The following is a 61119-nucleotide window of genomic DNA, read 5'->3' as shown; positions in this document are numbered from 1 at the left end:
ATACATGTCTATATATATACATATATATATATATATAGTTGAAAAGTCAGTGATTTAGAATTCTTGTTCAGAAATAGAAACTTTTAAGTTTGTTTCAAGAATTCCCGAAATTTCTTCTAGCAGGTAGGACATGCTAGGGTAAGCAAGGACTGTAACTGCTGTCACATGCTACAAGGTCTACACGCAGACCTTTTGTAAGCAAACACTTTTTTTCAGCAGTGTTGTACCAGTTATTCAGTTGTTAATGTAGAAATATAGCTGTTAAAACCCAGTACTCTTCAGAAACAAAGAGAGAAGAGGAATGTAGGGCAGGTACTGGAAATAACAAAAGAAAATGGGCATAAATAATCCTATACCTGTGCAACCCAATGCTCTCTCTCTCTTGACCTTTCCTTCACAAATTCCGTGGGCCATGCCAGGAAGTAAGTGGATACTTTTGTAAACATTATTTTTAGGATTTTACAGTGTGACTAATAATAATATACCATTCACATCCATACAGTAAACATATAATCAAAACTCTATGTCTTTCTCCTAACTGTTGCTAGTAACTATGAATTACATATAGTTACAAACAAGTTACTTTTCTTTATCTTGCTGCTTTAAGCTCTTTTAAGAACATTTTTTAAGTTCTACTGACCTCTGTAGACACTAAAACACAGCAGAAAATCATCACATCTGGAAAAGTGAACTTGTTTACATGCATTTGCTTAGCAGTCAGTCTATCAACTCTAGTTTTTAATGATGCATTTTTTCCTTTTGGCAGAGCTATTTATTTGTATTAGAAACATGCCTAATGCACAGGAAAATATTCTTGCAGCCACCTGTAGATGCTTCATGAATGACTGATCTACATAGATGCCATAGGTAAAAGGAAAAATTATTTGAATTGTAAATTGCAGGTTGCAGACTACTAAATCTAGCTGCATACTACTCTGGGCAGTATGTTAAAGATTGTGGAGATATTTCTTTAGCTGCCATTTGAAACAAGCACAAATAAATGAACTATGGACAACAAACTCCATTTATCATAGCTACATTATCAAGACTAACCTAACAAAAGGAGTAACAAGGTACAACTGCTGAAAAAACATAAAGACGTAATAAAAAATTTTACTTTTAAGTTTGATATTGAGGATGGCTCACCTGAAGCAGACTTTTTCATCTTTTTTCAACTGCTTAAGGGAAACACCGTCTCTCTTTTTGGGACTTATGAGGTTGGACAGCTGCCTAGACACTGATGAAGAACGTGTGAATTTTGCTAGAAGAGATGAACTGAACAGAGCTCACAGTGAGGAACCAGATGGACCCCTGAACTTTGAGCTTGATGTTTGTCACCAGGATCCAGAATACATGTTCCCAGCTCCCTTGCCACATGCCCAGGTCAAACTGATCACCAGCTGGGAAGCAGGATGGAATGTAACAAACGCCATTCAGGTAACCTTTTACTTCCCCACTTATTAAACTCATCATTTGAAAAACATGATCATCACTTAGCCTGTTCTGTTTTACTTAGCTACACCATTATTTTGCAGTATTCTGGAAGGTTTCTATGAATTTATTACTCACATATTTGAACCTTTCTGCATAAGATTAGCACTCTGAAAAAAAGAGTTCCAAAGGGGAAAATGATACATATGTTATCTAAAGTTTAAAAAATGTTTAAATTTTGTGAAATTGAAAAGGTGGTGATTGCACCTGTTTTGGAAGTGCAGGCATTATCTTTAATAAGTATATTTGAATTCAGTGACAGAGATGTTTGATAGAAGTGTGAGATAAACATCTAATAAAAAGAGGATGGTGCCAGACTGACGTCAGAAATAAATTTACTGACATGTAAGTTTGACTAGAAATAAATTGAAGCACGAAGCACAAGAAGTGTAATAATACTTGTCAATGTTAAAGAAAATAGTTAGGTTGAATAGACTGAAAACATTTGGTCCCAGCATTCTGTGTGGAATTATGTGTGGAGTATCTTTCTGAATCCTTAAATTTAGCACTGAATGTTTCAGAATCTTCTTCTCACTTTTCATGATTCATTTCCTTACATAATTCTATCATTACCACTAACATTCTGCGTGACATGATGAGAATAAAGCAGTATCCACAGACACATCTAGTCCCAGTAACTTTTACTTAAATAATTTTTTATGTCACTTTAATTATAGAAGAATAATCTTTCTGGTATTACACAAGTCTGACTATGATGATGAACATTTGTTTACATATCCAATTCATTCCTCAGCTCTGCAAAGGAGGAGAAAAAGGACATATTTCTAACCCTGCTGCATTTTCAAACATGAGCACCACCACATGAAAGCCAGTGCAATAGCAGGGTACAGCAGCATATCATACTCTGAAAGTGTTCAGCTGCGAATAAAAGTGTGAAGTCCTAAAATACCTCGACTGCATTCTAGTAACACATTTTATCTTCAGTCTCCCTCAGCAGCATCTAGACAGGACAGGAGTCTGGGATGAGAGCCCATTGTTTTCTCTGTGAGTTTTGCCTTTGATTCCACAGAAGCCAAGATTTCATTCTGGAAGTCAATTTTGTCAATGTTTGCTGTATGACCTTTTGGCAAGTCATGTTCTCTCACCCATTGTTTTCCTTTCCGAACAATGCCTCTGTAAATACCCCAAAGTGCCCAAAAAATCCCGAATATTGTTGTGTACACAAGTACTATTAATTATTAATATTATAGTTTTCAGTTAAAAAATAGACTGAAAACAGTGTAAAAACACAATCAAAGATACAGTTGCCTGTTTAAAATGCGGGCAAATTCAAGCTAAACTATCCAATCAAGTCAGTAACTATGGTCTTGGTCAAAACTCTCAGCATACTGAGTGGTGCATACCATTGCTCTCATTTGGTCAAATATTTTAGAAATCATCATTAAGAGAGCAGGCTGAAAACTGTAAAGCCTGGGATCTGCAGTTTCATTAGTAGTACAACCAAAGTGTCCTAATGACACATTGCTAAACTGTGTGGATATGCAACCTCAAATGTGAATCTATGCACACATAGATTCTATGCATTTTTCCATTTCCCAAGACCTGGGATTGGGAGCAAGGCATTTGGTTTAGAAACAGGGGTAGAGAGCAGAGAAAGGGGAGGGGAAAGGCAGGAGAGGAGAGAGGAGAGAATATTGAATGGGCATCTGTCAGTAAAAAATAACAGTTTGAGGAAATTTTTATGAATAGCTTTGAAGAGAAAGTCTGAGTTGTGAGCAGAATGATTAAAACAATACAAACATTCTTGACTGGCGAAGACAGTCTATGCTAAAATGAGTTGTTTTGCCCTACCCAGAGGAAAGGACAGAAGTGTTTTGCATAGCAATTAGAGGTAAACATTTCAGCGGATTTCTGAAGTGTTCTAAACAGTTATTCTGGTGAATACAATTAGTCTAAAAGTGAAATTATTTCACAATCCAGATTTATTATGGGAACGATTAGATCTTTGGTCTCTGAAATCAAATGCAAGTGTTCTCTTATAGTGCTTTAAATATAAATATTTGCAAACAAACAAGAAGATATTTTTATTTTGTTCTCAACTTGAACTGCAAAAATGTGTGCTTCTGGTGAAGATATTTTATGTGTAAATGATTGCTTCAGACATTTAAGTTTCCAAGGAAACATGTTTCTTATTCCAACACTGCACAGGCAAATGAAAACCTATGTTCAGTTAATCTGGGTAAGGATAGAGAACATAAAACTGAGTTAATTCTGATGGGAAAATGTACAGCATTATCTGGCAGAGTGATGCAAGTTGCATTTGTTTGTATGTAGCAGCAAAAAGCAAAAAAAATATATTTGTAATAACTTGTACAGTAGTGCTGGATAGAATAAGCAAAGCAACAGCAACAAGGAAGAAGGTAAATTCTAATGGTAAAGCATTTCACAGCAGAACCAAAGGAAAAGAAAGACTATTTGCCAGCCACATATAGCAGGATTTTTGCAAACAGTGTCAGACTGGTAACCTGTCACTAGTGGGGTTCCACAGGACTTCATCTTAGGCCCTGTGCTCTTCAACATCTTCATAAATTACATAGATGCTGGACTAAGCAAGTTCACAGTTGACACAAAACTAGGAGAAGCTGTTGATTCCCTCAAAGGCAGGGAGGCCCTGCAGAGACACTTCAACAAATTAGAGGACTGGGCAATCACCAACCATGTGAAGTTCAACAAGGGAAAATGATGGATTCTACACCTGGGATGGGGCAATCCTGGGTGTTCATACAGACTGGGGAATGAGATATTGGAAAGCAGTGCCATGGAAAGGGACCTGGGAGTCAACAGCAAATTGAATATGAGTCAGCAGTGCCCTGGCAGCCAGGAGGGCCAACTGGGGGGCATCAGGCAAAACATCGCCAGCCAGTCGAGGGAGGGGATTGTCCCACTCTGCTCTGCACTGGTGTGGCCTCACCTTGAATATTGTGTGCAGTTTTGGTCACTGCAATATAAGAAAGACACTAAGTTCTTAGAGAGTGTCCAAAGGAGGGCAATGAAGATGGTGAAGGGCCTTGAGGGGAAGCTGTATGATGAGCAGGTGAGGGCACTTGGTCTTCCGTTCAGCCTGGAGAAGAGGAGACTGAGGGGAGACCTCATTGCAGTCTTCAACTTCCTCGTGAGGGGAAGAGGAGGGGCAGGCACTGACCTCTTCTGTGTGGTGACCAGTGACAGGACCCAAGGGAATGGCCTGATGTTGTGTCAGGGCAAGTTTAGGCTGGATGTTAGAAAAAGATTCTTCACCCAGAGGGTGGTTGGGTGCTGGAACAGGCTCCCCAGGGAAGTGGTCACAGCACCAAACCTGACAGAGTTCAAGAAACAACAGAGGGAGAGGAAGCGAAATAATGGCAAGAAGTGAAATAATATTAATCTCAGATGTAATTTATAACTCACATTTGTGAGTCAATCTCCACTTAGGTCTCAGAAGCACAAACAAGTTTAACAGTGAAAAAAAGTCAGACACTTTACCAGAAAGCACCAAATGTCTTTCAATTCATTATAATACCTGTACAATCTTTAAAATACAGTTTTATATAATTACACAATTTTCTCCTGGATATTTTGTAAAATATGATAAATCTGGCTGGAAAGCAGCCCAGCAGAAAATTACTTAGGGGTGCTTGTTGACAGCTGGCTGAACATGATCTAACAGTGTGCCCAAATGGCCAAGAAGGCCAATGGCATCTTGGGCTGTATCAGCAATAGTTTGGCCAGCAGGACCAGGACAGTGACTGCCCCTCTGTATTTGACACTGGTGAGGCTGCACCTTGAGTGCTGTGTCCAGCTCTGGTCCCTTCACTACAAGGATATCAAAGTGCTGAAGCATGTCCAGAGAAGGGCAACAGAGCTGGTAAAGGGTCTGGAGCATATGTCTTGTGAGGAGCAGGGGTTGTTTAGCCTGGAAAAAAGGAGGCTCAGGGGAGACCTTATTGCTCTCTACAACCGTCTGAGTGGAGGTTGCACTGAGGTGGGGATTGGTCTCTTCTCCCAGGCAACTACTGACAGGATGAGAGGACATAACCTCAAGCAGGGGAGATTCATGTTGGACATCGGGAACTATTTTTTTGTGGAAAGTGTTTTTAAGCATTGGAATGGACTGTTCAGTGGGGTGTTGGAGTCACAATCCTTGGAGGTGTTCGAGAAATGACTGGATGTGGCACTTAGTCTAAAGTCGGACTTGATGATCTTAAAGGTCTTTTCCAACCTAAATGATTCTGTGATTCTGTGAAATCATACTGAATGGGCAGTTTGATTCCATGCCTCTGATACCTAATATTGCCAACTTTCGTGTCCTGCATTTTTAAAAGAATTAAGTTGTACAAAAATTAGAAATATCTGCAGAAGAGGGAATTTTACAATTCCATGATCAGAATAACACAATATGGTGCTTGTCTATTGTGAGTGCTTCTAGGAAATACCATAATTCAATTAGTAGTATTAATAATTATTTTAAAATGTGTCAGTAATAAATTACTAATTATTGCAGTAGTAATCATTATATTTATATTTTGTATATTGGACATTAATTTAGAAAAGACTAAACACTTCAATAATCACCACTTAAGGACTGAATATCCACATGTCCTTCACTGTGTGCCTTTATAGCTGTATTTCTATACTGCACTTCAATTCGGTTCATTTTAATTTATGTAAGTCTAAGAGATTCACTTGAAAATATCTCATAATTAACATTTATTACTCTATGATGTTTCCTCTGAGTTACCTGCCTTCATCTCCCTAATATAGACCAATCTTTAGAATTCTTGCTGAATATCCACAACTCTCAAATACTTAAGTGGAAAACATACTCATGCTGAGAATCAGAATTAGCAGACATGTCCCTAAAGATATAAAGGCAAACATCTTTTAAAGGTGTCTAAACACCCCTCACATTAAACTTTATTGAAAGCATTTTCTAAATATAAATATGTACGTGCTTATAAAGTGGGTCATTAGATGTATAACAGTATGAATAATCCTCGACCTTAAATAATTTAGTCACATTTAACTAAATAACCACTTGGATTTTGCAGTACTTGATCTTAAGTATTTATTTTCCAGACATAAGAACATAGGTTAATCCTTTCTTGTGTACCAAGCAGTAACTTCTTTGAATTTCATATTGAAGCTAAAGTCATATACATTGAAGCTGACGTCATATTCTGAACTAAATTATAGACATTGGAGGAAAATGAACTTCTGCATTTTATATCAAGATGTGGTACTGTGAATTAAAGGGAGATGCCCAGCGCTGATATCTAACCTAGGACCAGCAAGTAATACAAGTTGCCAAATGGAGCATCAAAAAATGACAGCATAAAGTAAAATTCCAAGACAGTAGGACTATTGTGGTGCACATAAAAATACCAAATATTATAATTTTAGCTGAAATGCACCTGCAGTACTGGCCAAATTTATTTTTAATGGGTTTGCAACCAGAAACCCATATGGCCACAACCCAGAGAAAAACCTGGTTAGAACCATCTAAATTCAGGTCTGTTTTTCCTATGATAGAATGTCACTATTATGCAATGCAACTGATAAAAGAAGAAGGAAGAAGGAGTCTTCTTAAGGAAGAAGACTCTGTAACTAATGTTTGTGCCTTTATTTTCTCTTTTGATTTTCTCTTGAGGGGAAAAAAATTCCAGATATACATCACTACTTTATATAACCTTTTATTTCATCTTAGACCATGCAGTAAATTTCTTTACTTTTGTGCATATATCCATATAGTACAGAGAAGGCTGCATGAAGAATATATATCTTCTCTTTTCCCAACCCTACTTTTTATCACAAAAGCTTTCTGTCAAAATGTGTTATCCTGCAACAAGAAAACTATATCTACTTCACAGAAATCTCTTTATTTGGCATGTAAGTACTGTGCAGCCGACTGATTTTGAGTTAACTAACTGCTGCTCCCATAAATCTCATTAAAGAATGCACTGTATCAATCTGCTTTTCACTTGGTCAGCTGCAAACACTATAAAATCTTATGAAGCCAGAACTCCTAAACATAAAGAGGTGGCTCACCTAAAATTATTCCAAGAAGAAATATTTGGATTTTTCTCATGGGATTTAAGTTGCTGTTTCGTCAGGTTTGAATTTTATGTTGTTCATCACATGATCTGGGCAATGAACAGGCAGAGGGATCATTGAATGGATTTACATCAGCATATTCTACTCTAACTGTTATGAAAATGTTAGGAACGGCAAATCAGGTTTCCATAGCCCCTGTGTCAGATTTTTCCTCAAATAGAAACTGTGATATAACATAACTACTCCAAAAAATTATTCTTTGGACATACAGATGGTCCCAACATACAGACAATTGGTTCAGAAAACACCATAATAGCTCATGGAGAATCCCAGAAAAAAGTACATGGGTCACACAAGTAACAGATCAAAGTATTGCAATTCTTACAGCCTTCTAGGAGTTAAAATTACATACTAAAATATTTTTAGAAGTTAAAGCAGTCCTTAGATTATGCTAACCTACACCATGGGCTCGAAATTCCATCTCTTAACAGATGAGTTGCGGGAAAGTTACAGGAAGTGTCTCTCTCTCTGTTTCTCCTTCATAAATGATTCTAATAGCCTCAGTAGTTTGGCTAAAACTGACATACTTTATAAAATAATCTGTTATATTGATATATTTTGAGCTAATTACCACGTGAGATAATTATCTCATGTGAGATGAGAGAGAAACATTCTAAAGTATAATGCTCAATAAACCCATGGAATTTAACATGCAACCTCAGCCTTAAATCTGAATATCTTGATTATACTGTGTAAGATATATATATTTTAAAATATTTATTCTTAACCAATACCTTATCTTATATCTTTAATTTTTTTTTCACCTGAGTTTTACTGACATGGCTGTCTAATATTACATTCTTTTGATAATAGTAGCCAGAAGCACTAGTGGGCTTAAAGAAATATGAATAATTCTGTTCAGAACCTCAACTTACATATAACCTTACATTTCAAGAAAATATTTATTTGACACTTAATTTTTAGCAGTCAAATATCTATCATTTCCAACAACTTTAGCTGAAACTCTTCTTGTCTAGAATTTTTGAAAGCTGTATATTTCAGTATCTAAATTTAAAAGCCATCATAGTATCTTGAGTTTATTCCTAGAAACAGTAGCTAAGTCACTGCAATACACAGTATACTTATGCTGGTATTGATGTTCAGTTTGTCACAGTCTGGTCCGGAAAGTCTTGGAGAATTTGCAAGTGCCTGTTTCTTATAAGTGGGGACTTCTCATTGATTGTTCAGTTGTCATGAGTTGAAAATTGTTTCACCTGGAAAATCTTCCACTATTAAACTTTTAGAACAACTGTTTTATAGATGTGAGGCTGTAGTCCTCCTACATGAAGCAGCTGGTAGTAGAAATTTTCTGCACGTAAAAGGACAAAAGAACTAGCAAGTAAGCATACAGTAGTGTGGCAGCTCAATTCTTCTCCTTACAGAGGTGGTTCTAGCTAGTAATAACATGAACTTGTGTTTTGGAATATGTGAGTTGTTTTGGCATGCTGCCAAATTCAGTCTGCCAAGAGACAGCCTTAGTGAGGACATACAATCATAGAATCAAAGAAGACCTTGAGATGAAAAGGACCCAAAAGGTCCAGCTTCCTGCTCCTGTACCTGCAAGGTGCACTCCATGGACCTGCCTCCAACATTGACAGAACTCCTTGGGTGGATGCCCTGGAGGAGTCTGTCATATATCACCTATTTTATATCTCAGTCAGCTTAAGTGTGTCCCCATCCAAGAGCTTTAAAACCCTAACATTCTCGAAAGGCCAACTACTATCAGTGGTGTTGCAAGAGCTTAACTGACAGTCTGTCAAGTGACAGAGGTGTGATTTACGTGCATATTAACATATATTTCCAAAAAGGGTGTGTCCATTTGCATTTCTCCCACAGCACATCTAAAATAAATGGTATATATGAACACCACAGAAACCTGGTCATTGTCCCTCATGCTCCCAGACCTCTTTTTTTTTTCTTCATTTCATCATTAGGAAACCTTCAAAGCACCCAGGAGATGGCCTGCTCTGGGGGTGTTAATGTCTAAAAAAAAGCTTTTGCATTGGCATGTAGATAACTTAGAAGTACACACACTACACCACTCTATTTTTAATTTTAATTGCAATAATTTTTTGAAAGAAAAAGTCCTGCATGAATTAATACATATGGTCGTGATCAACTTCCTCTGTTCTGTACTGCTGTTTGTAACCAGGTACACACCAAATGCTGGCAATCTCTCCTGAATGTCTACCTCTCACCTTCCTCCCTGAGGTCATCACTTGCATCAGGCTCAGGTTCTTGGGTCTCCTACAGACACAGCTGATAGACACTGCATCCTTCACCATCCGTGGGAGTGTGGGACTGCAGCAGAGTGTGTTTTCCTGGACAGTTCAAGTTCACATCTTATTTAGATCCCACAGCTGCTCTCAAAAAATATTGGTCTGTCTTTTCAGCAGTCTATCAAAGCAGCTAAACAGAGCTCCTTGTCTTCCATCCAGTGTCTGCCCACAGCAACATTCCTTCACTGCCTGTGTAAATCCTTGTCCTTTCTACCATGAAGGTCTACTATCTGGCATCATCTTTCAGTCAGCCTCTTTCTAAATCCTACACTGAGACTATGTCCAGCCCCCTCTTATTTTTGCTGTAAACCTAGTTTTTACTGTAAACTAATACATAGTCTCATTTACTAATCCACAAGGCTAAAACTCTGATCTGAGCACTAATGATTCCCCCTCTGGGTCAAGTAACACACTTTTCCCTGACTTTGCCAAGCTCACCCTGTGCATACCCATCTGGAAATTGATGCAGTTTCATACCTTAATGTAAGCTGCTCATCTTTTCTATAATAATCTACCATTTTTTTTCCTGCATCTATTGACTCCAATCTCTCTTCTTCCAGTTACAATCCTATTGTCAATTTGTTAAATATTTAACAAGCATTCCTATGAATTTATATGAGGATATTCCTCTGATACTCTTGGAAATATCCTTTTGATGAAAACTGCATAATTATAAGCTACATTGAAACCGCTTTTTCCTCACTCGACTCAGTTTCTGATATTGACTCAAGGTTTCCTTGACTCCCCTTTTTGCCTGTATTTGTTTCCTGTTATCTTACCCCTAGATTTTAAATTCTTTGGAGAAGAGGCCATCTCTCTGTGCTTTGTTTGCACAGTGCTTTGCACAATGGGATTCCATTCAAGGACTTTCAGGTGCTGCAATAATGAAAACAGTTTTGAAAGTAGGTCTCTAAATGTTTTCCATTTTACAGAAACTCTTTACAAAATAATGATTGTTTAAACATAGCCTGCAATAAGTCAGCTTGATATTTGATTCAGTTTCCTCCCTTTTCTCTTTATAGAATGGATTCTCCTTGCTGTTGAGACCTACTGTAGGGGCTGAGCACAAGACAAATTGGCAAACAAATGTGATAAGAGTACTGTTAGAATATTCAGCCTTTAAAATGGGCATTCCATCTTAAAAATCCGGATGGTCAAGAAAGAGAATGACAAAACCATGATATCAAAGATAAATGGATAGTGGCATTATGAAAATTATACCCTTTGAAACAACAAATGTTACCAAAAACAAATGATCAAAAATTGTTAGCTGCTTGAAAGCCATAATCACTTTATTCCATGGGATAACACAATGCACCACGACTTGTTGCAGAACAAGGATCTCTGGCTCCCTCACGTGAGGGGAATAGCTGATGTACTTTCCCACTGTACTAAAATGAAATTATTCTACCATAATTTTGGTGTCATGAATCCCTGAGAGCATTTTCAACAAGATGAATTAAAACAGATGATGTCATTTCTTCTTCTTTTTTTTTTCTTTTTTTTTTTTTAATTCATAGCAGGTCACACAGTATTTAAATACACTTATCAGACAACTTTGAATTTCTGTATCTATTATATTTGGCTACTTCATTGTTGTGATATTAGGTTTGACAGATACTTTTCAAAACAAAGCCCAATTTGCCTATTATAATTATTTCCCATCTTTCTGTGGCTGAGATAATTTGTACACTTGTTCCTGTCTATAGCCCTGCCAATGACCAGCTATCACTACTGGAAAACATTCTTTCTAAAAATATTCTTTCTGTCCCTATTCTTCAACTTATGAGGTATGTAACTTCAGCGAATTTGCTTTAATAAGCCATAGACATATAACTCCTCCCAGGATAACATTCCTCCCAAGACAGCAAGAACAGAGTGACAGGCAGCAGAAAGTAAAATATTTTGTCAGATGGTATTCCTTTCCTATTTTTTTCTAAGCTTCCTTCACTTCTATTAGCAAATTTTCAGAAGGGAGCTCATTTTTTTATGAAGCGAAAGAGTGAGTCTTAGAGTTCATCAAGGAATAAAAATTGACAAGCTCAGCATTTGCAAGTGTTTATGAGAATTTAATGCTGAAAGTAAAGGACATCTGAATTATTATAATATACTTGTAGAATCAGAAATAGTAATATTTCTCTAGCAGATTTTCTGTATGGTAAACTTTTTTCCACACAATCCATAGATGGTTAATCTACAGTTTACTTCAGTGTGTGTAATTCCTGACAGCAGAAGATTTGCTGAAGCGGTACAAGCTCTGTCTGAATGAGCAAATGGAGCTATTTGAGAAAATAAAAAGCCCTAAACGCTGATTATACGCAGTACTGAAGATGATATATTGTAACCTAGTTTTAGCACAGTAAGCTGTGTAGAACATTTTACCCCTAAAGCTAAACAAAATTGTCTTCTATTTGCATGGATTCTCCCTCCTCACACACACCATGTTTCTTGGAAGACAATGTTTATCTGTATTCGTGGCCAATGGCACTAGTTTTGCCATATGTCCAATACTGTGTTACTAAATAGCTAACAAAAAAATTAAATTTAATATTTACTTCACAAAAACGTAAACATGAGTCAAAGTGAAGAAACGTTCACTGCAGCTCATATGCACATATTCCACTATCTATATCAATTTCTCTCTGTCCAGTTCTTGAATTGACACAAATGGCAGCACCAATAGATTATGTTTTGTAATCTCTAGAACAAATAGTTTTGCTTTTTTATGTTATTGATAGCAGAGGGAGTTTCAGCCTTTTCCTTTACTCTACATGGGTATTTCCATTCATGATAGGCTTTTTATTGCCATTTTCCCCTCCAGAATCATGTTTAATTCAGGCTAATTCCTCCCTGATAAGCAGAGAACTTTTTTTTAGTTTTAAAACCCATTCTAATTTGATTATTTCAAACTAAATCCAGGTATTTCAGAAATTATTAATAATCCTACTTAAGTTTGAAAAAATGTCAATATGAGGATAAGAATGATATGCCACATAGATACAATCAATATATCTTATTTTTTTATAAGAAAGTTGTTTCTTTTTTTATTGGAAATTATCTTTTTTTGTTGTTATAGTGACTGTTAATTCTCTCCGTTTACTGTAACTTAATAAGTTGGCACTGAGATTTATTCTATCTCACTACAATTTGAATCTGTTCTTTTGTCTCATTGTCTGCATGATTTCTGCAACTCCAAATGACATCTCCTCAGCCACCTTCCCTTAAGGGACTTGAAAATCTTCTAAGCTTTAATTGGGATCTGGAGTTTAAAATGAGTTCTCCACTCCAGCTCTCGTTGCCTTTACTTGCCTGCTGACTTTTTTTCACTTTTTCTGGGAAGCCAGCTGCTCTCTGAGCTCTTTCTTTTGTATTTTTTGTTGTTGTCATCTCAAGTTAAAAATAAAATACCTGCACAAAACTGTAGGCTTCCTTCTGCTGTTTGGTTGCGATTTTAGAGACTCTTTACTCTCTCCTAAGTTGTGAGGATCTGCCATTCCACCCCTGAAGGATTCCTTTCCTGATCAGAAAGGATAATCAGCTGCATAACACATACTTTCCCTCTAGCTTTCTACTTGTTCCTGTCTTATGCTTATAGTTAGGTATGTCTCATATCTAGTAATTTTTCCTCACAGACTCTTGCCCATTATATTCTCTTACCCCTTGTTTCTATCTCTTATAGGTCACAACCTCATGTTTTAAAGATCTTCAGTTTACCTAATGACACCTTTTTTCCCCTGTTCCTGCTTCCCCTGGTGCAGTCATATTCTCAAATTATCCACCTTCTTGCTTTTCCTTCGCTCTTTCAAGGCACTCACAGTCTCATGGCCTTTAAAGGAATTCACCTGACTCTACAGATGACAGAGAGAGAGACAAGCATCTCTAAGGGAGATTCACAAATCCTGAAACAAATATCCTATGCTGTTGGAATGAGTAATCATTTGGTGATCCTTATTTCTATCCATCCTTTCCAGAGTTACCAGATTAGCTTTATTTTTTGCTATATTTAGATAGGAGAAGTTAGGAATACCATTCCTCGTAAGGGTACGTCAAAGCAAGGTAGATTTTTCATGTGTGTCTTTTCAGCTACTATGGGTACTCATTCATTGAATGTCCATTTTAGACAGAAAACGTTGGGTGAAATTAACCCAATTCATAGATGCTAGGAAGGAATCATTTCCTTGAGAGCAAAAAAAGTAGTTAGTTTAGTAACTTCACTTCTAGCCAGCTGAGTTTTTGCTTAAAATTCATTAATTTCACCCCATGAATAATTTTTGATTTCACCTAAAAATTTGAATGTGAAAAATGAAAGCTATTTAGGAGAAAGGAACAGAAACTAAATGCAGTCTTGAAATAAATTGCTCAAGTATGAAATCACTACAGCTCCCAACATCAAAGTAAACAACCAGGAGAGATCCAATAAAGATGGGAAGTTTTTTAAATATACAAACTTTTACAGCCATTACTTAGCTAACTTTGTTTTAATAATGAAAGAAGTGTTTTTATCTTGATCAGACAGCTTTTCTATCTAAAAGTAAAGAATAAACCTGAGGTCTTTGTCAAAGGTCAAGGATAATCAAGATCCCCGGTTTGTTCCCTCACCTGTTGTTTCCAGACAACATCTTTGAGTCTTTCCAGGGGAAATGCAGACTAATAAAAAAAATTAAAAAAAAATAAGAAGAGGAAAATAAAACAAACAAACAAAAAATCACTACAGAAAAGGAGTATTGCTTATTTTATAACTCCAGTACTTTTTTTTTATAGGCCAGGTAGAGGTCGAGAACCATTGTGTCACAGGCTGTACAAGCAGAACAAGAAATACCTCCTCAAGTAGTAATACTTCAAGTATTTTACATCTAGAAACCTTAAAAAGACATTTTTGACATGCATTCTATATGCCATATGCCTGGTTGCACAATGCATAACCATATTCAAAATTTATTTATTTTTTAAAAAGGAGATCTTACCTAAGTTTGCTTTTCTGATAAGAGTCCAGAGCATGCCATAAAACTCAGTCACATTTCTTTTCTGATCTTTGTATTTTCTGTTTCTTACTAATTATGCACATTTGGGAATGTTTGTCTAATCTACTTGGAAATAGGGGAATTATTCTACCTTGTTGAACTTTAAGAATGATGTGATCTCTTATGTCATTATAGGAGAGAGACACCTCCATTATAGGCATTCATTTGCAACATCACCTTTATCTGTATTTCTCCATGATGAATCATCAGATAGTAAAATCACTTGCTACTTCTTTTATCCTGAAGGTAGAAGCCTCCAGGGGTGCCACTGAAGTTTAACTGAGGTTAAGAGAGGAAAAGCAGTAGAAATTTGTTGTCTATAACCAGCCTAATTGTCAGACAACAGCTTTTTTCACATATTTCAGAAGAATATAATATGATACTCTGTTTTAGTTTACCGATTCCTGAAGACCAAACAAATAGTAAGTATATCACTATTTATGTCTCTCATCCAGAGAGACTATATTCTCTCCAGGCAGTACTCTAAGACAAATTTTTCCTTTATACACTGAACTCTGGGAGTCATTATAGCTTGAGTAAGAGTCCGCCTAAAATTGGTGGTTAGGTCTGTGCTGAGGAAAGAACAGGGTAATATTAACCAGGGGAGGATTCAGTCACCTTCTATTCTGCATGACAAATCCTATACCAGTGTTCAGAAAATATAACTCAGCTTCTAGAAGATGTAACCTGGATTCATTTTCAACTCTCAGGGGTGCATAAGGTTTTTTCCAATGCAAAGATCTTTGTAGTATGGGGTTGTTTTCTTCCATTTCCTCTTCATCATTACTTCTTAAAAGTGACAAGAACTGTATTTTGACCACATTTAAGAACTCCTAACAATGCTTTCCCCCAGCCTCAGTTAGAATTTTCTATGCACTTTAACTCCTCCTTTTGTTATTTAAGTGCACACTCAAAGGAAATTCTTTGGCTCCCCACTGCTTTGCTTTGATTCTAGTCTCCCAAAGTCCATCCTCTGCCTCCAAGTTCTTTTGACCATATTTTCATGGGAACTCACTCTCATGTTCTTGTATTGGAAGTTTTGAGTGCTTGCCTGCCTTCAGGTGAAAACCTGACAGTCTGTGATGAGCTATAATGAGAGAAATGGGTAAGCAGCCAGAAGTCCATGTTGTTTGCCACTTTTAGAATAATGTTTGTTTTAGTTTAAACTGCCTTGCTTTTTCCTTCTCTCTTTCCTCTCAGCTGCAAAACACATAATAAAACGCCCTCATTCTTTTATGAAAGCCTGCTTTCTCCTTTGGGACCAAGAAAAATAATGTTTTCTTAAAAGGTAATTTGCTTGGGAGATTTTCTTGGTATGATTCAGTGCATTTTTGCAGATAGCTCTGGATTTATGCAAACTAACATTTCCCATTGAACCATTCAGAATTAAGCATTGAGCATATTATTTTGGTTTTGGAACAAATATTTAAACCAATAGCAAAGCCAATGAGATCAGCTGTCACACTCAATAGAAGTAATTCCTTTTTTTTTTTTTTTGTGAGACAGTTACTTTGCTCTTTTCACTTTCCTAAGTTTTAGGAGATCCTTAGGACTAATCTGGCCACTAAAAGTAGAATGAAATCAGTGGTTTCTGTGAGTCAAATGGAGACATACATTTTGCAGTGCAGACCATGCAGCTTCTTTACTTGCTTCTCTTATCACAGTACCTCCTGAGCAGTCTATCTGCCTTATCATCTGCTTCTGGTATCTGAAGGATTGACAGGTAAACACTTCTAAAGTTTCTGTCAGTGTATGAGGTGAATGAAGGCATTAATCACAGAATAAACACCTTAGTCGCCATCCTCCCTGCAGCTGAAACAGGATTGGCACTGGCAGAGAGAAAGAATGAGAAAAATCAGGAAAAACAAGATTGCTGGGGTCTAATTCAAGCATACCTGAACTTAAAGGAAGATTTTTTTGCTGATATTAGAGGAAATGGATCTGCTGCTAAGGTCATACAGGCCAGAGACAATATTTGAAGTTTTCCACAGAACAGCTTGTAGTATTTTTGAATTCAAACTCAGCTGAGCTATGAACAAACTGCAAAGTGAGTGGGAAAGTAGATGAATTCTTTTCCTGACATCTGCAGAGCACTGCCAGGAGTTTGGGTAACCTCCTAGGGAAATGGAAATTCTTACTGCTGAGAAGAAATAGGATGTTACTGATATTGCAAATATATGGTGAAGTTTAAAAATAATTAGATAAAGCATATTTACAAAAAAGAGTAGGCAAAAGAAATGAGGGTGGCACTCCATGTTAGACGGCTAATTATCTGTGTTAGAGCTGTTGTCTGAAGAGAAAAATTGTATTGTCCTTGGCAACTCCAGTTTTAAAGACCTATGCTGGGCGTTGTATGCAGTATGTTGTAAAACATCACTGAAGTTTCTAAAAATTATAGATTATAATTATCTGACACAAAAGGTATTGAACCTAGCATAAGGTAATTCAACTTTGAGCCTCATTATGTTGAATAAAGATGAATGAATTGGAGAATCTAATTACATTCATTATGGGAAAACAGAGGACAGTAGTATATATATTTGGTACTTCTAAAGAGTGAATTTTTCAAACCTGGAGAAAATTATGAGAGATAATTTATTAGAAAGAATAAGCACAGATAGCCAATTGTGAAAGCAATTTTAAAGTTTAGCAAGAATTTATGACATGTTCAAAAGCAACATCTCACAACTACGAAAGAGTATATAAATGTTTTAAAACCCCCTCCTACTTCAGGAGTGAAGTAAATGTAGCAATTAAAATTAAATATATATATATGTATATGTATAAAAGGGAGAAACAAAAGGTGAGAGTAATAATAGTAAATCATAAATAAGGTCTGGTAGAAAAGAGAATGCAAAGGCGCTAGGAGGAAAGTGCATCTCTCAGGAATTCGAACTATAAGAAAAAAATTTTAAAGAATTAGAAAAAAAAAGACTATGTTTAGTCTAAAAATTTTAAACAGAAATACTAACCATGGTAACAATTAAGTATAAATGGAAGTGTGTGTCTGTGTATGTGACTGTGTATGCTCATCTAAAAGCACCAGCAGAAACAGTAGGACGAAGTTAAAAGGGAAGGTGCGAGTTAACTGCTACAGAGCACCATATAAGTGATTTCATTCAAATGAAGAGTTAGAAAAACTCACCTATAGATAAGTGTTAAGGGAATGAAGTAGAGGACAGTGTTTATAAAACATGAAGATAAGATAAACAACACCACTGAGAAAGTCAGGAATTTTGCCTAATATTTATGAGAGATGAGACAAAATAATGAGGCAAAATATCCAAAACTGCATCCATTCCAGAAGAGTATAGAAGGTAAATAAAAAAATCCATTTGTCATCATTAGCCAAGATGAACACCAGAGACATAGTGAGCACTGGACTGACGACACCTCTTATTGCACACAAACGATCCTGGCCAAGCCACTGAGACAAAAACCCTAGAGTATGTGGATGTGAGAATGTGCAAAGTTAACTTACAGATTTTCTAGTGTAAGACCACCTTCATCTTCTCTGAGATATCTCACTGAATTTTGCTACATTGATTTTCTGCTTTTCCAGCAGTAGATGAAGGTTCTAAAACTGTTCTTAACTGAAAAAGAGATGCAGCTGTTCGTATATTCGTATGTTGTTCCTGTAAAGAACCAGGAGAATGTGCTCATAGCACAGGAGAAGAGGGTGCCATTTTGTAATTTTTCCAGACAGATGTCATGCTATTCTCCATCAGACATTAAAAAGTTATGCCTGAATTCCTGTGCTGTGTGTGCACATTCCATTGTGTGGACACACATTGTATGCCCAGCAAGAGAAATGGACATTTCTGAAAGGAAATTCGTCTCAGCTCTATTAATGGCCTATCTTAAGACAGGTGTGAATTACATATAAATTGAGATGCCTAATTTTTCCAAGTTTAGACTTAGACAATTAACTATGACATAACCATAGCTGTTATTTAAAATGGATGTTAAAATGTATCTCAATAGTATTTTGAAAGCAGAATGCCCAGCAAGTTTTCACCTGGGAGACATAACAAAACGTCTATCTGACCTGGTAATATTCTTATTCAATTGCTATCACAAGTGGAATTTTCAAAAGTTTGTGAATATCATCTCAATATTTTAAAAGCCATATAAATACTGACTAGTGAAAACTGGCAAGAATGCTGAGAAAAAGAATGTAATTGTTAATACAGGTTTTAATTGATAGAGCATAAAAAGCTAGAAATATAATTAGTGTCAATCATAATGTTTTGGAGGAAGAGTCCTTACAGTCAGTATTAAACACACTTCATATAATCTTTTTATGACATTATAATTTAGGCAGTGAAAGATAAATAATATATTTACACTTCTAAAAGGAATTTTGACACTTTAATACACAACATGCTGATTTAAAAATTAAAGCAACAATACAGTACATCTTGAATGGATTAGCAACTGCCTAAGTGACAGGTTCCATAAAAGTAACTGTCAGTGTGGATCTATTGTCAAAGGAATGAGTTTCTAGTAGGGTTAGGAGGTTATCTAGTAGAATAAATGGCAGCTGGTCCAGTATTATTCAGTGTAGTCAACAGTGATTTGGAAAAAGATACAAAATCACTGATGATCACAGTGGTGGTTAAGAAATGAAAAAGACCATGCAGGTCAGCAAGCATCTCTGTTATCATGGCATAAGATTAAGGGATTTGCTATGTTTGTAATTTTGTACTTATAAAATTGTTTCTTTGTATAAATACCACAGCAACACAGGCTTGCATCTATTTGGGAAAATTATTTATTTTAAACAGCAACAAATGTTAAACAACATAATTAAATACTTCATGGAATTGTACTGAAAAACAGGGTTCTTGATTTTATCTCCCTACTCTTCCAACAAGATTTATGAAGAATGCTTTCCAGTGTAGTTTCCATGTCTAAGCCATGTTCATGGCAAGGAATCAAATGCATAGTTGGGGAAAATAGCTAGACCTAAATTAACCACTCCACCGGAGTAACTACAGATGGTGAGAAAGTCAGTCAGAGCTAATTTGGCAGTCTGGCGTATCAGCATGCATTCTATATATAGGAGAGTTGTACAAACTGAATAATTTTCAGTTAAATTCTTCTTCACTTCTTAATTTATTTTTCAATATGATTAAGTCTTAAGATGAAATAATTTTCTCTCTCTCTTTTTTTTTTTTTAACATTGCTTTTCACTACATTTTATTTCATGGTCTTTTGGCATGCCTCAACTCTGACTGTGATTTGATCTTCTTTACTTTTTAATTACCTTTTAATTTGTTTGGGGTTTTTTTTCAAAATGTCATATTTCAGGTTAAAACAATTTATAACGTGAAATATTTTACTTGGGACTAAAAAGTCTTAAAACTGAATTTCCATTTTTTTTTATATTTTTCTCAGAGTGCTTGGCTGTGCTCATTTATCATTTTTCTAAATTCATTTTATTCCTTGGGGAGGTGCTTGCCCTGAGGTGAAGGAGTATGATAGAGGTATGATAGCAGAATGCCCATTTTTTGCATTCAGCACTGATCCAGATGTCAGGTATTTTTAAATAAGCAGCCAGTCTTGCTGGTATGGGAAATACACACATGTAGTATAAATATTTTAGTCAAACCATCAACAAAATATTTATTTTAATGCGCAGATGTAATTTGGAAATCCTATTCTGCTTGTTGTTTTGTATTGTAGGTGGATTGGTGATTCCTGGTGGTACTTATCATACTTGGATGCTTCCTCTTGGGGATATTCTGACAAGGTGAATAGATAGTTGCTGTCTGAGCCTGATATTTTCTTACATGCCCTTTCCACTCTTATCCTTGTTAGTTGAGCCCTCAGTCCTTCCTTGGCCCGGCTGCCCATGACTAAGTCTGCTTTGGGTGTTTGACAAGGACCCCTACCTAGACACATATTTGCTCATTGACAAAGAATAGTCCACTTCCATCCACAGTCTAGGGGGAGAATTTGGGTTCCTTTCCTATACTGGGTGGAGGGAGTGCTGGCAAATAACACAACCGCTCAAGCTGCTCAGTGACAGAGGACTGTTTCAAGAAGTTCACCTCCTCTGTCCCCAGATATGTTGGTGCTTTTTCCCTATGCTATTCTATTTTCTAAACAGATGACCTTAAGGCAGCATATTTAGAGGTAATGTATTTGACTTTGCTCTAGAACAGTTGGAAATAAAACTGCTCGGACAGGAACACTTTCCAGACAGAACCGCTGAAACTAAAAGCTGAGAGGCAATTTAGGGAACAATTTAGAGCAATTTAGTTCCTTTTGCTGCTCATTTTTAAGTGATGCCTCACTTCTTAGGCTGTCTATGCCATAATTTGGACATAACACAGGATCAGAAGACTCAGTAAGAGTAAGTCCTGGGGCCAGACTGGACCCAATGTGCATTGACAAATGGTACAGGAATTACCTGAGTCCCTCTTCCACTAGCAAGGAATCAGTGAAATACCATCATGCTCTGTCTGCATTCTGTGTGCACTCACTTCCCATGAGAGGGGCACAACAGCCACTTTCAGCAACATTCACGAAAGCATTTCTCTATGGAGGAGGAATTTTCCTCATCTGCAAGTCACTTTAAGCAATGCTCTAAGGTTGCTGAGGAGCCGCAAACCAGAGAATACAGATTGATACCTGTACCTGGTATATTACATTGACAGCAAAATAAGAATTTACTAATGATATCTTTTTCTAAACTAAGCTATTCAAACTTGGCAATGTTCAGAAAATTTTCCTAACAGAAAGTATTGCTTTTGGAAAGGTAAGAACAGGAGAGCAAATAAAAACTGAGTTTTGAAGTCTGACAGTGTGACTTTTCTTCTTTGAGTTCTTGTGGCCATCACTAACATTTTTGGCTATTTTGTAGAAATTTGCCAATGTGCTGATACATGAAACAACAACAACTTCTTCTTCTTCTTCCTTCTTTCTTCTTCTTCTCCTTCTTCCTCTTCTTCCTTCTTTCTTCTTCTTCTCTTTCTTCTTCTTCCTTCTCTCTTCTCTCTTCTTCCTTCTCTCTTCTCTCTTCTCTCTTCTCTCTTCTCTCTTCTCTCTTCTTCCTTCTTTCTTCTTCCTTCTTTCTTCTTTCTTCTTTGATCTTTCTTCTTTCTTCTTTCTTTTCTTCTTTCTTCTTTCTTTTCTTCTTTCTTCTTTCTTCTTTCTTCTTTCTTCTTTCTTCTTTCTTCTTTCTTCTTTCTTTTCTTCTTTCTTCTTTCTTTTCTTCTTTCTTCTTTCTTCTTTTCCTTCTCCTCCTTCTTCTTCTCCTCATTATTAAATGGAGAAACCATTTCTGACAAGTCAGGAAAAACACTGTCATTTCACCACATATATACTTACTGCATTGGCATATTCAATGTTCTCCCATTTCTCTCAACTAACCATGCTCTATATCCAAAAAGCTGCAAAATCAGTTATGTCCACAATGTTTGCTTTCTATTAGTAATTGAGAGCTGAAGTTTACACACTCTGGGAAATAGACATCAAAGATGTCAGAAGCTTACAATTTCTGTAGAAATGTCCAATTTGTAAATACTAAAGTCTAAACTTGAAACTGACAACCACTGATACATAATTTTAAGGTGGAGTATATAGAGACAAAAATGGGTTTGTTTAATAAGGTCTGAATTCACAAGATGAAAAAAAAAAATCAGCCCCAAACCCCCCACTATCATCCTGTGGTCTGTGTTAGATACTGAATTAAATTATTTGATATGAACTACGGCAAGGAGATGTTAAAATTTGGAATTATGTTATGCTCTGATTAAATTAACAATTAAGCATGGAAAAGCAGACACCTGTGGTCAGGACTGTAAATGACTGTCTAAAGCAATAACCTCTCTCAAAGTCTTCTGGTTTGGTTTAGGTTGAGACTAGTTGTATAAATGTTAATAGACTAAATTCAGCAGGGGAGAAGCCATTGTGTGGGTAAGGCCCATGCTGACACTTACCTGCAGTTTAATTATACAGTGACCCTTTGGGTCAGCAGATACCATTTTAAGTCCCAGTTGCAGGTTAAGCAGCAAAATAATAATGCTGTGAGTATCGAACAAATGAGATAAGCTTTATACAGACTGCAAGGAACTGAGAAAACATCATTGTTCTTATGTTAATATGGAAGATGACTCTATGGTTTTATCTTCCTGATTTTTTCATAGACTTGGTTTATTTGTGATGCTTTTAAAATCTATCTGTTATGTCAATCTTCCCCAAGGATTGTTTTCATAGGAAAGAAACCAAATTCAGTTCTTTAGGCAGCTATCTAACTTGCCAGTCAGTGAAAGCCATGATTAAAAATGGCATATCAAAAGCTGCTGTTACATATGTGCTACCTGCAGTCTGGAAATATCCAGATATCTTATCTTTTTATGAAAGTAGACTGTTAGATGGTAGAAATGGTACGATTTTGGACAATTCTGTGAAGTTCATGTACAAAAGAAATGCTAATTACACTTCAAGCTAATTGGGTCATGAGACCTGTATTAGAATGTAGCTAAGACATTGAGCAGAGAGATTTGGGTGCCTAAATACCACAAGCTGCATAGCTGAACATCCCAGCTTCTAAATGAAATAGCATATGTGACTTACATAAAACAAATGCTGTAAATGAAGTCATGGAAAACAATGAAGAAAATACCTAGTCAATAACTTTATTATTATATCAGTAATAATAACTGAAGTACTTCTATTTCAAAATATAAAGGCATAGACCTTTTTAAGTGAAATTTACTAAGGCATATATTTAATATGATTTTTCCAGCTCTAAGTCAGCTAAAAGCTGAAGATATCTGCATCTAGAGTGAAGCCTGGTAAATTAGGCAGTGATGCTCTTTCATATGATGGGCACTCCATTTTTCTCATTGACTTAGAGAAGAAACACTGCTCTGATTCAAGGACTTCAAATCTTTCTTTTCTGGTTAGTGTTCATCTCACAATCTGCCTGAAAAGGATTGCTATTTTGTGTCTGGAAGAGAAGGATAATACTTTTTTATACATTAATGATTATTTAGTGTTTGAAAAATTGCCTCTCTTCAGAGTCCTCCTAATGGGTCAGGTGTGGATGTACTTGTATCACTTAGAAGTGGGGTGCTAGGTATAAGCCCTACAAAGCTGAGACAAGTGCCCGCCTTCTTGATGAGCTCCCTCAGATCTGGGCTCCTACACTGCCTTCACAGAAACTGTTTGATGGGTATAAAATCTAAGAGAGTTGATAGAAAATACCAAAGGCAGAAAAATGCCTGAAACTCTGGTCCCCCACTCAGCCTTGTGCTCATGATTGTAGATGGAAAAGTCTGAAATTAAGACGTAGACCACTAAACTCACCTCTTCTACTTTGGCTGCAGTCAGTAGCACTGTCCACTCAATATGTGAGAGAAGAGTCCCCCCTTCTGTGAGGAGATCTGTTTCTGTCAGGGTTTTGCAGAGCAGATGGGGTTGCTCAGGTTTGGTCAGAAATAGAGTCTAGATGGGTTTGATGCAAATCAAGTCCTTCTGTCAGACCAGAATAGCAAATGTGAGCACAAATGCTCAGATTTCATCATGTTATGGGTGTGGTAAGAAATACTGAAGCAAAAATTTCTGCAGAACTAGTTAATTGTATTTTGTTTCCTCACTATCCTTCAGTCGTCATGAACAAAAATGCCTGACCAGTGTGATTAATGTGCATTTCTTAATTTCAGTTCTGTAGTATAAAAAGAGAAATGTCACCTTTCTTAAACTGGATCTTTTTATCAGTAACTATCATTCAAGGTTTTTTTGGGTTTTATTCTGATGGAAAAAACCACATAAAAGTGTAATTTGTCCTTTAATACAGAGAAGAAAGGGAGAAAAAGACAAAGAAATGCACACAGTGTTCTGCGAAACTAGAATGCCACGTTGTTGTTTTTTTTTTCCCACTGGATAAAACAAGTAAAACTATGTTCCTTTCAGAAACTGTTTAGAGAAAAAAAAAAGTCTATATGTCTTGCATGTATTTTTAAACATCCAAAGAAGTTTACACTTCTAGACGAAGAAGTCTGGAATCTCAGCTTCGAGAAAAATCACTTTAGCAGTGGACTTAGCAAGAGCAAAGGCCACATGAGGAAAACAGAAGCTGCAGAGGAAACACAAGTTTAGTCTGAGGCACTCTAATGCCATTTTCTCTCCAGAGGTCTGCTAACAACTTTTAGGCTAAAGACAACTGTCCTTACTGGATCTATCTACACTGCTATTTTTAATTGGAATGAAACTCGCACAGATGATGCTACAGGTGTTTAATTTTACTGATATTGAACCTGTTTCGTTAGTATGTATGTTGACTGAATAACTAACTATGAACCTTTTTAAATGTGCTTCTAATCACATCAGCATTAAATATTAACTGGAAACCTGACTCTATCATTCAGTCACATTCTCTTTTTCCCAGCTTATCGTTACGTGTGCTTTGATAGAAGCAGTTATTTTTGCTGATAATTTCATTTCTCATAAATAAACACATTTCTCATGATTGTTACTTAGCTGAATGTAGCAGTACTTACAGCATGCAGCTAGGTGAAAACAATGTTCAATGGAGGAGAAGTTTGGGAGTGCAGCTTCTAGTAAACATTTTGCCTCAGGAACTATGTGACTATGTGCTATCTTTTCTTTCCCTTTTTCATTTTCAGGGAATATTTGTCCTAGGATTGCCGTATGCTCTCCTCCACAGTGGATACAGTGGCCTACTTCTTATTGTCTTGGCTGCAGCATTATGCTGTTACACAGGCAAAATTCTAATTGTTTGCTTGTATGAAGAAAATGAAGATGGGCAACTGGTAAGAGTGAGAGACACGTATGAAGATATTGCAAATGCCTGCTCCAAAAAGCTATCTCCCAAACTAGGTGGCATAATTGTCAATGTGACCCAAGTGGTGGAACTGATCATGACATGTATTTTGTATCTGATTGTTAGTGGGAACTTGCTGTCACAGAGTTTTCCATACATAGCACTGACTGAGAAAACTTGGTCTGTAATTGCATTTGTTACTCTGTTACCTTGTGTATTTATCAGAACTCTCAAAATTGTTTCCAAACTCAGCCAGCTTTGCTCCTTGGTTCACTTTGTTATCATCCTTGTAGTGATATCTTACTGTCTTACACAAATACACCAGTGGTCCTGGGCAAAATTCAGACTCTCCATTGAGTTTGAGGACTTCTTGGTCTCTGTAGGAGTGATTATTTTCAGTTACACTTCACAAATATTTCTTCCCACACTTGAAGGTAACATGAAAAACCCAGAGGAATTTAGGTGTATGCTGAATTGGACTCACTTTTTTGCCTGTGTCTTGAAAACAACCTTTGCACTGACTGCTTTCTTGACCTGGGGTGAAGAAACAAAGGAAGTTATTACAGACAACCTGCCATCATTTCTTAAAACACTTGTGAATTTATGTCTCTTAACCAAGGCTCTTCTTTCTTACCCTTTGCCCTTTTTTGCAGCCACAGAAATTGTGTATTCCTGTATTTCTAAAGGCAACCATTCCAATTACAGATCTCTATTACTTTCGCTGGGTGTAAGAGGCTCATTTCTCTTGTTAACTCTGCTGATGGCCATGTTTACACCACATTTTGCCCTGTTGATGGGTTTATCAGGCAGTGTAACAGGTGCTGCTATGACTTTTCTCCTTCCTTCTCTCTTCCATTTAAAACTTAAATGGAAAAAACTGTCCTTCTTAGAGAAATGTGCAGATATCTCTGTTTTTATTTTGGGCCTCCTTTGTAGCCTCGCAGGCATAGTTTGCTCAATAAAAGGGCTGCTTGAAGTATTTGGAGGAGTGTAAAAGATTTCCTGAAAGACAAATAAAGATCAAATCTTATTAATACCTTTTACTCTGTTAGTCAGTATACAAGAAATTTTGTCACTAGGTAGAACTAAGCATGTGCTTAAAGATTTGCAGAATCAAGGCTTCAACCGGAAAAGTATGTGCCTCTAAGCAAATTGGAAAATAACCTTCAGAGCCAAAAAAGTACAAAACTAGACCTCTTTAAAATCTTGAGAAGAAAGATGATGTTGCAGATGGTTTAGCATGAAAATAATTTTAAAGTAATACTATATGGTTTTATTCATACATGACAGGCACATCCTAAAATTACTACTGCAACTGATTCCACCAATTGAACCAGAATTCTTCATAGGGTTACACGCTGTTCAGTCTCAAAGCTATCAAAACTAGCTTACAGGAAGCGAATTACAGAGAACTGTTATTGCAAATGGATGAAATATCATTTCACATTACTGGCAGAATGCAATTCAACATGTGAACAGAACAAATCAGTGAATTTTGTTTTATATGTAAGACAAATTCTACTACTTGTTTTTTAAATGAATAGGCAAAAAGAGAGCTCAGTTTAGAACAGCTTTGAAAGCCTGCTTTTATCATGAGTTCAAATGGGAATGCAGTCACAGTAAAAGGGGCGTTCTAACAGCTCAAAGTCACAGAAAAGAGAACTTGTTCTGAAATAAGCTATAGCCAGTGACTGCAGAATTTCTTCAAGTCTAACTCCGAAGATTCATACCTCTGCAATGCACTTGTTGTATTGGTTGGGTTACAAGAAGTCTCGCTGGTAGCATGAAAAAGTTAACATGCAGATCACTAATCCTCTTAAGCAGGAGATTTCTTTGATCTATGTATTTTATCTGATTCTATTAAAAGCTCAATGGAGTAAATCAAGCTCAATAAACAGTAACACAGTTAACTTCTTTTACAATTTGGTAGATCTTCGGATTTAAAAGATATTGGCTTAATGAAAATATCAAAATTGCAATGTATTTTACATTAATGATAAAACATTATGACAAGAAGCAATCCAATCAGAGTGCTCTAATGAATACATATTATCTTATTACACTAAATCTCTGTTATATTAGGTAATTAAAGTAAAAATTTGGAAGAAGAAAGTGTGTATTTTTGTTATGAACAATTTCACACAACCTTCTACTGTGTCATGTGGAAAAGTCCTTACATGTCAGCATAAGACTGGATGATAAACAGACTAAGAGCAACTGCTTAACTAAACTATCTTGCTATGCAGTATCTTAGTATTAATGTTTCTGTTCTGTATGAGCAACAGTTTCCTCTCGAAGCTAATTTGCTGAATGATAAATAACATCCAATTAAACAAAACAGAGGAGTTTTGAAAAGCCTTGTATGTCACCCTGTTCCTTCCTTGTCTGCTAATATATGCTTGTCATGTGGAATAGTGACAAAAAGTTTATTAAAACAGATTAATTGCCTAATCTTAATGTTATGAAGAAAACTGTGGAAGTAACTAGTCTCTTAGAATTTTATTACTTCTTTTGTACAACAGGTCAAATCTACATTCAAATCCACAACAATTTTATTGATATTAAAATTTGTGCTAGAGTAAATAGGAGGTATGTATTTCTAAAGAGACTTTTTATTTTTATGTAAAATGTCAAAAATACATTACTCATTGAAATAGTTGAAAGCTTATTATTACTCCTATGATGCAGTCAGAAGGATATTATTACTTGGATGATAGTAATCGAAGGGTATCATTGCTTTTTGTGTGGTGAAGCTTCATAGATAAACAAACATGCAGAGACACTATTTGTTCTATTTATCCTGTATAAATCTCTGAGGACAGAGGGAGGTTGTCCAAAGAGTTTTGCAAAGATTCTTTCAGTTACTTTGCTCAAAAACTCTCTCTCAAAAAAAAAAAAAAGGGAAAAAAGCGCCATTTTCCCCATCTCCTACTTTTATTAAATGTGTTTTGTCTCTAACTCTTCAGAAAATCTTGGGATTATCTCCATGCATTTGCTGATGAGAAAAGATTGAAAATGGGAAAAGCAATTTATTTGTATGGCAGTTTTAGGAATTCCCTGGCTCATCAGTGTGATTCAAAACTGGCTTTAGCTGGACTTTCTTCTCTCAGACTTTTCAAGAAGCCCATGCCAATTACTTTTGAGTCAAAGATGGCCATTCACCACTTAAAAATTATCTTACTCATGTAAGATCTTTTCTACAAGGATAAATTATTTCTGTTTTATAAGATATGTACTATTTTTGTCCTTATTTAATCATTTATATAATTCCTGTTAACATCAGGGAACAGCAATGATTAACAAGTAGATGCAACTGTAAATGCACAAAAGAGAAAGTCATCCAAGTGCAAGGCCTCCAGAAGTCACTTGCAGAGGCCACTAGATTAAGAGACAAAACATAGTTTTATATTCCCTTTTTGTGACCAATACTTGGCAATTTTGAAGAGTGCCATTGTTTGAGGAACACAAAAGATGTATGAGCTTCCCTTTGAAGCTATGGCCAGATATCTTGATGAGAAACTCTCTTCTGGGGTCAAGATTAAATGAAGCTCTCAACTTGGAAAGGCAGAGATACACACACCCACCCTACAGACCAAGCCTGAAAGTGGTGCTCAGCACACTACAAAGACAAAAATAAATATTCATGATGTAAGGCTAACTCACTGGATTTCATTTCCTAAAACATGCAATTGCATCTTTTTAGATAAAAACTTATTTCTGAATATTTTCCAATGGCAAAATTCTATTAATAGTATACATAAAATATTTGCAACCTTCTATATTAGACATTAAAATACCACCAATAAAATATGTTCAGAGCACCTGGAAAGGTAGTATTACTAGCAATTATGAACCAGGAAGAACTGCATTTATCTCTGTAATGTCTATTAGGAATTTTTGTCGCTAAATTTACACTACCAATCATTAGAATCATTGAAGTTAGGAAAGTAAAAGACTGATTAAACATTAATCTATTATTTTGGGCCACTCCTTGATTATTCATTGTAATATGATGGTGCTTTATCAAAATTAATTCTGAAAGCAAACAATGAACAGTAGTAAACATGAAGAAAATGCTAAGTAACAAATTATGTGTTGAAATAAAGCATTTGCTAACAGTCTTACTTCATTTGTTTTGCCAGTAGAAGTATGAGTAAAGGAACCTGTTTCCTTTCAGCGACAGTAACACAGGCACTGCCCAAAATGCTTCTCCCGTTTTGTAGGGATTGCAGTGTAAACACCAAACCCTACCTTCCTACTTCTGACAGTAGTCATGCAGTTTTAAGTGAATCAGATTACTCTAAAATAAAAATATACGTTCAGCTAAGGCATCTGAGGAACTTCAAGTGTTTATTTATGAAGTCTTTTCAAAGTTTAAGTCTGAAATTAGAATGAAAACCTCACTCCCACTGACTCAGTGGGAATATAATCATTTACTTCAGCATATCAAGGCTCTAACATCTATGGTCCATTAACAATACTTAATTTACACCAAAGCTTGGTCATCACTTTACTTCATTGCTGTAGTTTCTTTTCCACATTATTCCATCTTTTCTCTTTTTCCAGCAGTGAGATAAATGTTTTTCCTGCCGATGCTACTAAAATGTTACAGAGATGTCAGAAGAGCTATTGAAAGAGGCTCTTGAGGCTAACACTATTTCATTTACTCTTCATCCTTGATTGCTCACTTTATTTTTATTTTGTGAATTTTGAACTGCATGTACAAAATTCACTTCCCAGTAACTGGTTATTCTGAAAAAATGATTGTATAAAAATAGAACAAATAAGATATCCTGCAAATGTTTCATTAAATCAAGTTACAATTTTCATATTTCTTTTCAGAACGACAACATTTTAAAAACTGATAGCTGATTTATAGAAATAATTTATCCATTTCTTCTGCATTATTATTAATTATCTAGATGATATATTGGTCTTGGAAAACATTCATCTTCCAAAATCGAGTTGAAAAGGGAATGTATCTCAAAAATATTTTGATAGTATGTTGAGATTTAGTTGTCTCGAGAGCTCATATGGGAAATAAAATGTTGGAAAATTTATTGTGTTCTTTAGCAGCTGACAATGAATTTGAAAATACAGTCTAAAATCCACTTAAATATTTTGTCAACAGCTTAAGTGTTTGTCAAGCTGTTGCCACTTTGAAGTTAGCTGTTATTCATTCTTGCATGATGTCATTACCTTTTTATGTGGTCACCTCTCAAACTTCTAATATATTTGTCTTCACATTGCCTCTTTGAGGGATGGAAGTTCCAAAATCTTCATTTTACAGTTTTGAAACCAATACTCAGAACAGAGATGACACCAAAAGGGAATCCCAAGGAATGTCTAGGTTAATACTTGTCATTATACCATGCTTTCATGGTGATCCTGACAGTCAACACTTCTTTTTTTTTTTCTCTCATTGATCCTTCATTTTATCTCCTTTGTCAGTTTGTGCCAGGATAACATGAAGGTATATAACACAGCAAGCAGCCCATTATGCAGCTTTAATATTTAACTGAAAGCTGCCTTTCCCATTTAACTTTTTTTTTCTTTTAAGACAAAAAAAATATAAAGTGATTCAGGAAAATTAAATATCTAAATAATTATATAGAGAGAGACACAGCAAGTGATACAAAAGAAAAAAGGCACATGGGAGACAAATTATAGACAGAGTAAATGCAACACAAAAGGCAAAAGGGGAGATGAGGGAAAAAATGTATTGACTGGAAGGGTAAAACTGAAAACTGACAAAAAGTTGAGAACAACTTAAAAAGGAGAAAAAAAACACAGAAGGGAAAAAGCTCAGAAGTAAAGAAGGGGAAGACAAAGTGGGGGAAATGGTTTGATGTGTTAGCTATATCATCTGTAAATATTTTCTACAATTTTGAACAAGCAGTAATTCAAGCTTTTCTAGTTAATGCAAGTCAATATATTCTGTGTGTGAACAGTTTTCATTTCTTTCACTTCCCCAAACCTCTTATGAATTCAAATCATTCTCATTTGTCTGGAACTACCTCTATGTTTAATGTTTTCTGTTACCCAAAGGAATTTGAAAAAATGCTAAATAAATACTGTTATAAACAAACTCTCTTTCTGTGTGTGTTCTTATCTATTCCTCTTCCTGACCTCTCCTACAGCATTGATTCAGAGATATGCACTGTTTCTAAGCAGTGATGCCTTGCAGTCCCAAAGCCAGGGCAAAAAGATATTAAAATGGGAAAAAAATTCTTACAATGACCACCTCAGAGGCTCTTTTGCACTTCGGGCCAGAAACAAAGCTAATGTCCCTGCAGAATTCCTGTCTGGAAATGGCTTAGATCCACTTATGTGCCTGGTAGCAAATTACAGATAGGCAAGAGTGGGAAAAAGCCAGGGCTGAGATGGCACTGCACTGTACGTCTGTTGTTCCTCAGGTGACTCAAGCAGTAAAATGGCAATTTCTACCAGCATACAAATTAAAGTATCCTTGTGAGCTCCTTCATGCATTAATAGAGACCTAATTAGCCTGTCAGTTCCCCCAAAACTGGGAATGTGGGGGAGCAAGATCCAATTCCCTCCAGAAGTATGTAATACACCAGTGGGAGATCAGACTGCCTTTGGATGCAACACAACTACTAATCCAAATTCTACATGGATGCTTCAGAGAAAAAGATTTGCTCCAACATCAAGAGGAGTTTTACAGTATGCTTTCTGTGCTAATGCCAAAGTGCTAATGATGACACAGAGAATGATAAGAGATCGAGGATTTATTAATAGCTAATCAAATAAATAAATGAAAAGGTGGATGGGATAATGGCCTTGAGGAACAAATTTGAAAGTGACTGGAGAAACAAAGTAGAGGAAGAAAAAAATTGAGTGAAGTGGAAATGAATTTGAAAGGTATAAGGTTAATCTTAATTTTCTTCTGTGCAAAACTGAATATAATTTAAATCATAGCCGAAATTTAAGTATCCCATCAAGGTTATATTTTATCCTGATCTTCTGGCTTTGGTGATAGATTCAAAAGAAACTGTGTTCAACAATTAGGCCTTGCATCATGTTCTTGTGCCATGGGCTACCATTTACAATGATATTTACCCTTCCTACACAAAGCTCTTGACACCCACAAATCATGTCTACTCAAAGTGGAAAGTAAAGCAAGAAACAAAACAAAAAAAAAGTCAAGAAAAATAATAATTAGCAATGAATGCTGAGTGTGGCCTACCTTAGACCAGGAACCTGGAGAACACAGAACATAGGGCTAAGCCAACTGGTGGCCATATTGTTAGCACTTTAGCAATGATAATAATTTGCAATAATAACGTAATGAACAAAGATAGAGTGAAGGCAGAAGGATTAAAGGAGAGCACTCAGCATACATAAGCCATGCTGCATCTACTAAATTCCCAGTGCAGCTGCTTCAGGGATGATAAGCCTCATGCAGACAGCTGCATCCCCTTGTTGCCATCTGTGGCTTCCATCTCTGGTGCTACTGCTCCTGACAACTTGCACAGTTGCAAAGGTCTAACCCTCCATCAGCAGAAAATATCTGTTCCCACACCTGCTTGCAGAGAGCATAGCTACCACCTGATCCATAGGATACAAGGGCTTTCCTGAGATTTCATCAGCTATTAACTAATCCTAGGAGTGATGGCTAGAGAGAGGAATGTCTTGCTAGCTGAGACATCAGATGGGAACACAGAGAAGGCATTAAGTTATCAGTTTTATTAGACAACATTAATCTCATTGGTACGGACTTGCTAACTACACTTCAGGAGAAAGTTTTATTACGAATGATGCAATAGGAATCTGAAATAGGTCAGTTTTTAAAGGTGGGTCAGTGTAAAACCATCCAAATTAAAGTGGGTGAACATTTCTGTGTTTCTAGAACTTCCGAAGCACTGATTTCCAAACAAAAATAGTGAAATAGATCAGAAACAGATGATTTATAAACACAACTCCCCTTCCTTCAGTCTCACCCTCAGTCCCACAAATTAAAGACTTACTGTCTTGAAATGAATTCAACTGTCTCCCCTTGCTCCCCAGAAAAAGACTTTCCCATCACAGTTAAGGCCCAGTGTGATGTCTACTCCTAGTTCTTGGATAGACCCTCTTTCTCTGCTTGAACTCTTTGTCCCTGTCTCTCTCACTTGCGCATCACAAGTAACTCGCCTCTTGTCCATTTTTAGCGCCTTTCAGAAAAGAAACCACTTTCCCAAACCTCTGCACACTGTTCATGACCTTGTGTAGCAGCCAGGGCAAGGGAAATATAAGCAGGCAACCTTCTCTACTATTTCAGTATTGCTGGTTCAATGTGCTGCTTTTACATGATAATCTACAAACAGATAACTAAACTAGTGGGAGGGCTAATGCAATATCAGTCACACAACTTGCTATTGTTGGCACAACCTTAATCCTCTATGAATGGAAGACATGCAAAACAAGATAAGGTACTACCATATAAAATATGCCTGCTTTAGTTATCGTGGGTAAACCCAATTTGAGCTTGACAGTTTACATGTCACAGTGGCTCTGTGCATGAAACATGTGAGACCATCAGGCCCTAAAATACCAATTCAAATCAGTTAAGCATCATGCTTTCTCATGCTCTCAAACTCTGTTAGTCCCAAATAAAAATTTCAAAATATTAACATAATGGAAGTCTTATTATTAATCTTGCCATAATACAGCCATACAGAATGCTCTAGGCCAGTGCATAGTGTATCAATTTGGTCTGGAGTACAGTACAGTTCTTTTCAGAGCCCTGAAGCAGCATCAAGCAGGATGAGAGGATACAAATCACAGCAGTTTTGAGAGTTGTTAAGACCACAAATCTCAAAGAGTGAAGGGCTGGATCAGAAGTTGTAAAGAAGTCCTATACTCCTAGGACGAACAATGTGAGCAGCTCTGAAGGACACTTCTTAAACGTCTAATGCAAAGCATTATCCCTGATTGTTGTTCATCCAGGCTCAACTTGAAGATCCAACACCTCAAATATGTGTCAAGGCTGCAATCTAAGATTTACTTGTAGGCCTAACTTGTTTACTTCCCTGGGAACAAAAGACTGACCCTGATTTTCAATGACACTTCATCTATTTTAACTCGAGAATTTGGAAACGTGATTATTTGACAAGATCATCAGTGGAAGGAAATGCAACACCCTACTTGCTGTTCAGCTTTTCTGTTAATGCAGCATTTTAGCTTAAGGCCTGATTAGGATTCTTTTAGGGTGATTGGACATGGTAAGCTCCTGGAATAGCACTAAGCCAGTATAATTGGAAGAGGCTCTTAGAAGAGATCTAGCCTCTTAATGACATATGGTCAAAAGGTTACTTTGAAAACCAAGAAGTCTTTCTGACTTCATTTTTCAGGTCTGCAGTTTTTTCTTGACTGAATCTGGGGATGTGGCTCTGAGACTTTCTTCTAAAGATAGAATAAGGGAAGTAATGATTTGCATACTGAATTTGTATGGTAGAAATAGTATATTGGAGCAATGAACATAGAGTTTTAATATCTGGAACCACAGTATTTTACTGCCTAATTTTATTAAAAATACTGATAAAAAATTGCTTTCGATCAATGGTTAATTTCTAATACATAATATATTATATATAGGAACCATAATTTCATTCACCACTGAACTGAAGTATAGAATATATAACATTAAATACAAAATGAAGATAAGACAAAATAGGTTAAGAAAAAATAATTTTATATCTTCCTGAAAGCAGACACCTTCAATATTTTAGGGAGGGGAAATTGTAAGAAAATGAGAATTACTAATATTGAGCACATTTAAAGGTATGAAAGGTGTAATTGAATTAAAATATGGTCAGAATCTTGCTTTTATGTAGAAATTCTGACCAAATACAGCATCATCTAGTTAGAAATTATAGACCTAAGTCACATTTATTTCAGCGAAGATTTCCCCCCCAGATTAAATAGCAGAAGCAGGGAGCTCTGGAGGGTGATAGGTACAACAAATCCATAAACCAAGACAGAGGTCTTTGAGAAAATATGGAATTACCCTGACTACAATATAAATTATTATCTTTGAAAACCTTAGCTGTATGGAAAAATACTATTTCAATTAATTTCATATAAGAAGCCTATAACATATTCAACTTTAAAGCTCTTGACAAAATAGGTGACAGAATCATCCAGAGCTGGTTTATAAAGCAGTCTACTGCATGAAAGGCAAAACAGAGAGCAATCTGCCATTTTAATTACATGTTCAGAGCAAGTGCAATATCTCTAGCTTTAATAAACATTGACCCTTTAACTGAATACTCCCTACAAACACATTAATGCCCATCTGGGAAATAATCCAATGAAATAATCCAATCATATCAACAGGGAATGACTGTGAGATTGGCAAGTGAGGGCTCATACACTTTGGGCTGCAGCACAATGTTCCTATTAGCTTGTTGCCAGAGCTGTGTACCTTTCACAGAATATTTTTTCTCTAAAATCAACTTGAAAATCCTGTTGTTATGAAATGAATCAAACTAGCATCACTGTGACATTAAGCCCTCTTAGGTTACACAGACACTAGTAGGACAAAAAAAAATGTAAACGGAATTTCTCTTTAGTAGCTTCAGTCCTTGCTTTACAGAGGTGCTTTTTTTTCACAGAAGAAAGGAGCTGATGATGCCAATTTTGCTTTCTTAAGTCTGCTGAATTTGGGCTGTGGTTAGAGACCAAAAATAAATTCAACACTCTTCAGAAAACTGATTATATCCAGAAAATCTCCCAACTGCCTGGGAGTACCCCATTCAATCTCAGAAGCAAAGGCTACCAGCTTATCACCTTTGACACTCAGAAAATATGATGTGCAACAAACAGAAATGAAAATTTTCCTCCCATTATCACACTGACGTTTACTGCCACCAGTTATTCCTAAACCACAAGGAAAGATTCAAATCTCCAATTTTGATGTTGCAATGGGCTATAAAGTAGTAACTGGCTAGTATCTCACAGCTACGTAAAATCTCTCTGAACCAGTGAGGTCCAGCCAACTGGTATTTATTATATTAATTTAGAGCCACTGCATCCTGATAGTTATCAGGAATTTTTGATGTACAGAGAAGGAATTACAATGCTGGCAATATACATTTGCTGGCATAAATATAAAGCTGGTAAAAGAAAGTAAGTGAAAAGGAGAGGAAGAGATGAGTGATTTGACCATAACTGGAGAAAGAAATCTTGTTTTTCTGTTTCCTGCCCAGGTATTCTATTAATTCTTCCTATAATGTAATGATTTTAAGTTGCATATGTAAGTCTGTATCTATTGGTCAATGAAATTTTTTTTTTTTAAATGGATTTTGTCCAAGGAGAAAAAGTGAGATCAGACTGCAGTCATTTGATTCACAGCAATTGAGAGCTGCTAGTGAGGTTTCCATTCATGTTAGGCTTTTTGTTTGTTGTTTGTTTGTTGGTTTCTAGAATGTTGATTCTAGAAACGAAAAAGCATTCAATTCATTCCTCTAGTACCATGAGCAACAAGCAGAAGGTAATAACTTGCATTCATTTCTACCCTTAAAAAGCAAGGATTTTCATTAAAGTCAAATAGTCATCAGCAAAGTGCAAACTCTAAAGGAGCATTTTATTCCTACTACCTTCATCAGAAACGGTGGAAAATGGCCACACTGAAGACACTGAGGACTTCTTTCTAATTTAAAATTCCAGCTCTAATTTGACAACAGAGTTGCACTGACAAATCTATTTTCGGTTGGAATTCATAACTGTGTAATGTTTACAGATACCAAGCCTGAAAGGAGATCTAATTTTGCTGTATATTGAAAAACAATTCAACTACAGGGAGCTTCAAAATTTTTTGCATCTTTTTATTTTTCGCCCTCACTCAAATGATTCCTTTTGGATATTTTGGAATATTTTATTTTTTCTTTATCCTCTCTTCAAGATGATTGCACAGAATTTCACACTCTTCCTCAGAGGCATGCTGTTGTGTGCAGTTACTAGAAACCAGTAATTTATTACTTCAGACCAATATTTTTGTTTTTCTTAGTTTTCTCAAGGTCTGATGAAGTGCTTTACAGTCTTGGGAGGCCAAATATTAGTAGTAGCCATGCTATTCCCTTCGTACCTAAAATCTAGCCACATTAATGCCTAAAAATAACAGAAGGTAGATTCTAATTGAGAGTCTGCCCACATAACTGTGCATAAGGGACTTCAAAAATTAACCTTGATAGCCCTTATAACCTTGCATGGGGTATTCCTGTATGCAAATGGTGGACTATAAGTATATCTTACAGTATAAAGTCACAAGTCCATCAAGTGCAACACCTCTTTCTCAGTCGCAAATTACAGATATATTGGTAATAGTGTAAAATCAAAGCCTGAATATGCCAATATTTCTCCACAATACTTTTTCAATCTTCAGTAATTAGGGGTTCAGCAAATTTCTGAAGGAGAGGTATTATATATATATTTGTGTACTATCTGGTGGATTTTTCTTTCATTAATTAGCTTTCTGAGCAGCTGTACAATTTTAATATCAAAATATCCTATGGGAAAGGGTTCCACAGTATAACTAATTTTGTTCATTCAACCTACTCCTCAAAAATATTATTTGAACTCTCACTCACTTCTGAAGGAAAAAAAGTCATTGACTGTCTTCTCCAGGCCATGATGGCTGAACAGTCCTAAAAAATTTAGTCGTACCTCTTATGGAAGCTATTTAATCTCTTTGATCACTGTTATTGTCCTTCCTTGAACTTTTTTCTAGTTCTGCCCTGTCCCTTCTGGGCATGAGAAACATGAGGGAAGACCGTCTATGTAACACAGTATTTTAAAAGTGGACATAATTTGACATGCTGTTTTGCTCACTATTTGTGTAGTAATCATTTATTGGTAGCATTGCTCCTGCTGTGGTTGCCCAAGGACATATCAAAACAAGCAGCTTGGAAATGGAGGTAATACGTTTATCAGAACAAATAATAATAATAAAAAAGATACTTTTGGCATGTGTTTCACAAAAGGCTCATGCTGAAGGACAAATGTAATACCCAAAATTGCTGATTTATTTTGTAGTTGCTTCTTTGACTTTTACTGAACACGAAACTGAAATATTCACAGAATATTTCAGTTACATATCCGAGACTTTTTTTTCTCCTGAACAGCAGAAGAAAGTACAAAGTTTATCACCCTGCATGTAAGTTAGGATTATTTTTTCCACATTTTGTGTTACTTCCCAGAAATCAAAATCATAGAATTATAGAATATGTTAAGTTGGAAGGGACCATCAGGATCGAGTCTAACTCCTGACCCCACACAGGACACCCCAAGAATCACACCATGTGCCTGAGAGCATTGTCCAAATATTTCTTGAACTCTGGCAGGCTTGGTACTGTGACGGCTTCCCTAGGGAGCCTGTTCTAGTGCCCAATCACCCTCTGGATAAAAAACCTTTTCCTGATATCTAACCTAAACCTCCCCTGACTCAGTTTCATGCCTGTCACTGGTCATAACAGTGAAGAGATCAGTACCTGCCCCTCCACTTCCCCTCCCNGAAGACTGCAATGAGATCTCCCCTCAGTCTCCTCTTCTCCAGACTGAACAGACCAAGTGCCCTCAACCGCTCATCATATGGCTTCCCCTCAAGGCCCTTTACCATTTTGTTACCCTTCTTTGGATGTTGTCTAATGGCTTAACATCTTTCTTATATTGCAGTGCCCAAAACTGCACACAATATTCAAGGTGAGGCCGCACCAGTGCAGAGCAGAGCAGGACAATCCCCTCCCTTGACTGGCTGGCGATGCTTTGCCTGATGAGCTCCAGGACATGGTTGGCCCTCCTGCCTGCCAGGGCACTGCTGACTCATATTCAACTTGCCTGGGTCCCTTTTTGTGGCACTGCTCTCCAGTGTTTCATTCCCTTTTCTATACATACAATCAGGGTTGCCCTGTCTAGATGCAGAATCCGGCATTTGTCCTTGTTAAACTTCGTATGGCTGGTGATTTTCCACCTCTCTGACTTGTCTAGGTCTCCCTACAGGGCCTCTTTGCCCTCAAGGGAGATGACAGTTACTTCCATGTCATCGGCAAATTTACTTAGTATTCCTTAGAGAATAACTGGTCTGTAATCCCAGAATCCCTCATTGAAATGATTGCAAAAAGTTATTGTCTTAGTCGCCACCTTCCTTACCTTTAGTACAGAAAGAGTTTTCAGGAAGTTAATGTTCAGCTATTTCATCCTCAATTTTCTTTAGACCTCCTGGGTAAATATCATATGATCCGGCAGTTTGGTCCCCCGGGGGAAAGTGTGGTGCTGACTTGCAGGCAGAGGTTAAACCACCACAATTTGTTCTACAATCTCTTTCACAGACATTTCGGTTTAAAACAGATCTTCTGATACGTCCTTGTAAAGATGGCTTCTGAAGTGTGAGTCTCTTAGATCTTCCAGGCTGAGGAAACATGCAAGACTCCCTTTGGATTTTCTGCTGTAACTCCTCCTGTCATTAATATGTCAATTGTCCTTAATGACTTCAAGGGAGGCTCCCCACGCCCCAGGGCTTTGAGGAACAGTTCGCTGTTAGCTTTTATGCCTTTAGCAAATAGTCCCTAAAATATTGATTTTTGACCTGTAACTTGCCACTTTTCACATTTTGCTTCCCTTTCACTTGCTTGGACATGCTTTGTTTTTTTCAAGGATACTTTCTTACCTTTTTCAGCATTTTTTAAATTCACTTTCTGTCCAAATCAAGATTGTAAAACTACATATTTAAGAGGGAAAAAAGGAGAAGATCATTTTGTGTATCGTTCTTTTAAAAAATCCTTTAAAAATCCCAAGCAACACAACTGTTTCTTTTATTGTCTTTCTTCACTACTTTTTAAAGACTGTTTTATTACAGAATTAGTTGCTTTCCTTTTTGCCATGTCATATACTCACACTCAGTTCATTTATTGTTCCACTCCTGCTTTTCTGACCTCTGAAAATGTCCTGCTCATAATTTGGTATTAATTACTGCATTTCTTTGCTCTTTGACTTATTTTTTTTTCTGTTAGCTGGAATACATGGAGTACATTTTTAGGTTCATCTATGACACATGCTGATTGCAAATGCTAAAAGTCAGATAATTGTGATTGACATGCAATCATTAATTCATCAGAAGAAGAAGGTGTTGTGGAAGTAAGAATTTTTCTGAGCTGATGCACAGAGTTAAAGTGTATGCTGTGATCTACACACTTAAATGAAAATCAATAGGTAGCTATGGAATGAAAATACCTTGGGGAGATTCAGGTTCTGCTGAGAGCATTCACCTGGGGGAGCGCAAACATTTCAGACAGGAACAGAAGCCATTGATTGAGAGCTGAAGAGGAACAGAAGGACCAAAAGTTCTCTTTAGAAGGCTTATTCTGTCCTGTATCCTGAGCACCCTACAGATAAGCATCAGGTAAGCTTAATGTTTTTCTTCAATTGGTTTAGCCACAGAAGAATAATTGCTATCCTAAGAAGACATGCGTGAAATGCCCAGCCTAAGATGACTCACGTACTTAGAAGACCTATAGATCTTACCTTTATCAGAGACAGAAGACAAATTTTCTAAGGATGGAGTGTCTGAAATGACTGATGTAATGAATCACCTAATCAATTTTCTACTGAAGGACAAGGCAATTTCCTGTCTAGACTGTATTGTAGAAGTGCTTGATACTAATTTTCAGCAAGCAAAAGAATAGCTGTCTGTGACTATTTTCTCTTCACACAAAGCCTGCAGAAGACTGTAAGTTTTTAAAGTAATACTGAGCTGACTAAAAGGCAGGATACACAATAAAACATAACATCCAGCTCTCCTCAGTGTTTCTGTTAAAAGCAGGCACTGTTTATTTCCAACTTATCAATTGAAAAAATTGTCATACTAAAGCTAACCTTGCCTCAGGTTATAATCTCAAGGCTGTGTGACTGAACTGTGATACTCTCCTATCTGTTATACCAAATTAAGAGAACTATTTATGAAATAAAATGCTTTTTGAAAGCAAAAGTATCACAATTGCACTAATAGGTTGCTTCCCCTCCTCAGCCATTTTTGTCTCTATTATTAAACTACAATTCAAAGGACAAATAGAAACAATTCATTTTATTTCGAGACTGTATTTGACTCAGTAAATGTACGATTACTTTGGAAACAATTTCATATCTTTCATTATTTGTCACACACTAGTTGCCACTGTATGTATCTTTACTGGGTAGTTGCTGCATCCCTGGTACAGAGGAATCACATCTTTAATGTTATGCTTAGTAGTTCCTTGGAACAATTAATTCCTAAATTACAGCACTTCTACATATCTTTGTTGGTCACATATATTCTGCTAATGGCATAACAGAAAAAATGGCTTTAAAATTACACAGGTGACTTAGGTCTTGCTTAAGCACGTTCATACTTCATTTTATTCAGACATCAGGAGCTGATTTCCATCTATCAATACAGTAAGAAGATTTTCAGAGGCAAAGACAAAAGAGAAATATTTACCATCAATCTAAAGCTGAAGAACTGAGTGGTAGAAATGCTCTGAAATTTCTTTTGAATGCTGAGAGTGTCTCATAACTCTAAATAAATTCTACATGAAAAATCACTCATGCTTTTCAAATTAATCACACTACAAATTAGGGGTTAGGGTTTGTTTGTTTTTTGAGGGGGGAGGCAGGGGGCAGGTGTTGGGTTGGGGTTTTTTTCATAAAAGCACAAAGCTATAAACAGCCTAAGTTGAAATGGACCTGTGGGAGGTCATCTTGTCCAATCTCCTACTCAAAGAAGAGCCAACTCAGAAGTGAGGTACAAAGTAGATTTGCATCTATCTTAACTGTGTCCTGAGACTGAGGTCCTCAGCTCTTCACTGCATCTGCCCTTCCAGCCTCCCAGCTCAGTTCTCTGAAAGGTAGAGCCTGTGGCAGAGAAGCACTGAACTAGGGATCGTTAATTGAGGGAGAAGGACCAGACAGGTTGGAAAATCCCATACACCTTTGCAGTCCTGGGGACCACAACCTTTGTCTCAGGAGCCAAAGAAACCTGCCCTGGAATTGTCTCAGAGCTGTGCTGGAGAACCTCCCTGCAACACAAAAGCTGATAAGGAGGTCACTTCACTGTTTCAGGGGTCTTTTTTTCTACCATATTGCTTTATTTAAATCCTTAGTAGTACAATGTTGAATATCCTTTAATAAGTGAATTTCATATGAGATAAACCAAGAGGTTTATAATTTAGCTTCTGGGCTCCATTTCGATAGGAAGGCTATTCAGTAGGTCCTGAATTTCAGCTTGTACATCTTTGCCTTTGTAATAGTTTGATTTTGCAATTACAAAAAAAAAAAAACCAACAAAACAAAACAAAATAAAACAAACAAAACAAAACAAAAAAACCCCTAATTCTGCACAACTCTAGGACAAGGAAAAAAAAGGAAAGAAAGAAAGCATCATTTGTTCATGAAGATTTTGAAATCCTATAATAAATTACAGTTATTTCTATGGCCCTGTGGAAAAAATGAAAAAGTTTTATTTCAAAAAATGTGGAGTTGAGTTAGTCTGTAAATGCTAGAGTATATAAAGCATTTTAAATGCCTGAGGTAGAAACAGTTATACACCTAACAGTATTGAACACATAGCACTAAATTAATACAGATCTAATTTCTGACATGTTTAATCAGTCCTATTCAGAAAAAAATCTTTTGACTTTAGAGATAACTGTGCTGGAATAACAGGCATATATGGACTTCAGGGTCTAAGTTTATATTAACTAATAGATAAAATTTCCACTGCATTGCCACTGGTACACTAGGAAAAAGCTGGAAGGCCAGTAGTTTTCTCCTATCTCATCACAAGCAAAGTAGATGGATTTCTGAGTATTTTCAGAAGCTCTAAAGATCAAATAAAAAGAGTATTTGAGATTTTCCAAACTTAGTTACTTTGTTTTATGACGACAGAAGGAGTAACATAGGCTGTCAGCATACATCTCAAAATTAAATCTGCATGCTATGTAAAATTAAACTATTCTGCTTCCATGGCACTGCTGTGGTCTTCTTGAAATGAGATACCACAGGAATAGCATAGTTAATCATATTCTGATGTCAGAATATGATTAACTTCTTTTTTCAGAAGAAGAAGAGATTTAAAGAATCAAACTTTCAACACCACATTCCTAGTGAAAATCCTTCCCTAGTTATAACCTTTCTTTCAAAAAGAGTCAGTTCACACTAAAGAACAACCTGTCTCACCCTTGTATCACAGGTTCAGGAATGCTGGTTGCTTAGTGCCAGAATGAGTGTGACTGCAAGTACCTGTGGAGCTAAAGCCAAACTCTGGTCAACTAGTATAGTTCAGATTTCTTTAGACCAAATCTGTTAAAGGGAAATTAATTGCAAATTTCGGAGTTTGTCTGCTTATAAGTCTTTCAAACATTATGTTAAAATGCCTGCCTGCTAATGCAGAGGTGACACAGCCATTTTAAAATGCATGCCAGAGCACACTGCACATGCTGAACAGTGGCAGAAGCGTTTAGGTACACTGGGGCTGGGCAATGGACAAGTTTGCATCACCTGAGCCGCCTTAAGAAGCTGCCACCCTTTCTTCCCCAGACACTTGCTCCCAACCCCTTGACTTTCCCACCACCATGCTGGCACAGGTATTTCTTCAGCCATTCATATAGCCAGCACAGATTCCAACTGGAAAAAAATAGGCCTCCGATGCTGGAGTGGGATATTTTTTTAATGCAGGTCAGTTCCCCATACAGTTCCATGGAGAGCTGTGCAGACTGAAGTTATTAGCTCAGGAGCTGAGGCAGCAGTGCTACTGCAGACATCACATCACAGCCTGAGGGACAGTGCCTTGTTCCAGCAAAAGGTGTGTCCAGTAGTCAAATATCAATTACAGAAAAACCTGTCAAAACTGGAATTACATACGACATTTCCCATAACAGCAGGGGAAATTACTGGAATCTCTCACTTCAGGCAGTAGTTATGTGGTTGGTATCATCGCACTCCACATTTCCAGACCTTCGTTCCTGCAGACTGGCACTATTGAACTTACATCCACAGGTCAAAGACTTGAAAAACTCCTCTAGGAGAATAGGCATGCATGTGTGCACACATCTTACAGGTGCACACACACATGCTTTCCACAAGAGAAAAACACTATACAAAATCTCTTGGAGATACATGAAGCTCTATAAGAATGTTGGCAAAATGTTGCAACATAAGCCCCAGTCACTTTAGCCTTTGCCTTCTGACTGACTGGTTGAAAATTTTTTGATTGATAAAGAAGGAAAAGCATAACATTTTTTGTTGTCAAAACCCAATGCAATAATCACACTTGACTGCCATTTCCCTGACTGCATCATATTTTATATCTTCTCTGCATGAAATAGTAGCACTACATTAGGTATGTTACTGCAACATCTGCCTTCTGCAGGAGGGAATATGCTCTTGTACTGCATAGGAAAAGTCTGTAAACAAAGTTAATATAAATATCATCCAGTTTGAAGATAACACTTTCTAAATAAATGAAAACAGAAACTAAAGAGTAAACAGTGCAATAATATGTATATGGAATTTTTCAGCCATGGGTATTCATTTTAGTCTGGACTAGTTATTTTTCTCTTCTATGTTAGCACAGTTCTCTGTCCTTGTCAGCGTCAGATGCAAAGCTATATGCAGACATGTACATTTTTATCCTGTTGCCAGTATAGAAGATACTACATGATACCAGTATAGATGATACTAGATGATACCAGTATAGATAACAGTAGATGATATCTCTGGATCAGATCAGAAGCTGAAGGAAATTGGCTTCCATGCATCCCTGACAGTTTATACCAGCTGAGAAACAAGATTGCTCTCTCTATGTGAAATGGAATTGCAAAGACACATCAAAGCACTTTTGTAAAATGGCTTCAGTTTCTTCAGCAAATAATTATCTTTATACTCCCCAACTCTGCAATAGGTGGTTTCCTACTTTTTCTTTCACTTATTCTAACAGTTAGTTGTGTTGATCTTTTTCTCTTCGATTTTTGCTGTATGGAGTTGACTTGTCATGCTAAGAAGGTTAGTTCAGGCTCTTAGAAATAGATACAAAATTTGATTTAGACATCTGCAAATAACACACATATATCTAGAATTGCACTCCCTATAGCCTACAGGATTGTTATACACCTCAAATGATTATTAAGAACTGTCATACATTGAATATGGAATTGCTTAAACACCAAAAACCATTGAGTATCTGAAACACTCACCTCTCTAATGTTCAGGATCTAACCAGGACTCACAGTCTCAAAACCTTCAAGTTTTGAGAAGTAAGAAGCACTTACTTGTAGGGTTTTTTTAAATAACTCCTTCTATCAGGAAATGGACACATTTGGTTCAACACTTCCTCAGTTAGAGGTTTTAGACTTCCATCTCCCACCACTCATGCAAACACTCTGACCCAAGAGCCTGGAGGGTGCAGCTATGATGTCTGGGTGTCCGCTGTACTACTGGTGGAAATGGGGCGCTGTGCAAAGGGGCACATAGTTCCTGTGGGGCCAGGGCACATTCTTCTGCAGTTGGTAGGTAAAGGCATGCAATGGCAGGAGAGGATCTGGGGGAGTTTCTTCCTTTCTGAATCAGTGATTCTGCATTTTGTGGGAGACTCACAGCCTACCAGAGCATACCAAAATCATGGGGTACCTCAAGGCAGCCTCTGTTCTGGAACCTGGCTCACTCTGCATGGTGCAGAGCATGGCTGCTCCAGAGCAGATGTACAGGACTCCATGCTATTTCCATCCCTAAAAAAAACCCAGAAAGGCACACTCTATCAGATACCTTCAAGACTAGGATGCATTCTGCACTGGACATATTCATGAAACAGGATTTTCGACTTGAGCTTTCTTATTTAAGCCTTATTCACTTTCCATAGTTATCTCCATTCATTATCCAGATACCTCCATGTAAAAGGAGTCTGAGACTTGTTTTATGGTCTAGATTCAAGATTATTCTTTGTTCATCACACAAAATCTTACAACCCTTGATACTACATTTCAGAATAAATATTAGTTTTTTACTTTTTATTGTTCTGTGTTTGTTACATGAGAGAGCCATTTCTCAACCATGATTAATTAATTGCCTGAATCATTCTAATTTCTGGATTCCTGATCAAATTATTTAAATTCTTTATAATACTAAAGTTCCCCAAAGTACTTGAGCACATATTGAACCTTAAGCATGGTCTCAAGGCAATCTCTCTGCGGAAGGACTGTTAAGCAACGTGGTACAAGGACACGTTAAAAACTGGTTTACTGACAAGAGTATATACTACATCAGATCCTGTTCTGATCTGGTTGAAGCCAGTATAAGAGGATATTATCAAAAGCAGTGACTATTGGATTAGGCTGTTAACCTCAATGCTCTGAGACTAATCTGGGAAAAAGTCCAATGTGCTTAATTCTACAGTAAGTCTTTAGAAACTCATAAAACTTTTCCCTTACATGTTAAAATACAAGGCATCTTATATTACGAAAAATAATTTTTACCCTCTTTTTCTTTAATGCAATTTTATTATTAAAAAAAATTAAAAACCAACAACAATCCACAAGGAAGCTTCTTGCACTTAGGAGTTCTAAAGCCGCATAAAATAATTAATAATATGAATTTATGTCATCTATGTCATTCAAGCAAATATATTAGAACAAATTTTGTGCCATGGTCTGTTTGGAACAGAATGATTAATCCCAGGTACACTGGCTGAGATCACCCAACACAATCTACTCTGACAGTACAGACCACTAATGACTTGAGTACTTTTAGAGGCTTCTGATAAATAAATAGGGTGTTAAATTAATTAATATTTGTGAATTATTCTGACTTCCTAAGATAAACTCTGTCAAAATGCACATGCTTATTTCTTATTATTTTGCACTAATGAAAAGCAAAGACATTTACAGAATTGCAAACAAGTGCTTGTTAAGTAAGTGCTTTAATTAATGCAAAATAACTGGATTTTTCTGCACTATGTCTGGAATTATCTGCAGACAAAACAAATGTTTTCAGTTTTATGCACAGCTGTAGATCTCTGACTGGTGCTTGACAAGCACAGGGCTGGAAGACAAACTCAGAGGGAACAGAGTCTAGTGAGGAGGCTGCTGCCCTGATACGGGATGCTGAGCCTGGATCCTGCACCATGGACTCTGATGCTACCAAAGGTATTATGGGCTTCTTAGCTCGACTCTCACTTTTCCTCAGCTGCAGCCAATTTTTGAGAGGAGGTGTAAAAAATTCTAAGTCTGGTCCATTAGAATTAAAGAGACTGACCTTCATATGTGAATGTCCTCCTTTTACCACTGAGTATATATATCTGTTTAATGTATGGAATTTACAGTCATTTAACTGTTTTCTATGGCCAAGTCCAAAAAACTGTTTTTGTTAGTCTGTTAGTCTGCTTGATGCATTCATCATTTCTGTTCTATTTTATAAAAGATCAGGTTTCCTCTGCAAAAGATGTTTTCCTATGTTCTTTTTCCCTTTCACCATTCATTTCAAGGTTCAGACAGTTGGCTTCACCTGAGAGTGACAGTTCTGTACACACTTCTACTGAAAAGATAATGGACCATCACATCATATCATTTCATTTTCTCACCATTCTTTGAATTCTTCAGCATGAAGGTGAGGATGACTGTAGAGCAGGCTCCTGTAAACCCACAGTCCATCTCAGAATGGATTGTCTGTGCACTTGGATTCTGCGACAAATGCTTTCATTTTCATTTTTTAAGTTCTTCTAGACTATACCGGAGATTTAGCACTAGAACTTCAACACTGGCTCTCTGTGAGCTAACCCACGTGTGTTGTGGCAACACCCTGACACCACATATCACTGATGTGATCTCTGTTTCTTTACTGTGATATGCATGAGATGCAATAGAGATTGTAGCCACTGAGAGAAAGCAAACCTTGCTTTTGTTCTATTATGCACGGTCTTCCAACAATGGTGCAGGTTATTACACTGAGTTTAAACTGTAAGAGTTTTTTTTTCTAGAATTTAGACAGCTAACAGTTGGCCAGTGCAGTCTACTAGACAGTGCACAGTTTTCTTGCTCTGGACACAATCTTCCTCCTAACTGCAGCAGTCTGAGGAAGATCAAAATAAAGGTGAAAAATTCCTAACGTACATAGGCAGGAAGAAAAAGTTCTACAACTACTTTTCTCAAAATACCACAGATACCTTTTTATCTCTGTTAGTTAGGAAGAGGGAAGAATTTGGCAAGCTAGCGCACAATGGTCTGCAAAGCATTTACTGCCTGTACAGAAAATTTCCCACAGGGAAAGTTCAGGCTTTCAAGAAGAAATCCTGCAGGAAATAGCTCCTTATCCAGCCACAAGTACCACTCACAAAGTGAAGCTCTGTTGCCAAAGAGATCCAACAGTAGAAAGAAATTTATCTGTTACGGAGATTTTCCTACCTCTTACTGTTTTCTGCAGATCTGTGCAATTTTTATTGTATCTGTGGGTTAAAGGAATCTTGGCACTTGCTGTATCAACAACTAAACTCTCAAGCTCCAGCTCTCTTATCTAAAACCCATTTCCTAACTGTAACCTCGCTATTTTTATATATGTATTGATCCTATATGGAAAGAAAAATGGCCAGCATAGTTTCAAACAGTGAAAGTGCTCCTTTCTTTTGATAGATTAGTCAACAGAAAAATAGATTGCAATGTAGGATTTTTTCCCCCATGGGTTAATTTCACTCAATTTTGTTCAATATTATTAGAATTGTTACCACTGCATCTGATGTATGGTCTGTGACATGTCACTAATAGAGTGCCTGTCATGTGTGTACATGTGCATGAAAACTGGCTATTTTATCTACTGTTTCAAATAAGCTTAAAAAATACACATGGAGCATTGCTTCCCTTGCAGCTGTGGAGACCACAGACTCTAATTTAGTCCTGAAATCTTTAGAAAAGTCCTGAAATCTTCAGAAAATTCAATAGAAAGTTTAATCTTCTGAAGTTAGGAGTCTTGATTGCACAGGGTCTTTGCTTATAAACCTGGTCTGAAACATAAAGGATTGCACTCTGAACCATGTTGCAATGCTACTATTCAGATTATATGAGGGTTTGGTGAGCACAAGGTTCATCCCAAAAATCTTTCAGCAGCCTCTGGCTCTAGTAAGACACAGTAAGCTTAGCAGTGACTTTTCACCATTATGTTGGAAGTAGGTTCTCTCTTGTGTGCCTTATTAAAACAATTTACAACCAAAACCAGCCTCACTTGAACTTCATTTCCAGCTTGTTCATGCCTTCACTTGTCAGTCCTTGTTTTTCCTCACACCACTTCAACACATTACTTATATTTTTAAAACAATTTGAGTGTTTGTGAGATGAAACACACTACAGATTTTGAGTGGGAAATTAATTAATTAAGGATATTTTGATTTTTTAAAAAAACACTGCTTTTTAATCTTTTTTTATATCCATGTTTTAGACCGTCATCTCTTTTGTAATCTAATGATTAAGACCCGAGGCTGTCACCTTAGTTCAACATTCTCTCAAACTATCCACTTAAAGTCTTTGGCAACAGTCTTTGTTTTCCACAGAACTCAGTAGAATCTGAAAGTTAGGTGTTCTCTACCCCTAATTACGGCTTTTACAAACTCCATAATGTTTGTTTTCTGGAATTGTACCTAATGCAAGCAAAAGGCAAAGAAGAGACAGAGGGATCCTTCTAATTGCATCATCAGCACCATTACAATATTTACCTGGAAGGTGGGCACAGGCCTGGGTACAATCTTGATCTGCATGGGGAACTGGGAGCTATGACTGCACTTGGCAATACCAGAATATATACCACAACCCTGGCGATAACAGAAGAAGTTATTTCCCACTACTAACTCCTTTTCTTATGCCCAGTAAGACAACGTACTTAAGATGCACAGAAAACTTTCATTCTTACTTGCCTGTAATCTTTAATTTATGACTAAGCGTATTTTTCACTAGGTTGTGGGGGTTTTGGTCTCTCCTACTCTCTTCTTCGAAGATTTTCTCTTTTGCACAGATGTGGAAATGTGTTGGGTCAGAGTCATCCCGCCTAATAGAGCACCCATAGACCCCCTAGTCTTGGGAGGCTTCCAGATGCTCCTTGGTTTACCCCATAGCCTGTGGTTAACATATTTATGAGAAACTGAAATCACCTTGAAATTCCTGCTTTAGCTCAGGCAAAGGATTGATCTGTACCTTGTATGATGTCCTCAGTGATTACTTTCACCACTGAACCATCAGCTGTCAGAAGCAGTGAAGATGGAAATGGCATCCCTCTGCTTTCTCTGACTTAGAAAGAGAAGAGCTTGATTCTTAGGTCACTATCTTTTAGAAAGATTTGTGGCTGGGAATAATGCTCATCTCTGTGAAAGGAGAAAAGAATAAATCCTATTTATTTCTTTGAGACTTTGTTCCAGTTAAGTTTTGTGACTCTACAGAGAGACAAGGCATTTTAAAGCTGCTGCTTTCCCTAGGTTACAGGCATGTCACCTTTATTGCAGGTGCCCACCAAGCAGCACTCAGTACCTGTGCTCCTCTAGTCCCTCTGTGAGCAGGGCTCTCAATCTATTCAATTCTCTACTGTGTTGAAAGTCACGCAAAATTACAGACTTCAAATTTCTCCAGAAGTTATGAAATGTTTTGGATGTCATGTTACTCATCATAAGCAAAACCTTTGGGACCCAAAACCGAGTAGCAATAAAAATGATGTTTTATGTTCCGCGTTCTCTAATAAAAATGAGGTAATATCTGCTTTGGAAGGAAGGATTCAGAGGAGTAACCTATGACCCTTTGTTCATGAGATCAGATAGAAATATGCTGCTATTTGGTAAGGTCCAATTTAAGGCTCTAGAGCAGTCTCACCACTGCAACAGCTTCCAACGTGAATAAGCTTCCTGAGAGAGAATGGGTGAGGCCATAAGAATAACCATCTGCTGTCTCTCCACAACCCAGTTTACAAACCCTTTGTGGAGTCCTGGACTCCTTGAAGGCACACTTACACTGCTTCTGACCTGGGGGAAGCCTCAGTGGAATATATTTGAGGCCTGCCTGGCCTAAATTTCTCTCTGTTGCTTTCACTGTATGATTTTTTCTCAAATGTAATTAATGAGAAAATGACCTATACTCCTTTTCCCCTTCTGTCTGTCTGAGATAATATCCAGGCCTATTTCCTGTAGCAAATACCTTTACAGAGGGAGTTCAACTTCCTTGTTTTTCAGATTAGCTCAGGTTAATTAATAACAAATTCTTAGTCATTAAACTAAGGATAATTCCTTAGGGGAAAATTCCCTTTTGTTTCATCTTATTCTTTTATCATTGTCCAAAGAGAATTTTTATTTCATAATGACAAACCCCAAACAATCCTCTTTCTATAAAACCCAAAAAATCTTACCATACTTGTTCTCATACTTTTGCCTTTACTGCAAAGCTCCGCACATACCAAACCCAACTCCCGAATCAGCCCCAGTCCCAATGAACAGAAGGTGAAATTTGCCTCTGCCTTCTCTCTTTGCACAGACTGAGGACTGCTTTTATCTGGCATTTTGGAGCAATATATGAGTCAGGCATTGAGAGACCTGAATCTGTATTTTGGATTTGGAGGCAACCAGTTAAGGGAATAAGGACATTTCATTCAAAACCATATATTTTACCCTACGGTACTTCTGGAAGACCACAATCAGAGAGTACTTGTGGAGTATTTCAAGTGAGGACAAGCATCACAAGTTGCTTGTTTGTGATTTCAGTTCAACAGATTTAGTGACATTTTGGCAGTGACTGACAATCTAGGTATTTAACCTGTCTAGATAAAACACAGACAAGGTTGTATTAATCAGCAAGGTAAATAGTGAATTTGAGGTACTGGAGGGGCTGCAAGGGTGTTCTTGACTAAAAGATGCCAGTCTTAGTTTAAGTTACTGCAATTCCAGGAATCTCCAACAACAGGGATATGACTGTACATGTGATGGGCAAAACTGTGTGTTTGACAGAAGATCACAATCTTATGTTAAAGTAATCTGTTTCCCACCACAGTATACCTTAACGTTCAGAAGTATACAAAACAGAGCCCTGTTCCTAATGGCTCTATCCACAAAAAAAAATTCAATCGCTTTGTGTTGATTGCTTGCTCTGGACACCAAAACTCCCTTTAAAAAGAGGCAATTAAAGCTTTCGATTTTTGTGTTTCCTATCAAGGCGCTGAGGGAGGTGAGTGAGGTTTGGGACTGCAAATACTTTCAGGCGTCTGAAAGCTCGTTATATAGGAAGTGAGGCAATTCACAGGGCAGAATACTTTGTACTCCTGGCAGCTGTATCTTTCCTTGTTTAAAGCTGCCTTGTTTGCAGAAGGGCTACACATGGGTGTACATGAAAGCAACTAAAGCTGTTGCTCACAAGGTTCCCTAAATACATTAACCTTGCCTTGGAATGGGGCAGGGATTTAGTTTAATGGTTACAACAGTGGCAATGAGATTCTTGAACGGAACACTTTCTTGCATCAATATTTAACTTTGAGGAAGGCTAGAATTCAGAGAAATGTTTTAATTGCTATCATTCTCTTCTCCCAAGATATCTGAAGGCTGTAACAAGAAATATTTAGATCCCTCTTTCCATATTCTTGAATATACTGATATTATATTTTATTAAAGAGTCTCAAATAGCTTACATTTTGCTCTTAATAACCCTATGCATTACAAGCTTCTGTTTCCTCAAGCTACAGACAAATCCTATTACAGGGAGTAGATTAAACCAGGCCTTGACAGATCTTTGCAATTCACTGACAAAAAAGGACAAGTTGTCTTACTAATAAGACGACATCATGATCACACTAATATTATGCATCTCAGTGCTCTCAGATGCAAAAAGTTTTATGCACACCCCCTCCAGCAGGCACATTACCCAAATAAAACCCAAGCAATTTTCTTCTAACAATAAGCTAAACTATCTAGTAGAAAGAATTACTTCAGTTTCACATTGTGCAGGAAGGAGCCATCAGTCAACAGCTGCATGCTTGATCATGCCCTCTGGCTCCACATCCGCAAGGGACCCAGCTCATCCAGATTTGCTTCTGCCACTATGAATGATATGTATACTCTTGTGTACAAACATGAGCCCGGAACAGAGGGCAGAGACAGGGCTGAAGGGAGGGAGCACAAAGAAGCGTTTTGTTCTACTTTCTCTTAGACTCCACAGTGTAGCAGAGGATAGATTTCGGGTTATGAATGCAAGGGAAAAGAATCACAGTGCATAGAAAAACAGTTGTATCCCTTTAAAATTATCTGAGCTCTCTAATAAGCCCTAATTTAAAACCATTTCTTTTTAATCAACAGAAACTAGCCTGAATGATCAGGTGCTTGTAATAAGATTTCAAAAGTGGCCATGTGATTTCTTCACATTATTTTGACGTGTGCAAGCGTAAAGAAACTGGTGGCACCACCAAGAGAGTAGCAGACAACTTTTAGAGCAGCAGTCTGAGAAGAACCTCCAGCAGCAGTCCTGTTACTCAGAATTTCACACTCCTGGAGAACACCCAAAATTAGTAATCCTTGATTCATTGAATATCACTGCAGAAAAGTTAATAAAACCATAAATAGGATATACTGAACTGGGAGACTGGAATTTTTGCCATTTCCTCAAAGATATACTTATCAATGGACATATTAAAGAGTACCTGCAAATGTTTCTTCCCTGTTTCTCCATAAAGGTAGTTTGCAGCAAAACCTTAAATGTTATGCTGTCCAAAGAGAAAAGCAACAGTAACAAAACATATCAATCACAAGTGACTTGGAAGAGGAATTTAAAATCTTGCCCAGGTTTTTTTAAGGCCAGTTCTAGATGTTATGTATTATTTATGTACGCAACCTGCAATAAAATAGATATGTGATGCCACTAATGAAACTCAGGTCCCAGTATCTATTTTAAGTGTCCTAAACTCTTCAGAGGAGTGTTTCGTAGAGGTATGCAATGTCCACATATTGTCCCAGATACTATTTTGATACTAATAAACTGTTATCCAGAAAGATGCTATAATGGATCTTTGAGTTTTGTAAACAGAACATGCATATTTTCCAGTAACTTTTTTGTATCCTTTTATATTAAAGGTTGTGCTTACCTCCATCAGGGATGTTCTTTGGTGACATCGCCATCCAGTAAAGCCCAGAAGTAATAAAGCTCTAGTATTCTGTGGCCTGCCAGTTATATCCATGGACTATATGAGATCAAACTAGTATGTATCTAATAGTTTATAAAATGTCTTATTAACTGTAAATAGTTATTCGCTGTTTCAGAAACTCATAGAAACCAGCCAAAAGATAACAGACATAGCAAAGTTTAGGCATGTTCATCCAGTGTTTGTAAATAACATCTTCAAAACTACCTAGTCAGACTTTCTTCATGTTGCTGTTAACTGAATAGGGCAAAACATTCACACAGGAGTTATGTCAGGCAGGGATTATGGCTGGATGGAAATCAAAGGCACAGCAGTGAACCTTCTCCATCAGTATAAGCCCCTTCCTTTGGAGAGATCAGAGACAAATTATAGGTCTCAGGTACTTTTTCCCTGGAACCCACAGGATAGTTATGAAACCTCCATTTTCCAGGCAGTCTGAATATACAGCTGAAAGAATAATGTCCTTCTTATTGAGCACAATAAGTTTAAAAGTTTCTATTAGCATATCTACTGCTGTGTCTTTATCTTTCTAGAGTTATGAAATGGTACGTAACACTGGTGGTCATAACACTTTCTTTACAGGCTGCACAGAGTAGACTGTGCAATGAAGACAGAATAGAACTGCCTCAGGATAAATATGTTTTGATAGAGAAAAAATAATTTAAAAAATTAACATATATGAAAAAATTATCTTTTTACCATGTTCAACAGCTAGGGTTGAATCTCCACGCAGGAGTATAGTTCCATTTTCTCTGTTTCTTTTGATAGCTATTTGTTTTTGTTTTGCAACAGAATGGCAGAAAAAAGATCATGTTCAGGGGCTAGTTAAAAAAAATTTGCTGCAGATATATAAAATCTGAGACATACATATTCAGTCATATGCAATTCTGTTGCCAGATCCATCTAGTTGTATTCAAACTCATCATGTTTAACCAATTATAATTATATTTACTATTTAAGACTGAAAGTATTTTAGGTTTGTTATTCTCCCAGTCATGTTAATCATACTCATGTACCACTAACTTGAGTTCTGTCCAATATTTTTTGTCCATGATCTTTCTGTACACTTTTTGCTTTTTATAAAACATCATATAAAAAAATGAGGAATTCAAAGTCATGGTTCCCATGGCAACATTAAGTCCCTCATGTTGCATTGTACATGCACTAAAAATAAACATGTAATGAAATACTATATTTTTTATGTCAAGGGGATCAAGTGAACAAGGCCAAGTGCAAAGTCCTGAATGTGGGTCAGGGCAATCCCAAATACAGGCTGGGTGGAGAATGGATCGAGAGTAGCTCTGAGGAGAAGGACTTGGGGTGTTGTTGACAAGAAGCTCAACATGAGCCAGCAATGTGCTCTTGCAGCCCAGAAAGCCAACCATATCCTCGGCTGCATCAAAAGAAATGTGAAGGGAGATGATTTTCTCCCCCTACTCTGCCCTCGTTAGACTCCACTCGGAGTACTGCATCCACTCTGGGCCCCCCCACATAAGAAGCATGTGGACTTGTTGGAGCAGGTCCAGAGGAGGGCCATGAGGATGATCAGAAGGATGGAACGTGTCTCCTATGAAGACAGCCTGAGAGAGTTGGTGTTGTTCAGCCTAGAGAAGAGAAGGCTTTGGGGTACTTTACAGAAGCCTTCCAGTACCTAAAAGGGGGTTACAAGAGAGATGGAAAGGGACTTTTTGCACGGGCATGTAATGACAGGACAAGGGGGATCAGCTTTACACTGAAAGAGGGTAGATGTAGATTGCATATTAGGAAGAAATTCTTTACTGTCAGGATGGTGAGGCACTGGAACAGGTTGTCCAGAGAAGCTGTGGATGCCCCATTCCTGGAAGTGTTCAAGGCCGTGTTGGATGGGGCTTTGAGCAACCCGATCTAGTGGAAGGTGTCCCTGCTCACAGCAGGAGTGGTTGGAACTAGATGATCTCTTAAGTTCTCTTCCAATCCAAACCATGCTATGATTCTGCGAAGTGATTGGAACTTTAATTTTACTTGCCTGAATTTTATAGATTTAAAAATGTGATTTTACACTGACACAGACCTATAATGCACAGCACCTATTTACAGCAAGTACATACAGTCTGCTGGACGGGCAGCTCTGATTTACGCTGGCTGAGCTGGGGACTATCTGTGTGTATACATTTGTGTGAGGGTGTGCTGAGTCTGCAAAGGGGCGGGGACAACATGCTCCTATGCAGCACACAGCTTCAGCAGTGCCACGAGGAGGGGGAAGGGATACTAAAGGCCTTACCCAACCTGTCATTGGCATCTCATCACAAATACCAGCAGGAGCAGCAATAAACTGATACACCATCCTGCTCTCCTCTGCAATTTGCAGCCCCTTGGTAATTTGAAGGTATTTCTATATGGAAAAATATATTAAAAAAGTAATTATAAAGTCCATACAATAGAAACCTAAAGTGTCTGGGATTGCAAAATAAGGAATAGCAGCATATGCAAAGAGCTTCCTTTCATTTCATTAGGAAAGGAAGAAGTGATTTTTCTGTATATATTTCTGGTCTTCAAAGGGACTAAAATACAATCAAGAACTTGTGAGCACAGAGAAATCTGCTTCCAAGCCATTTTTCCTCCCCAGAGAATGTGGAAACCAGAACTCAAAGTACATAAGCAGTTTCAATATTTCTTTCATATGAATGTATCCTCGAAAGCATCTGGGCATCTGTCATGGTTTGAGAGCCCCAAAATCCAATTCCCTAGTCCAAACCCCCTCCCACATCTCAACCCAATGTGAGATGGGTTTTCCAGATACCACACGAGACTTAAAATGGGGGGAAAGGGAATATATTACAATGACTGTACAAATAAATACTATAATACATTATATACAATCTTAGCTATTTCTACCATGACATAAAAGTATTTAAAATGGATCAAATCTCTTCTCCCCTCCAAATAAACGTCCAGGAGGGAAGAAGGAAAAGACCCTTTCTACTTTCAGATCAGCATTCTCTTCAGAGTAATAGTCTATCTCTCTCTCTTCCATGCAGCAGCTGTAGCTGGATCTCTGCCAGTACACACGAGGGGAGTATCCAAGCCCTCTCGGCCACTTGTCTCCAAGCGAGGGTCTTTCTCTTCTGTGGGTTACATTCACCCGGACAAGGTCATCTCACCATGGTCATATCAACGAAGCTCAGGGGTCTTCAAGCCCCCTTGCAGAGCTCTGTGCTCTTTCTCAAGCAGCAGGGGGGCCAAGGTCACCCTCTCTGCATTCCTTCTTGGAGCTTTTCAGCTCCTTTCTGCAGTGCTGTAGCACTTCAAGACTTTCAAGTAAGAGTTCATCATCCTCCTCCTTTCTAGGAGGGGTCTCCAAGGAGTTTGGGGTCTTTGGTTTCGGTTTTTACCCTCTGTCTCTCTGCTGCTGGCTCTCTCTCTCTCTCTCTCTCTCTCTCTCTCCCTCCTTGCAGGAGTTCTCTCTGCATCACTTCATGCTTGTTTGCTGCTTGTTCTCTCTTATCTCTTGGCTCTCTGCCCTCCGTACGCTGCTCCTGCCGCTGCTCCTGCTGCCTCTTACAGTAGAGAAACTCCTTCGGCTCTCAGCTACAGAACCTGGCCCAGTTTAACACTGTTCCAAGTCCCTGTAGCCCCCAGCCGGGGGCTGGGGGGAGCGGGGGGGCAGAGCCCTCCAGGGGAGCTCCTACCCTTTCTCCTCGTGGCCTCAGAACATGGCCACCTCTTCTCCAACAACCACAACTACCTTTCTTCTCTTCCAGTCTACTTGTGATATGTTTATATTTTGCAAAAGCGCTCATTGGTTCAAACTTCCAAGGGGGTCACCACCATTTATAACTTCAGGGGGAAAACTGTTTCCCACCACCACAGCATCTGATGTTCAGTCACTGAGACATTATTTCCTTTTACAGATAGAACTGTTTGTACATGTTTGGTGTCCATCCTAGACCACCTCATCTTTGGAGGAGATATTGTTTTCCCGTGCTCTGAGGATGCAGCATGAGACACCACATAGCTCTAACTCATGACAAGTCTCTGAGATGCTGTGATACTACTAATGCATCCCATTAACCACACTAATATAGTTTTGTTTGACCTGCAGTTACAAAATAAATAATATCTCTTGCATAGCTCCATTTAATAAATGGATATCTGAATAGTAACTGTGGCACAAGGTGAGTTTAGCTTAAGAAAAAAAAACTAATTGTGTTTGAGGTTGTTTTTAATTTGTTTGGTTGGTTTGTTTTGTTTTGTTTTGAATGATCCTAAAAAACAGCATACAAAGAAAGACATAGAAACATGCATGGCATAAATGCTTGTGTCCTAGTTAGAGCAGCTGAGACCAGTTCATCACTATGTGAGTGTAACCCAAACCATGTATTCTACACCCTCTATGTCATTTCCCAGAAACTGTTAACAATAGACCATTTGCAGCAGCTACTCAGAGCACAGCTGACCCCTCAAACTATAAACTGGATGCTAGGAAGCCTGTGAGATAGGAGTATGTTCCTATCCTCACACAAATGACTCAGGTGTGATGACTCCCCTCTGGGGTGTCATTAGCACCTCCACACCCAGCCTGAGGGGTCATGGCTGCTAATGGGCCATCAAGGATCCCAAAAATATCTCACAATTCACAATCACCCATTGTGGAACCCCCTGCCCTGGGGGAGGTACTGGACATTCCCACTCGAACCTGATTGTGTATAATCTTGGGGTCTTGGGACTTCTGGGTCCACTTGTTGGATCCAGAGGAGGACCAGAACCTCAATAGGACTACAACTACCACTATCGACCAGACTGTGATCAGCACTCTCACCAACAGGTTTTCCTTTCCTTTTACTTTGGACTCAGGGGACTATGTGGGGCTCAGCACAGGTTTTGTGGGTTAAAACCAGTTGTTTGTCTGTAAAATTGTATTTATTGTATTATTTTTATTAAATTGTAATTCTGACTTATATCTCTTTTGAGTTGGGTTCATTTCTCCTACCGATTTACCTTTAAACCAGCACAGATTGCAATAAGGATCATGGGCAGTAGGCAGAAAAACTGGATATATTTGTTTCTGGAAGAGGACAGAGGAGTAGTGGCTCTATTACTGCACCTTTTCATGGGTTTTGGAAAGAGGAACTCCAGACATACCTCTAACTTTTCTACTACTCATAGTTTATGAAATGAGTTTAATGTAATGACTTAAAAATGTGTCTTAAAAATGTGATTCCAGTCCTACGGGGTAAAAGCACTTTCTGAATATTTCCATGTGAACTGTATGAGTTTTGGACTTAGTTAAGTACATTTTGACTCTGAAAGCAGGTGTGAGTCCATTTGCTACAAATATAACATGGGACAAAGGACATCTTGTACATTTTAATGTCCAGACTATGTAGGAACTCTGAATTTGTGAATATGTGAAATTCAGATATGCGAAATTCAGATGTGTGAAATCATTTGCTATGAGTCACCAGAAAAGAGAATTGAGCTTGGAGCTCTTCCTTGATAATGTGATAATGATGATGTGTGAGCCTCTGTCAAAATGTTATGTTGAAATGGCACATTTGTGAAAAAAAACATGTAAAAAAACAAACCAACCAAACCAACAAAACCACTGAAATCCTGTGACCAGCTCAACCACAGAGCTATGGCACCTACCTCTGAGGTAATTCTAACACTACTCCCTATGATACATAATACATAATAATATTTTTATTCTCAGTATAAAAAGCTCGGGTTTGGAAAGGTCATGACTTTTCACAATCTTTTTCAGTTAATTGACTTACTAAAGAATTTTCTTCTTTCTATGAAACCACAAAATTCACTGGTCAGTTTTATGCAACAGTAAATATTCGATTTATTTTTTTCATAGAAAGCCCACACCAAATATTTAACACAGAGACATTCTATATAACAAGCTCTACTGGTAAATCTGAAGTCTTACTTATGATTGGCATAAGTTTTCAGGAAACATAATGCTAGAACTGGCCCCCTCGGAGTGTATACCTCAAATGAACTCAGATGTAGAAACATTTTCCCTTTTCCAAAGACAAAACTGTGATGGCAGCTGGATAGCAGAGCTGTTTCACACAGATGTTGTTGAAGGCAGAGTTTGCATCCTAGCTGCAAATCAACATATGGCATACTATGTACAATTTTATTCTTCTATCTTTACTAGTACTGTCTGAAGTTATGTATTATTCCCTGTTGCAAGACTGAAAGAGGAAGAAGGCAGAAAATATTCCACCACTGCAACTCCTGTGTAAGACACAGAGATATACTCACCTGA

The 61119-nt window shown here is 37.3% G+C and overlaps 1 protein-coding gene across 1 annotated transcript; it reads left to right on the top strand.

Moving 5' to 3' along the window:
- Positions 1–1137: 1137 nt before the first annotated feature.
- Positions 1138–26694, top strand: LOC108503488 (vesicular inhibitory amino acid transporter-like). Its single transcript, XM_017827454.1, has 2 exons — positions 1138–1437; positions 25543–26694. The coding sequence occupies exons 1-2, from the start codon at positions 1138–1140 to the stop codon at positions 26692–26694; spliced, it is 1452 nt and encodes a 483-aa protein (XP_017682943.1).
- Positions 26695–61119: the final 34425 nt, after the last annotated feature.

The sequence above is a fragment of the Lepidothrix coronata genome, unplaced genomic scaffold, assembly GCF_001604755.1.
Source record: "Lepidothrix coronata isolate B3197 unplaced genomic scaffold, Lepidothrix_coronata-1.0 Scaffold5, whole genome shotgun sequence".
Lineage (NCBI taxonomy): Eukaryota > Metazoa > Chordata > Aves > Passeriformes > Pipridae > Lepidothrix > Lepidothrix coronata.
This window is presented reverse-complemented; position numbering and strand designations above follow the sequence as displayed.

What these genes read in the sequence shown, in the direction of transcription:
- LOC108503488 (XM_017827454.1), top strand. Translation starts at nt 1,138, where the DNA reads ATGGCTCACCTGAAGCAGACTTTTTCATCTTTTTTCAACTGCTTAAGG. An exon ending in ATGTAACAAACGCCATTCAG is followed by an intron (nt 1,438 to 25,542) that starts GTAACCTTTTAC and finishes TTTCATTTTCAG; the next exon opens with GGAATATTTGTCCTAGGATT.